Source organism: Vipera ursinii (assembly GCF_947247035.1).
Source record: "Vipera ursinii genome assembly, chromosome: 3".
In the NCBI taxonomy this organism is placed as follows: Eukaryota; Metazoa; Chordata; class Lepidosauria; order Squamata; family Viperidae; genus Vipera; species Vipera ursinii.
In genome coordinates this window covers 120,578,006-120,650,094 of record NC_139516.1, presented here as the reverse complement: position 1 = coordinate 120,650,094, position 72,089 = coordinate 120,578,006, and the positions used below count along the sequence as shown (strand labels likewise).

The window sequence follows — 72,089 nt, the reverse complement described above, 5'->3', positions numbered from 1 at the left end:
AGTACCCAGATTTTTGCTCTGTTAATTTGCTTTGCAAGTCCCTCCTTTGTGACAAACTGGTAATAACAGGAAGGCTCAGTCTTAATGGGTGTGAACTGTGGGGAAAATAGCCATGTGCATATCAAGCATCCGGTTTGGAGTCAAGAGTCTGCCATTAGTGAGGGCATGGTTTGAACTCTAATGCAGCCTCTCTTTAAGTCTCTGAGCCCTACAGGGCAAAAAAGGATTAAATATTTCAAAGACTTCAAAGGAGAAGGGATGCATTCTAGGATAAGCTAATAGTAAACTTCAGAGGCTTTAGGAAAGCTGCTGGAACCAAAGGGTAGCAGTAAGAGTCACCTAATGTAGTAAAGGGTGAAGGCAAGGCCAAGAAAAGAGCTAAGAAGGTTACAGAGATTTTAGGTATTTGCTGGGTGACAAACTTGTCCAAACAGGGACATCCAAAATATTTCTGACTTGTCTTGCTAAGAACTTCATTTTTCTAAGGGTGAAGAAAGTCACAAAAGGATCAGATAGCCTTGATTTGATGCAAACCAATAATAAACGTGTATGGGCAGAGTGAAAGTAGTGTGAACGGCAGGGGAATGTTGGAATTCTTGACATGTTGGGAAATTAAATTTTAAAGTAGTTGAACATATACTGTGAATTAACTACACACACCCCAGCAGATTTTAATTACTTCAGAGCAACAATAAAATGGAAGAGAAGGATGATCTAGTTCTTTCACAGAAGCACCCTGAGCAATCTGACAATACTTATAAGCTCGTCCTTTTTTCAGATTGTGACCCATTTATAACTCAGGTAAAAGGTAAAGGTTCCCCCGCACATGCGTGCTAGTCGTTTCCGACTCTAGGGGCCGGTGCTCATCTCCGTTTCAAAGCCGAAGAGCCAGCGCTTGTCCGAGGACGTCTCCGTGGTCATGTGGCTGGCATGACTAGACGCCAAAGGCGCATGGAACGCTGTTACCTTCCCACCGTAGTAGTCCCTATTTTTCTACTTGCATTTTTACGTGCTTTCGAACTGCTAGGTTGGCAGAAGCTGGGACGAGTAACAGGCGCTCACTCTGTTACGCGGCACTCGGGATTCAACCCGCCAAACTGCCGACCTTCTGATCGACAAGCTCAGCGTCCTAACCCACTGAGCCACCGCGTCCCTACTTATAAGCTTGTCCTTTTTTCAGATTGTGACCCATTTATAACTCAGATGTAGCCAAATACTGTGCAGCAGCAATGAAAATTAGGTGTCAGTTGATGAAAAATCTCCCACAGTTGTAACATGCTCTTATTTCAGCTATGTACTGTTCTACTTGTTTAGTGATTTTTACATGTTTTCATTATACCTTTTATCTCTGCCATTTGACTGTAATAAACAGTTGTTGCTGGATGGTCTGTGGAATTATACACGTCAATCTAATATCAGTACTGGGAAGATTCTAGAATAGATCGCAGAATGATTGATTTATAAACTGCTTGAAAAGTAATTACTTTGATTCAGGATAGTAAAGGTAAAGGTAAAGGTTCCCCCGCACATGCGTGCTAGTCGTTTCCAACTCTAGGGGCCGATGCTCATCTCTGTTTCAAAGCTGAAGAGCCAGTGCTTGTCCGAGGACGTCTCCGTGGTTAAGTGGCCGGCATGACTAGACACCAAAGGTGCACGGAACGCTGTTACCTTCCCACTGTAGTGGTCCCTATTTTTCTACTTGCATTTTTTACGTGCTTTCAAGCTGCTAGGTTGGCAGAAGCTGGGACGAGTAACAGGCGCTCACTCTGTTATGCGGCACTTGGGATTCGACCCACCAAACTGCCGACCTTCTGATCGACAAGCTCAGAGTCCTATAAACAAGATTTGTTAGACAAATTTTATTTCATTCTTTGGGATTAGGATAAGTGAAGAGAGCCATATTTGTTTAGTGGTTAAGGCACCAGGCTATTCTGTACCAGCCTACTACCGGCCCTGCAGATAAGGCAGGGACAACCCCTTTTACAAGAAGGCAAGAGGCTGGAACTAAGCCTGCCAAATTTATGAACACAAAAGCAAATAGAGCAAAACAAGACACGAACCATGAAACAGGAACTATTCAAACGGTTGCTTTCAGCAAACCAGCCCTCCCACGCATTCCCCTTTTAAACAGTTCAGGGCGTGGCTTCTCTCTGCCTCCTTCCAAAGTGCCCCATTGCCTTCCTCTGTTTACTCCTGATTGACTGCCTCCTGCGTCGGGCGTCCTTGAACAGGGCCAGCTGTGGGTCATCTTCATCCACGCTGTCAGGCTCACACAGCTGGGTCTCCGTCGTGACCAGGTGGGAGGGGCATGGCTGAGGGCTCTCATCATCAAGCTCTCCAACCTCCTCAGCAACCTCTCCAACACCACCCTCCTCCTCCTCTGAATCGTCCGACCCAAATGCCGAACCCACAGGCTGACCCTGAATCACAACACAGGCTAGAAGCCAGGAGACTGAGAGTTCTAGTCCCTCTTTGGGCAAAAAAAGCTGGCTGGGTGACTTTGGGCCAGTCAGCCCATGACATCAGGCTTGAGGAACAAGCCAGTCACTCGCAACCAATGGATCAACAACACTTGGCTGGACTGAAAAAAGTGGACTTGCGGGAAGATGCTAGGAAGAAAGAAAGAAAAGAAAGAAAAAGTTAAACTGCTTTGAACGTTATGTGATTTTGGCAAAATTTGCATATATTCTAATTTATATGCTATTTAACTCAGAGTTAATAAACTTTTCCTTTTAAAAGTGAAGAACAATATGGATAGGGAGGTTCAATATTCAGTTCATCAATGGACTGGATGAAGATATAAAGAAAATGCTTAATAGTTTTGTAGATAAAAAAATGGGATGTAGTAGTAGTAGCTAATATGGAAGAAGATGCCGCTTAGAAAGTTCTTGAAAAATTAGAATATTATCCTTCATATGTTTCATGTTTTTGTCATATTTCTCTATGTTTAGCCTTGAAAAAAGGTGGAGATAGATGAATGTAATAGGTAAACTGCATAAAGTTACAGAAATTTGATAATGAAGTCAGTTCCCCAGAAAGATGACAAAGTCCCCCTTACTGCATTCATTCAAGTGTAGGCAGATCTCAGCAGTGCTTTAATTTAGTTTCCTACACTGAGCAGAGGATTGGGCTTGATAGCAAAATTGACCTCATCCAAACTTTTGATCTTATGAAATAGAGTTAAATAAGACCTTAAAATTGAACTGTCTGCAAAACTGAACTTCTGCTCTAAAATCTCTGGCAGGTAAGATTACCATGCTTAGCATTATAATCAGTGCTTTTTTTGTAAAAGAAAAAGGTGCCGGAACTCACACATGTCAGTCAACCCGCCTTGCCTACCCTACAAGGTTCCATCCAAAAATGGTGCCGGAACTCCGTTCTGAGCGTTCTATGAGAAAAAAAGCCCTGATTATAATTACTGTATTACTGTGGCAAACACAGATTCCTTGTGATTATTAGTCTTAAAAGCAAAGAAGAAGCATACAAAGTCTAGAAAAATTTAACTTATATGGAGAATACAAAGAATGCAATGATCATAACAATTTACCTTTTCATACTTTTCCAGAAACAGAGAGTGATAAAAATGGTTGGTCTGGAAGTTACATTTACTAGTTATATAGTGTTGAGACTGATGGATAATGATTTTGGAAGAGCACATTGCACATCTGGGATAATATTCTAGGGTGAGTGAATACCAGGCCATCATTGCCATGTTGCAAGCTTTCAAGGAGAGAGGGCGTGAAGCACTTTAAAATGTGAGGATTGTAAAATTTAAATGTGGATTTCTCTTGCTTTCATGGAGACACTCATGTACGAAATAAGTAGTGTTCATGTTTTTTCTTAGCTTGATTAACAAAAATATTATTTTCTATGCTAAGACTTAGTTTGTTAGTTTATACTAGAAGCTGTAAACAAAAAGAGATTTTCTTTTCATGCCAATATCTTCATTAATGCTTACTTTCAGAATTCTTACTTTTAAAGTTAATGAATTAGGTAACTGTTGTAAGAAAAATCTGGTCCTGTTCCAAGCCAGAAGGATGCTGTAAATAAAATAGAGGCTGACTGCATAGGAAAGAAGGTCTTTTTATTATTAAGCAGAACCAGCAACAGCATGCAGTTCTGGGACAGTTGACAAAATGGAGTTGAGAGTAGGTGGGTTTTTATACATTTTTGGGGGCTTTGTGTCTGAGATGCCTGTTGTGAAATGTACTTTGACCTGTGCTTGAGTGCGTCCTTTTGGTATTCTAATTAGTGTTGCCTGACTCTCATTATGGCTTGGAGGCCATGTCCTGTCCTTGGAGCTCGGTGGGGAATATAGATTTTAGGAGTCTCTTTTTTCCTAATCCCATCAGCTCCAGCTTTCTGTGGGAGCTGTGGTTGAAGGCGTTTTACTTATGAATAGTGTGGCCCAGTCTTTCTAAATGGATTACAAAATCTCCATTTCTAAAAATTGGCCTCCTCAGGTTTCTGCTTGAGGCAGGGAGACTGGGGCTTTTTCTGCCTTTGTTAAGATGTTTTTTCTCCATTTCTCCTTCAGGTGAAATATTCTATCCTGCCTCTTTTAATATTCCCCAAAATATTTCATTCTCTGGGGGGGGAGGGGGTGACTTCCTAAAAGTCCCCCATTTTTACTAAGTGAAACCTTCCTGAATTCTAAATGTAATGGGCGTGGGGGGGGAGAAAACTGTATTATTCCTATGTTTGCAGGGAATCCCTGGTTTAGATGAGAATTTGTTGCCTGGCACAGTTAAATTTAGGCAATTTGCAATACTTAGTGTACAATTCTGCCACCTCATGGTAAAAATAATGTAATGGACCTATAAAACCATTTATCTTTATGTGTTAGAGCAGTGTTTTTCAACCTTTTTTGGGCAAAGGCACACTTGTTTCATGAAAAAAATCACGAGGCACTCCACCGTTTTCTGCACCGTTGGACCTCCCCACGGTCGCTACACGAACGGTCGTAAGTCGAGGATGGTCTGTGTTCTCAAGGGGTTGGACTAGATGACCTCCAAGGTCCCTTCCAACTACTTCTTCTTCTTCTTCTTCTTCTTCTTCTTCTTCTTCTTCTTCTTCTTCTTCTTCTTCTTCTTCTTCTTCTTCTTCTTCTCCTTCTCCTTCTCCTTCTCCTTCTTCTTCTTATTATTAGCCTCTTTATTTTATTTTATTTTATTTTGGGGCTTTTGTTTGTTTTTGCTGTGAAGGAAAAGGAAAGCTTGCATTTCTTTTTAATTTATCTTTCTGTATTTTCTTTTTTCTCTTCTTTTCTTCCTTCCTTCCTTCCCTCCCTCTCTTTTCTTTCTTTATCTTCCTTCCTTCCCTTCTCTCTCCCACTTTCTTTCCCTCCCTCTCTCAATTTCTTGCTTTCTACTTGTTGTGGAAACTGGAAGCTACTTGCATTTCTTTTTAATTTTTCTTCCTGCTTTTTTTCCTTCCTTCCTTCCTCCCTTCCTCTCTCTCTCTCTTTCTTTTCTATTCTCCTTTTTTTTCTTTCTCCCTCCCTTTTCCCCTTCCCCCTTTCTCCTTTTTTCCCTTCCTTTTTTCTTTCTTTCTCACCTTTACCATCAAAAGCACTTCACTACTGGGGGGGGGGGGAACCCCAAAGGTTTTTAATTGCTTTGGTCCAAAGGACATTTTATTATGCAACGTATCAAAAGGACAGGTTAAAAAAAAATCAGCCATGTAATTTTTCAGACGCAAGTGAAGCCTCCAAGAGCGAAGCGGTCAGATCCCTCTATTTCGGGCTGGGGCGAGGGGTCGCGGCGAGCAAAGAAAGTGGAGCCAGGCAGCCGACCAGGCGGGAGTCTCGCATCCTCAGCCGCGCGGGGAGTAAGGAGTAAGTGGCGCGTGCTGGGGAAGAAGAGCTTTTTCGAACGTTGCAGGCAACCAACCACGCGACAGCTCAGGCGAGCCGGGCTGGCCACCCGTCTGTCCTCTTCCAATAAGTCGCCTCTCCCCAGCTTCTCTCTCTTCAGCAAGAGACCCTCCGAAGCCAGAGAAGGGGGCGGAGCTACGCTGCCGTGGAGCCCTGGTGCCTAGAGAGGTCGAGCCCACTTCTTTTCCCGGGCTTTTGCTTCCAGCGAAGTAGGGCCGTCAGCTTAGCTAAGGCTCCGGTGCCCAGCGCTCCCCGCCAGAGAGTCTTGCAGTGCCGCTCCGCCCGTGGCTGTTCCTCCTCCTCCTCCTCCTCCTTCTCTCACCGCTGTCTCCTAGGTCAGTGTTTTTTCAATTTTTCCCACGGCACACCAGGCAACATCTCGCGGCACACTAGTGTGCCGCGGAACAGTGGTCGAAAAACACTGTGTTAGAGCATATACTGATGGAAAACAAATTAAATATGTTGCATATATTGTGGAACTTTTTTTAATCAAGCTAATTGAAGAGAGGAGGTCCATTATTCAGGATGTCCATTAAGTACAAACGTGCATCATTGCACAATGTATGTCATTTGCATGATTTATGTCATTACACAAATAATGCAACTTAATGCAAATGATATTGTTACACAAATGATGTGAATCATTCTGGAAATTTGTTCTATCTGTATGGAAACTCCATTTTACTAAGGTCTTATGAATCAATGTTTCTCTGTATTGCTCAAAGCTAAGCATACTAAATTCCTGACCAAGACTTTAGATATAAGGTGGTTTGTTTGTTTGTTTGTTTGTTTGTTTGTTTATTCATCAAACAAAAATTTCAAATTTGAATAAACAAAATGAAAGAACTAAAATGTGATAGGGACGATAGGCACATTAGTGTACTTAGACATGCCCCCTTAGGAACTTCTTAAATAAGGGATGAGGTCCACAGAAGTTATGTTGGAATTAAAACTGTGAAAATTAGTAGCTGAGACAACTGGGTAAGATACTCCAGGCTTTCACAACTTTGTACAAAAAATTATTTTTTTACAATTAAGCTTAAAGCAATTGTTTGCACATGTTACATGTACATCCTTCTCTATTTCCCTCAACATATATTTAGTAGTTGACTGTCCAGGCTTTCCACAGGTTGTCTTAGTTGGTCTTCTATGTCCTCTATGGTGGCATCACTATTTTGCCTGTAGTGTACTTCTGAAGTTATAGGATCTTTAAAAAGGTAAAGGTTCCCCCACACATGCATGCTAGTCGTTTCCGACTCTAGGGGCCGATGCTCATCTCCGTTTCAAAGCCGAAGAGCCAGCATTTGTCTAAGGACATCTCCGTGGTCATGTGGCCGGCATGACTAGACACCAAAGGTGCACGGAACGCTGTTACCTTCCTACTTGCATTTTTACGTGATTTCGAACTGCTAGGTTGGCAGAAGCTGGGATGAGTAACAGGTGCTCACTCTGTTACGCTGCACTCGGGATTCGACCCACCAAACTGCCGACCTTCTGATCGACAAGCTCAGCGTCCTAACCCACTGAGCCACCGCGTCCCTATAGGCTCTTTAGAAAGGGTCAAATGTTGAGTATTAAGTTTTTCAATAGTTTGTTGTTGGTCTTTAGGATTGTCTGTCATAGTAGTAGTTCCTTGTACTTTAAAAATTGTAGGTTCTTTGAGTAAAGTCAGGTTTTGGATAATAGTTTTTTCAGTACTTTGTTGTTGCTTATATTCCTCTGTCTCAATAATAAAATCTTCCAAGTTTGTTATATTCTGAAGTGTAAATTCTTTGATTGCAGTCTGGGTTTCAGTTTGTAAATTAAAGTTGGCATGTAAATTATTTAATCTGGAGATAGACATCTCAGTGACTCTATAGTTTGTTTCAAATATAATGTTATAATCAAGTGAGGTTTGTGGCTGATCGTTCTCCATTTTGTAGTATTTATAAATAGTGCTTAGTGGAGGCTATTTTTCAAACAAAAATCAGTAAGTGTCCACCTCCACAAATCTAAACCAAATTCATCCCCAGCTGTTTCAGGTTTTTATCTTAATACCAAGGTCAGTCCAAAATGTAAGCAAGCTTGTTTGCCAATGGTATTCACTTGCTGTAACAGACTTGGCCACTAGATGTCCCCAGAGTACTTCAAACCCTTTTCCGACTGAGACTTTTTATTTATTTCTTTTTTGTCCCCTTTTTTAGTTTAATAGTTAGAATAGTCCATTTCTATTAATATAGGAACTTTGGGCCAAAAGTAGAAAGGCAGTAAGTCCAAGTAATCAGTATCATTTAGTTGAACGCTTTTTCTTTTCTCTCCCAATGTAGACAAAGGCCACCATTAAGGAGGGTGGGGAAAAAAAATCCCTTCCCTCTCTCCTTGCAAGGGGAAACAAATATGGAAAGCTTTGACAGGAAGAGTAGACCATTAGGAAAAGAAGAAGGCAATTCTCATCCAGTTTTCAAGTGCTTTCAAGTGCTTTGTTGTGATTTTGGCTTTGACAGGAGACAGCTAAATGATGGGCCATGGGAGTGGCTGATCCTTTCTTCTTTGGTTTGGAAAGTAGCTCCAAGCCAACAGGAGGGCCTCCGCTCTTCAACCACCAACTGGAGAGACCTCTCCCCCGCTTGTCGCCTCTCCAGGGTGACTTTTTAACCCTTTACAGGGGCCCCCGATGAAGAAATCCAGGCGACGCAAGGAACAATTCCCTCGCACATCTGGCCACACTGGGATCTGGAACCAGAAGCCACAAGTGTTGCAGTTCTATGGTAAACTTAACTTACACTTTACAGTCTGGTTTCCAATATGTAAAGCTGAACATTTCTTAACAAAAATTTGAAGTTGCCAAATGGATGACCATTTAAAAACCTGGTCGATGTCATTTTGCAAAACAAGTGATTTTTCAGTAGTATTAAACAATTTTACATCATCAACAAAGAGGACACAAGTGCTTTTAAATTAATCACATAAGTCATTTATATAAATCAAGAAAAGCGTAGGTCTTAGGTTGTAAGTTCTCAGCTTACAACCATTCATTTAGCAACCATTCAAATTTACGGTAGTGCTGAGACGGGTATTTATAATCAGGCCTCAAAATTCCAGCCATCTCAATGTTCTGTGGTCACATGATCACTGTTTCTGACATTCCTTGTTGACTAAGCAAAGTCAATGGGAAAGCTAGCAGAAAGTCAGAAGACGCAGTCACGTGAGGTCTTTGCTTAATAACCCCCACAGTCCTTGTGTCAAAGTTCCGACTGACGAACCCAATGAAGTAAGCACAGCTGAGACAATCCAATCTCTAATGAAAAACTTTATTAAGTACACCATTTCAGCACAGGTGAAAGGAAAACCAGCTCTAGTTAATTGGCACCTAAATCAGCATATTAAAAACATGGACGTTTCCCTTCCCCCTAATTATGCAGGCCACATTATCCACTTGCTATGAGAGAATGTCTTTTGTTCTCCATAAACAACTTTCCAGCAACCTTGGTTCTCATGGACCAGCAGCTCAATATCTGAAGTCTGCATTCCATTCACCCCTCCCCTCCTCCTGAGTCTGTAGGCAAGCTAAGAAGCAGTAATGGATGAAACAGGATAAGAATTCTTCGAAGCTTGAGATCTTGGTTAATGATGGGATTGCCAGAGCTGCTATTTCTAAGCAACATGGTCCTGTGATGTCATGCTTTATGATCAAATTGCTTAATGATGGCAATTCCAATCCCAATTGCCATTGTAAACTGTGGACTACCTAACAACCAGTTTTAGGACTGATGATGAAGTGTAGTGGTGGATAGCTTTTTCTTTTTTAAGATCAACCATCAATAGTAAAGGAATAAGCAGTCAAGAAATATGTTGGGGACTAGCACTTGGGAGGAGAATCCACAACAAAAGCCATGGAAAAGTGCCCTGATGACTATTATCTACTAAGATCTGAATTGTGCAAGAGTGATATTCTTGTGACACTTTATGGAAGCAAAAGCTGGGCTCTGAAGACACAGGATAAGAAGAATATCACACATTTTTTTAATGTGTGCCAGTGTGTTCAGAGAAAAAAAGTGACAATAAAGGTTATCTTATCTTATCTTATATTCATGCTTTCGATCTTTGGAGAAGATGCCTGAAAATATCGTGGTCAGCCTAGAAAACAAACCATTGGATCATTAAACAAATCTATCCAGGATTCTCACTCAAGCACAAATAGCCAGACTCAAATTATCCTACTTCGGACACATTATACAAACACTTAGCTCTCTAGAAAAGGCTGTAGTGCTAAGAAAAGTGGAATGAAATAGAAGAACAGGGTCACCAGCAAAAAGGTGCTAGACTTAATTTTTTTATTATTTATTAAATTTATAGGAGGTTGACCCCAACCCTCCTATCTTTTCGTAAGGGCGGAAAGATATGGCTTTGCCAGTCAGCTTGGAGCCCCCAGTGGGGGAACAGCATAACGGAAGTGGCTAATTGAGTAAAAATGCCACCTCCCCCCCCCTGCCACCTTCCCCGCCCTCACCATGTGTCTTCGGTTTTAATGTTTGCTTTTAATTTTTTATGTTTTAGCTTATATGTAACTGTAAGCAGCCCAGAGTTACCCTATGGTAAGATGGGCAGCAAATAAATTTTATAAACAAACAAACATAAACAAATATGCCACCCATCTTGCTATCCATAGCAACTCTGGGTGGATTCAATTACAAAGTAATGACTGTTATACTGGGAGACCTGAAAGACCAGATTAAGGACAGATCATCTTTGCGAAAATCTGTCGGTGTTGTTAAAGATCAACAATAACCTGATGCATATAATAAATAAATAAATCATATAAATCCTAGCCAGAGACTGGAATACAATGCTAAATTCATGTACGAACAAAAGCAACAAACAGATAACACTTAATTCTCTTTTCCCATTTCTAAAACATTTCACTTTCACAAATTAACTGGTTTATACTTATTTGATTAAATACAAATCCCAATTTAGAATACACCAAATTATAGAGGAGCTAACCTGTTAAGTTGTGGGCTCTTGGGAGCAGGAATGATGACACGAGGCTGAGTATAGGATAAGTCATACTTTTATTCTTGCTGGAACTGTACTGGAACTTGGGCTGCAACCAGCCACAATATGTAGTCTAGCCCCTAGGCGGCAGCCAATAGGTTTGAACCCACCCACTCTTGCCACCTGAGGCTAGCCAATTGCAGGACTGGAGACAGCTTGTCTCAGTTGCTGGAGAGCCATTAGCTGCTCCAGCAACGCATGTGGTGTAACACCACAAGCCCAATACAGAACATAACCTATTTCTTCAGTCACTGTAGGTATAGTGGTTAAGGAGCTGGCCTATAAACTTGAAGATTGTGAATTCTAGGCCTCCATTAATCATGAAAGAAAATTGGGTGATTTTGAACCAGTTACTGTCTCTCAACTTCATCCCCCTCACAGGGTTGTTGTTGTGGGGAAAGTAGGAGGCAAAATAATATGTGTTCACTGCCTTAAATTATATATAAAAGAGGATAAAATAATAATAATGTAATAAAAACACAAACAGAATGCTGGCAAGGAAAAGCACGCTCAATTTCTACAAAAGATTGAGTGGAAAGTGAATACAGATAAATCCTGGCAATGATTTATAACTGGAACATTAAAAAAAAGAAACTGAGGGTTTGATTTTGGCTCCTCAAGAACTTACTATTCAATCAAGGTCAGAACTGAAAAATCATTGAATGATTCAAACTGCCGATTGCACAAAGAAGCAGAAAAACCAGTAAATCATATTTTTAGTTCAGGCAAGAAGATCACACAAATTGATTATAAGCAAGGACATAATATAGTTGCCAAAATGATTCATTGAGATATCTGTAAAAATGTTATGTGCCAGTAATGAAAAATTGGTGAGAATACTGTGTATAGTTGAAAACGTAATTGAAAATAAGGTCAAAATATTGGGGTATTTCCAAATATAAATAGATAAAATGTTTGGTTCATAACATAGCAGATTTAACTGCTGGTTGAAATGGAGTAAGTTTGGATAATTGATATGGTAATATCAGAGACAGAAGACAAAGAATTGGAGATCAGAAAGTATCAAGATCTGAAAATCAAAGATGAAAGATTATGGCCAGTGCCATAATCTATTTTGTATGCCAGGTGGCATACAAAAAAGAAATATCTTAGAAAATTTTCATCACTCAATTATAAAAGGCCACACGCTGCTTGGATCTACATATATACTACACTGATACATTACTACATCTTAGGTTCATAGGAAGAATTTGATGCATATGCCAGCTAAATAACTGGCAGGTGTGATTTCACATTGTTGTCTATATACTAATAACAGCCTAAACATCTGACTGATTGTGCAACCAACCACTACAACAACCAGATGCTACTGTTTTACTACAAATATGTTGGCTCCCTTTCTTATTTTCTTTTCTTTACTTTATTTTTCGTCTGCCAGGCAATTAAGGAACTAGAATAATATGTCTGGGTAAACTTGATTCAGATACAATTTATAATATAATCTGGGATGCCATAAAAGTTACCATGACATAATGTTGTATCAGTTACATTCTCATCTAAATGATACCTCTTACAGGAGGAAAAATCTGTTTCCAGAAGCCAATCATGCATGTCTATATGCAGATACATAGCTAAAAATACAACATGTCAGAATATGTTAGCCACATAAAATCATGAGTCACATTGAAATATTAATGTCTATATTCTGTCAGTAAGAACCAGTTCAGTGTAGTAGTTAAGGCAGTGTATAATGCTATGGTATAGTGGTAATGTACAGGTTTATGCCATGCATTTAAGTAAGTGGGCATTGGGAAAGATGGAGTATATGAAATTTGTTCAGCACTTGTAGAAGATTTCATGTTATGAAGCACATGAAGAATGATTATTTTGAAGAAGACATCATAAGATACAGGAAATATGGTGTTCACAATAAATGGTTGCCAAAACAACAGAATGTTCTCATGTGCACTGAATGAATGAACAATACTCTGTGAAAAATGACCAGATGGTGGGCAAAAAGTGCCAAGTTTGATGAACTAGTCAAGCTTTGTTAAAAGATATAAAGATAGATTGAAACCGTTACCATGAAAGGTAGTCCAGACAAGAAGCACAATCAGGAGTACTAGCTCTGTCTTTATTATAAGAGTATGTTAATAATATCTTGCAAGACTGAAAGTATTTCTCACCTCCCTTTTTATTTTCCAAAAAACCAGGGAGGGTCCCTTCTAAAATATCGTCCATGCAATCTCTCCATCTGCGGCCTGAGATATCTTTTACATGCCCGCTGTTCAGCCTGTATTCTCTCTCTTGTCTCCCAATGTCATTGACACATACCATTACATAAAGTGTAGTCTTGTGGAACCATCACATGAAAGCAGGAGTACTATTTGTGACGGGCATCCTGCCATAATTCTTAAGGAAGTCAAACTGGCTGGTCAGCTACATGTCCTGCTTGATCCAGGACCAGGATGTAACATTAAACATCTGATAATTGGGTAATAGTGGCCTGTTTTCTCTCTCTCTCTCTCTCTCTCTCTCTCTCTCTCTCTCTCTCTCTCTCTCTCTCTCTCTCTCTCTCTCTCTCTCTCTCTCTCTCTCTCTCTCTGTGTGTCTCTCTGTCTCTCTCTCTCTCTCTGTCTGTCTGTCTCTCTCTCTCTCTCTCTCTCTTTCTCTCTGTGGTTTTTTTCTAAAGGGGAAAAAATTCTCTGCTGTCATCCCAACTGATATGTTTCCCTGTGCCTTTAACTTGTTAGGTGTGTGGCAGCTAAAGAGAGATTTCCCTCTTCACGTAAAAGCAACTGTGAAAATGTGATGGCTGTGCAAACAAGGCTCCCCTCTTTGAGCTCTAGGGCTGAGCATGGTGGAGGAACGTTCAAGTCAGCTGGGGGCAGGAGAAGAGGAGGAAGGGGCTGGATCCAAGATCTACTCATGACCCTAGGGCACATAGAGCTGAGTACAGAGCAGGATATCTGCACAGCAAGAGTGTTTCTGGCCTTGACTGCCTGTCCTTGATGATGGAGGCTTTATTTATGGGACATTTATTTATTTATGGAGGCTTTTAAATGGGACATAATCTTATGCAGAATTGACTTGGGAGGCCGGTGTGTGGTGTTGTTGGTTCACATGGTGTGGTAGGATGGAGGGTTTGTTGTCACTGTGTGTTGGGGGGAGAGAGCAGGGGGGGGAGGCTCAGCTAATCTCAATGTACACATGTTGTAGTTTGACAATAAAGGTTTATTATTATTATTATTATTATTATTATTATTATTATTATTATTATTATTATTATTATTATTATTATTTAAGAGTTGTCTCTGCCCAGCAGTTCTCTGTTGGGAACAACCATTCTGTTCGCTGAAACATTTGCCTTCTAAACCGGTTGCTGGTGAAATCTCTGTTCCTTGGAACCTGGACCAGCTGACAACCTCCATTTGGACTTTTGGATTTCGAGAGTGTAAACCTGGCTATGCTTCCACTCCCCCTCCACTCTGCTTTGCACACTGGCCTTTTGGAACTCAATGCAGGCAAACTCTCTATGATATGGGACTTTGTTGCTCTTTGTGAGAGTTTGCACACTTGCCCTGACTATGGCTATCTGTATTTAGTAAATCTTAAGTACAGCTTGTTGCACCTACTCCTCATATGTGTTCATGTCTAGCTGGGACAAGATAGAAATGGCTTATCCAGACTACAACAGATTATGAATTAAGAAACTCTTAACACAAACCTGATCCTATCATTAAGTCTATGCACAACTTGCTTATTGCTTAAAATGCAAGTGCTACATGCTAGTTGAAGAGCCCATTTCCAATTTGAGAAAAATAATTTCCTTCCCCAAATACTTTTCTCACCCTCAGAAAAAAACAATTAGGAGGAGGTAGTAAATTTAATAAAATAGTACCAAGCTGGAATGTTTATCACATTTGGGTTAAATGTTGCTGCCTTTTCGCTGCAGCTACAGAGAATTGCTATTGTATAGATGGAGTTTGAAAGAAGATTGGTGTAGTATTTTTCTGTCTTTTCTGGTAAGTATGGCAGCAGTGAAAAAATGTAAGTGTTATGCAAATTCCTCTAAATTTTTACTGAATCTGCCTTTGATATCAGAGTTCTATTATTCTGATATCAGCTACAGTGAGATGCTGTCATTCAGCCTTTGAAAAACTGTCATTTTATAAATAAATTTTGCCTGGCCAAAGCCAGAAACTAAAACCAAATCTTCGGCAAGGCCAGAACACCTCTGTTTCTGGTTCACAGCTGATGACTACGGTGGGAAGTTGTTGTCTGGGAATATCAATGGACCTAATCATTATAAAAGTCTAATCATCAGCCAACATATTAACAGGCCTCTCGTTTGTGGAGTTCCTCAGGGATCGGTCCTCTCTCCTCTCCTGTTCAACATCTACATGAAGCCTCTGGGTGAGATCATTTGTGGTTTTGGAGTTGGTTATCATCAGTATGCTGATGATACCCAACTTTTGATTTCAACCCCAAACCACCCCAGTGATGCCCTCGACATGCTGTCCCGTTGCCTGGAGGCAGTCCAGGTCTGGATGGGGAGGAACAGGCTTCAGCTCAACCCTGACAAGACTGAGTGGCTGTGCGTGCCGGCATCTCGGGAAATGCATCTCTTACTATGGGGGGTGAGTTATTACCTCCCGTAGATCGGGCTTGCAACTTGGGGGTCCTCCTAGATTCACAGCTCTCCTTAGAAGACCATATAGGAGCTGTGACTAGGAGGGCCTTCGCCCAGGTTCGCCTGGTGCACCAGTTGCGGCCCTATCTAGACCGGGAGGCCTTGCGTACAGTCACTCATGCGCTCGTGACCTCTTGTTTGGACTACTGCAATGCTCTCTACATGGGGCTGCCCTTGAGGAACACTCGGAGGCTTAAACTGGTGCAGAATGCAGCCGCGCGAGTAGTGTTGGGGGTCTGCCGATACTCCCGTGTTACACCTCTGCTCCGCGAGCTGCATTGGCTGCCAGTTGCCCTCCGGGTGAGATTCAAGGTGCTGGTAATGACCTATAAAGCCCTAAATGGCATGGGTCCGGATTACTTATGGGAGCACCTGCTGCCGGCATCATCTTCCCTTTGTCCAGTGTGCTCCCACAGAGTGGGCCTCCTCAGGGTGCCTCCGATCAGAGAATGTCGATTGGTGGCCCCCAGGGGGAGGGCGTTCTCTGTGGGCGCACCAGACCTATGGAACCGCTTGCTGGTTGAGCTCCAGATGGCCCCCGACCTTCGCTCCTTCCGACGCGATCTAAAAACCTATTTGAACAATCCGGCCTGGTCTGATGGGTTTGGGGTTTGGATTTGGTTTTAACATAGTTTTAATTATGTATTATATTGGGCATAATTATTTAATCTTTTTTAACTTTTGTATTTATATTTCGATATTTATTGCCCTGTACACCGCCCTGAGTCCTTCGGGAGAAGGGCGGTATAAAAATTTAATAAATAAATAAATAAATAAATAAATAAATAAATAAATAAATAAATAAATAAATAAATAAATAATTGCCATTCCCTTGCTTCTGTTTTGGGCATTCCTTTTGGAGACTGAATGCTGTGTTGAGGATGCTCACTGGACCCATACATGTGGATCTGAACAATGTTGTTTATTCTTGTCTGCCTTTTTCTCTCCATGTAAAGTTCTACCTGAGGTCTACATGAATTTGGGTGAGGTTTAAGCCCCTCTGTTAAGCTTTGAAATAATCAAAATGGACAATGATAACAAAGTGGAGAATTGTGTTCTTGGTATATATGCTACCTTTAGAATATCAAAGTATAGTGTTCCCTTTACACTATACACACATTTGGTAATATATATTTAGATATTACTAAAGACACATCAATAAGAAGTTTGTCTACATACATAGTTTTAAATGGTCTTTGTACTGCATTTTAATAAAACTATTCTGTCATGTTTCTGAATAAAATCAGGTTTAGGTAAGAGTTTTATAGCAAATGAATGGGTCAGTCTTTCAAAAAAAGTTTTGAATTCATAAAATCATAGGGCTGGAAGTGACCTTGGACTCTTCTAGTTCAAACCCCTGCCCAGAGATCTTATTGGATCCTGGACTAATGGCAGTCTTTTCTTGAAAACTCTAGTGATGGAGCACTCACAACTCTGGGAGGTAAGGTGTTCCAATGATTAATTGTTCTGTCAGGAAATTTCTCCTTAGTTCCAGATTGAATCTCCCTCCAACAACCTTCTAGCCATTGGTTCTTGTCCTCAGGTGCTTTGGAGAATATGTCAACCCCTTCCTCCCTGTAACAGCTCCTCAAGTACTGGAAGACAGCTATCATGTCACCCCTAATCCTGCTCTTTGTTACGTTAGACATACTAGTTCTTTAACCTTCTCTGAGGGCCTTCTCTGTGGGGGCGCCTGCCCTCTGGAACCAGCTGCCTGTGGAGCTTAGGACTGCCCCCGACCTTCGATCATTCCGCCGAGACCTGAAGACCTGGCTCTTCGAGGTTTCCGGCTCAGGCTGAGTTTTAATTGGGTTTTAACTGGGGTTTTACATGTTGCAGGGACTTAGTTTAATCTTTTTTAAATTGGTCTTAATTTTTGTATTAATGTTTTAAAAATTATACCCTGTAAACCGCCCTGAGTCCTTCAGGAAAGGGCGGTATATAAATTCAATAAATTAAATTAAATTCAATAAATTAAATTAAATTAAACCAGTCGTCATATAGTTAAGCCTCTAGACCCATGGTGGCAAACCTCTGGCACGTGTGCCACACAGAGCCCTCTCTGTGGGCATGTGCGCCGTCGCCTCCGTCCTAGGCCTTCAGCTGGGTTTTATAAAACCACCACCACCGTGTGCAAAAAAAAAAGTTCAATCAATCAATTTCAACTTCTCACGGAAAAAAAATACATCTCGCAAAGTTGGAATTGATTGATTGAACTTTTTAGTCCCATCCAGTCTGCCATTACCACCCACCCAATGGGCCACGCCCACCCAATGAGCCATGCTCACCCAGCACCTGAGGATACATAAGTGGGTTTTGGGTTGCAGTTTGGGCACTCGGTCTGGAAATGGTTCACCATCACTGCTCTAGACCCCTTATCATCATTGCTGCTCTTCTCTGCGCTCTTTCTAGAATCTCAGCATCTTTTAGCATCATAGTGACCAGGACACAGTGTTTCAACTGAGTGGACTTCATTAGTGCAGTAAAGAGCAGTGCTATCAGTTTTTGCGATCTCTATTGCTCTGATGCCATCCCTAGGACTACAGTACATCGGCTCTTTTAAGCAGCAGCTGCAGCACACTGCTGGCTCATACTTAAATGAAGGCCCACTAGGACAGCAAGATCCCTTTCCCTTTTGTTGAGCCATATACCACCTATTCGGCACCTGTTTGGTTTTTCCTGCATAAGTGTAGGACCTTGCTTTTCTCACCATTAAACTGCATCTTGTTGGATAGTTCTCTTAGGTCTGCAGGAAAAAAAAATATTGTTGTGTAGTGGGTTCTGGAGATCAGGAAGGACGTGGAGATGATGAGTACAGCATGGTAGATCTTTATTCGGTGGAAGTGACTGTACTGGGGGAATAGGGGTTACCTGCCCTCCTTTTATACCTGGCCAGGTGAGCAGCCGGCCAATCGGTTTGAACCTCTGTTTCCCGCTGAAACAGGGTTCCCGCCAAAACAGTTACGGTTCAACGCCCCCTGGTGGTGACTGCTATGTAAGTGTGTATGTGTTCTCTTCACCTGGATACATAGCATATATTCTTCAAGAATTCAGCAAGTGTTTTCTGGCTTTGGTTGTATTAAGACGTCTGAGTAGCTTTTGATACCATTGACAGTGGTTTCCTGATGGACACCTACCAAGGCTGGGGATGGGGATGCTATGTGTTTCATTCCTGCCACTCCTGCCTGAGGCCGCCTTCAGAGATGGTACTGAAACCGCAGCTAGACAAAAAGGATGAGGCAAACCTGTAATGGTAGAGGAATACTACTGGCTACCAGTTTAGGCTTTGAGGCTCAATTCAAAATGCTGGTGAAAATCTACAAAGCCACGTAAGCGGCGGCATCAGATTCCATCAGATTCCCGGCTTGCCATACTTGAATCTGCATGTACTGAGACAGAAAGCCTGCTTGGACCTGGGATATGGAGCAGTTCTTTTCTGTAACAGTCCCTGGATTTTGGAACTTTTTGCCTAGGGAATTTTGAGCAGTCCCTGCCTTCCAAGGTTTTGTAAAACAACAACAACCTGTTATTTTGCTAACCCATTTTAACCAGGATTGAATGGTATTGTGGCCATTTGAGGCATTTCTATTTATTGTACTTTTTTATTTCTTTGTATTCTGTATTTACATTCTATTATAAGCTCCCCAAAGTTTGTGGATTAGGGTAGGTTGCAAGAACTGAGAAATAAATCATGTAATTTTATAAAAAAATATAAGGGAAAAAATAGCAGAATCTAAAAGTCATTTAACAAATACAATCTGAGAATTTTTTTAAGTCTTACCTTTGTGTTCTGGTTTATTCCATATACACCCCTCCCTGAGCTAAAATATCTTTGGAGTCTGCAATTCCCCTGTTTATTTAGCCGGCAGAAGATTCTTGAACATTTACTTACAGAAAAGATTTCAAAATTATCTGGATACCAAGCCTGCTATGGGTTCATGATAATGCTTATGTCAACAAATGTAAAGCTCTAAACATTTACTGTGTGATAAGAAAATAAAGCTGCATTTATTTTGAAGGAAAACAGTGTGACATTGAAACCATTAGAAAAATTTGCAATTATTCATATCACATTATCTCTTAATTCCCTTGTTTGAATGACTTTTTGTCTATATTTATATGATAGTAGGCTTTTAACTTGTGCTCACTGATAGTAGTGACTATCTGGGGTTGAGGAAGGTACTAATTTAATAGGGTTTTTTCTCTATTGTTTGACTGTTTTAAAGTGCCCACAGTTTGCAGATTGGGTTGAGTTGCAAAAACTACTATAGAGATAAGAAAAACAAAACTTTCTGAAATAGCACATTTTATAAAGCACGACATATTATTTTCTTTCCTGTTGTTAAAAACTAGAACAGCCTTTCTCAATTTTGTGCCATCTTCCATTGATGCAAGAATCCCTAAGCTGTCTCTTATCTTTCTCCAGCCACCAGGGTCTTTGATGAGAATTGGAAACATCTAAACTATAACGAAGAGGGGGAAAAGCAATTGAAACAGCAGAGCTTGTGGAGAACTATATAAACAAGCTGCAGCAGCAATGGTGGAAATTAGCAAAATTATCATAATGGCCTGCCACTGATAAGTACAACGGAGGATAAAACCTTTTGGATTGTGCACTTGCAACATGGATAATCATCACAGTAGTGCTGTGAAGAAAAAAACCCAGTTCCATCACCTAAGTTCAATAATTATGTTTAATGTAAGTTATACTTATTATATCATATCTGGAAAAGACATTGCATGCACATGATTTATCAGCACAATATCCCACCATAAGGGCAACACGAGGAACACGGTCAGTTACCGATGCCTCGTTGGCAGAGGAGTTGAATATCTTCTTTGCTCGCCATGAGGTGAAAAGACCAGACCTGGTAGCCTCTGCTGGCCGGCCTTCAGATTCTCAGCCACTCACCTTGAATGAACATCAAGTGAAACTGTATTGAAGGCTGTGAATCCTAGCAAAGCTGCAGGCCCAGATGGGGTGCTGGGAATAGTGGTTAAGAATTGTGCCGGTCAATTAGCAGGGGTCCTGACAAGGATTTTTAACATCTCCTTGCAATAGGCCTGTGTACCATCATGCTTGAAAGCAGCTATCATTGTCCCAGTCCCGAAGAAAATAGCAATTGAGTGCCTGAATGACTACAGACCTGTTGCATTAACGTCTGTAGTGATGAAATGCTTCGAAAGACTGGTTCTCCAACATCTTAGGACATGCCTCCCACTGGACTTCAACAAACATCAGTTTGCCTACAGGGGGAACAGGTCGACAGACGATGCCATAGCTACTGCTCTACATTCTGTAGCAAACCATCTGGAGAAACCTGGAAGCTATGTCAGGATGCTTTTCATTGATTATAGCTCAGCTTTCAACACTATTCTGCCAAGCATCCTTATTGAAAATCTAACTGACTTGAATTCCCCCCCCCCCCGTCCATCTGGGATTGGATTAAAGACTTTCTAAGGGACTGGCTACAAACAGTGAGGGTTGGATCTGTTTCATCCACCCCACTGAAGCTTTACACGGGCTTGCCACAGGACTGTGTGCTTAGCCCCTATCTGTACTCGCTGTACACATACGATTGTGTATCGTCTGACCCATCCACTGTGATCATTAAGTTCGCAGATGATACCACCGTAGTGGGTCTTATTACAGGTGGAGATGAAACAGCATACGGGGGGGGGGAGGAACAAAAACTATCCCTATGGTGATTAGAGAACAACTTGCACCTGAACATCGGCAAGACAAAGGAGAGGGTGCTGGACCTCCGGAGGAAAAGAGAGGAACCTGCCCCACTTTACATTGGGGGGGGGGGGTGGGCTTGTGGAGAGAGTTTCCAACTTTAAATTCCTGGGAGTCTACCTCTGTGAAGATCTTGCTTGGAAAGTCAATACAACCCAGGTGGCCAGAAAGAGACTCCACTTCCTCAGGGTCTTGCGGAAGAACAGGGTAGAACAACGGCTAATGACCTTCTTTTACCGGTCTACTATAGAGAGCGTCCTCTCGCACTGTATTGCGGTTTGGTATGCTGGCCTGACTGCCGTGGATAGGAAAATATTACAGAGGGTGGTGAGCACAGCACAACACATCGTGGGCTGTCCCCTGGATGACATCGCCAGGGCTCGCTGCCTTGGAAGAGTGAGGAAAATGAGGAAGAGTGAGGAAAATTCTCAGGGATGACTCACATCCTGGTCAGTACCTCTTTACTCTCCTACCATTGGGTAGGAGATACAGGAGTATAGCCAGCCATACCAACAGGCTAAAGAACAGCTTCTATCCATGGGCTGTCAGGCTCCTGAATGGGAAATAACTCTATGTATGATTGACTTGCGAGGCCGGTATGTTGTGTGCAATTAGCTCACATGGTGTAACAAGATGGTGGATTTGTTGCCACTGTGAGTTGTGGTGGTGGGGGCATGAAGCCAATCACAATGTATACATGGTTGTACTTTGACAATAAAGGTTCATTCACTGCACTTCCTTGTGAAAATTGATGCACATCACACATTGAATTGTTCCAGAGTTTATAGGGTTAGAAAAGTTTTTATAGGCCTTCTAATCCAATACTTTGCCCAAGAAAAGACTCCTTACTTACACCATCCAAGGCAGGTAGCTTTGTTTAAAAACCTGAAGTGATGGAACACCCACAAGTCCAAGGAAGCAGGATGTTCCACTGCTTACAATCAGGGAATTCCTTCTTATCTCTTTCTGTAAAACTTCCATTCATTGGTCTTTAGACACTATGGAGGATAAACTCAGACACACTTCCTCTGGCAGCCTGTCGAGTATCGCAAGGCTACCGTCATAGCGCTCCTTTGTTTTCTCTTCAATTCAGTTTCTTTAAACATTCTTCATATTTAGCACATTTACCCACAAACCTCTCATCATCTTCATTTCTCTTCTTTGCATGCTTTTTAGTTCCCTTCTTGAATTGTGGTGACCAGACTAAGACACAGTGTTCCAGGTCCATTGCAACATAAAATTATCCTTTCCTGTGAACCTCACATATCTTTTTATTGATTTATTTATTTAGCGTATGGCTGGTCACACACAGAATTAAAAGCACTTCATATTTACAAGTTAGAACAGTTAAAACATTTTTTTAAAAAAAGAAGCAATTATAAAACCTAAGAGGAAAACAGAAATAACATTTCAGAGTTTAATGTTGAGTTTGGAGATCCAGTCAGTAGCTGCCGTTACGCAGAGGAAGTCCTTAAAATCTCCTGGGTATCTTCTATTAGTGCATTCCCTCACTATATGTTGGATAGTCTGTCAGGGAGCCCCGCAACCACATTGTGCTGAAGGTGTCTTTCCCCATTTATACAGAGAATCGGCACACACCCCATGAGTTGTTCTAATTCTATTGTATGTCACCCATATGTGTCGGGGTAGATTAAATCCTGGAGGTATACTATTAGGATTAATATGCTCAGAAATATCTTGGGAGGTATAGCTACTCCATGCTTCCATCCACTTTTTATCGATACAACCCATTGGTTCTTTGGCAGCTGCAGCAATTTGGTGGGTGTAAATGGGCTGTGAGAGTAACGCTAGGAGGCAGAAGTGGGAGGTGCAGTCTATATAATGGTCTGGTAAACAAAATCTGAGTCCTAAAGAGGAATAGGGGTAGAATAAGGATCTCGGAAGGGATCCTACCTAGTTCTCTGGAAAGTAAAGGCAGGGGAGGAGGGGAAATGCTTGCAGACTTGCAAGATTCAGTTACTAGAAGCTTACAATAAAATACAGCATTGGTATTTATGGTTCTGTTTTTTTGCCTGGACTACTTTGAAGAGCTGACACCAGGCTATGCTTAATCTGTGATTTATCTGGATGTGCAGATGCTTCTCACAATTACTATAGTTCAGCGATGGCGAACCTTTTAGAGTGCCCAAACCTTTTAGAGTGCCCAAACCTTTTAGAGTGCCCAAACTGCAACCCAAAATCCACTTATGTATCGTCGACTGCCGGGTGGGCATGGCCCATTGGGTGGTCGTGGCCCATTGGGTGGGTGTGGCTGCAGTGGTATCGGCAGACTGGGTGGGACTAAAAAGTTCAATTAATCAATTCCAACTTTGCGAGATCTTTTTTTCCCCCCGCGAGAAGTTGAAATTGATTGATTGAACTTTTTCTTTTTTTTGCACACGGTGGTGGAGGCCTAAAACGAAAAGGTTTTATAAAACCCAGCTGAAGGCCTAGGACTGGGGTGAGGCGCGCATGCCAACAGAGAGGGCTCTGTGTGCCACTTGTGGCACGCGTGCCATAGGTTCGCCACCATGGCTATAGTTGAACCAGGTTACTGCCAATCTTGTACCCATGAATCCATATTTTCCTACATAAATTTAGAAACCCCCTGTGGAAGAGCAGGGTATTGGTGAACATTTGCAGGCATTTGTGCTGCTGCTGCGCACGCGTGCACACACACACACACACACACACACACACACACACACACACACACACAGACCAGCCGGGGCGTCTCCTATTCAAGCCTTGTCCTGGTGTTAGCACAGCAAAACTTCTTATAAAAACTGAAACCTTGAAACAGGCGTGGAGGAGATGTGTGGTGTGTATTTTGGAAGCTCTGCAGCAGCAACCAACAGAGGAAACAGCCAAATAAAAGGAGTTTTTTCTTCAGAGACTGAATGGTCCAGAGGAAGAAGAAGAGACACAGCACGGTAAAGGTAAAGGTTCCCCTGCACATGCGTGCTAGTCGTTTCTGACTCTAGGGGCCGGTGCTCATCTCCGTTTCAAAGCCGAAGAGCCAGCGTTTGTCCAAGGACGTCTCTGTGGTCATGTGGCCAGCATGACTAGATGCCAAAGGCGCACGGAACGCTGTTACCTTCCCACCGTAGTGGTCCCTATTTTTCTACTTGCATTTTTACGTGCTTTCGAACTGCTAGGTTGGCAGAAGCTGGGACGAGTAACAGGCGCTCACTCTGTTATGCGGCACTCAGGATTCAACCCGCCAAACTGCCAACCTTCTGATCGACAAGCTCAGCGTCAGGGGGGGGGAAAGGGTCTGCAATAGTAAAACACTGTTGTATACTACTGGTAGTAATAAAATTAGTAGTCATAGTAGTACTAATATAGCAATAGTATACTAGTAATAGAAATAGTATAATGTGGCATAAAAGTAGACATAGTATATAACATAATAAAATAAACTCCCTTTTTACGATTCTGTAATTTAATAATAGTAGCAAAATATAATATAGAGAATATTTAGTATCAATAGTAATACAACTAGGATATGTTAAGATAATAGACATAGAAACATGCATGTATGTATGCATGTTTTGTGGTACTTTTTTATCTTGGTTATTTTTTCAAAATCACCTCCCCAACCCTTATACAGGTAGTCCTCAACTTACAACTGTAATGAAGCCTGCCCATTACAGTCGTAATTCATGATGGTTGTAAATCAGGTCACCCATTTGACCTGTTTTACAAATTTTTGCAGCAGTCAAGAAACTGTGGAAGTTGTAAAGCGACTGCTGTGGTCATTAAGTGAAGCAATAGTTCACTATGGTCTGGTTTTACTGAAAACCAGAAGTAAATGCTAGTTTTTGGGAAAACCATAGTAAAATGCAGTTACATGACCATGAGATGCTGGCAACAGCTGTAAATGTGGGCTGGTTGCTGAGACATGCAGTCAAGTGACTGTGGAGTGGGGGTGGGGTCACTGGCCATCAGAACTAGGTTGTAAGTAACCCCAAGAACATCTTCTGTAACTTCAAACAGTATCTAAGGACTGGTTACAAGGACCACTTGTGGGGAGATTTTTTTAAAAAAATCCAATTTTCTAGGGTCCAGTGCTTTTGAGGAATCTTTTTGAATTTAAGTCAATCAAATTAGGTACATTTAAAAAAACCAGTGAAACCTCCATTTCTTGCTACTTGACTGATTTTGGTGGATATGGTTCAATGTTCAAATCTGTCAAGATCATTTTGAACCATAAGCCTGTCTTCTGAGATATTAGAAATGCACCCACCCACCCAGATAGCTTTATGTTATTTGCAGATTTGATGAGCATCCCTTCTATCCCCTCCCTTTTATTTAACTCTTGCCTTAGTCACCTCACACTCCATCTCACACTTATGTCCTCAACTTATGAACACAATTGGGACCAGGATTTCTGTTGATAAGTAAACCACCTACGGTGGTTGTTAAGTGAGTAACGCTTGATTTTACAATCGTTTGCTGATTGTTAAGCAAATTACTGTTGTTAAGTGAATCCTGGGTAAACTGCAACAGTGCAAGGACAAGTCATTGCCATTATAATTTTGAAAAATCATTAAACAGTTATCAACTGAGGATTACCTGCACAGCAATGTGTTCTACATGGTGCTGCCCTAGAAGATCACTTGGCTGGTCCACAAGTTGGCTGAACAGGCAGTTGGAGGTTATGCCATGGTATGCCACATGGCACCTTTTTTTCTGTGAATTTTTTTCTGTGGACCAGTAGATTTCCAGGTACAATTCAAGATGCTGGCTATCTCCTAGACCTGGCTACAAAGTCCTCTAAGGGCTGGCTATTTGAAAGATTGCTCATTTCTAGTTTCTGCCCATCTTGTAAGATCAGACACAGTGCTGATTATGTTACCAAATTTGGTAATGAAATGTCTGCAAGCTCAGAGAGCGCCAGTTCAGTCCTGAGCTACAAATGTTCTCATCTATTGGTAAAATAATCATAATGAGATAAAACAAGGTTAGAAGTAAAATAAGGCAAATAAAAATAAATAAAAATTACATATAATAAAATTTAATGGTTCCTGGCAAGGTCCTGACAAGTCGTACCAGCTGTTACAGAGAATTTGGTGATACTGTAAGATACTATATGCCCATGAAATTTGAGGTAACCAAGGTGTAATACATTTGTGTACAGTTCATTCATAGTAATAAACACATGGATAGCTCTTAGTTTGCAATGACAATGTTGTTCTTTGTACGGAACTTTCTGGAATCTCCTTTCCAAACCAGCAGTTTATAAAGAATTGCAGGATGCAATCCTTTGAACTTTTCTAAATTTCGATATAGCAATTTGATAAGAAATCTGGCAGACTCACGTTTGGCGATTTGATTACCTAAATACACACGTGACTAATCAAGATGTTAGATCGAAGAGTTTTATCAATTCATCGAATGCATTGGGAGATCCAAAGAGCATATTGGGTTTTTCAAAGGAACGCAGAAAAACGTGCGCTATACGATCCTTAATTCGCCCATGTTGGTTTACGCAAGGGGTGCATTTCCTGCACACCGAAGGCGCAGAACCGAAGTCGGGGGAAAAAAAAACATAAGTGTTCTGATTGTGCATGTATTACAATAGCAGCAGTAATACACGGGAAAGATCTACTGCAGGGGTCTTCAAACTCGGCCCTTTTATGACTTGTGGACTTCAACTCCCAGAATTCCTCAGCCAGCTTTGCTGGCTGAGGAATTCTGGGAGTTGAAGTCCACAAGTCATAAAAGGGCCGAGTTTGAAGACCCCTGATCTACTGCGTCCTATTCTTTCTGAAGCGAGCCAAGGGGCTGTTTCGTGCGAATCGCGGAGCAAATTCCACGCAACCTGTACTTGCGAGCCCCCCCGCCCCCGTCTCTTTCGCCTCCAACCAGCCCCAGTTCCTGTTATGTCCACAATCTCGCGGCAAATTCTCCAGTTCTCGCTTTGCTCCTCCTAGGAGACGATATCCTTCCGCCCGCTTTCCCTCTTTCCTCTTCTCAGGATGATTATTTATCCCGAGGCCGAAGAGCGCCTCGGGCCATCTCGGGCCAGCCCGTGCCCGGGCGCGCGGCGTATCACGCGCTTCCCGACCGGTGGGGGAAAAAAAAAAAAAAAAAAACCACGACGCTTCTCCGCGCACCCGCCCGCCCACCCACCCACCCCCGGCCACCGCCGAATAACAGTCAAAAGCGCATGCGCGACTCCTAGCGGAGGAATCCTCTTGACCTTTCGCGTCATAAAAGAACTTCGCGCGGGGAGTGATGCGCGCGGAAGGAGCGTTGCCTGCTCTTCTGTGAGGCAGTCACTCGGTGAAAGAGCCCGAGCGCGCTGGGGGAGAAAGGGGGAAAAAAGAGCGACGGTGAGAAGCCAGCAGGCAGCGAAAGGAAGGGCGGCCAAGGAGCAAAAGAGGTGGGGGCGACAGGAGAGAAGGCAATAAGAGAACGCCGGGCTCCCTCCCTCCTTCCCCCCAGGCCGGCACCCACACCTGTCCTCCCGCTTCCGCCGAAAAGCTCCTGCGCTCCCTCCGCCGCCGGAAAGTAGTCCCCCTCCTTCCTTTCCTCCTTCCTGCTTGCCTCTCTCCACAGGCTCCGCCGCGATGGCGCTGAAGAGAATCCACAAGGTGAGAGTCCTTCGGCGGAGGAAGGCCAACCCGGGAGCCCCCTGCGGGGCGAGGGACGGCTTAGGCAGGGGTTTCTCCCGCCCTTCTAGGCCGTCCGGAGCGGGCTGGGCTGGAGGCCCCGATCGTGCTGGCGGGGAATCTTCGGTGCTGCCGGTTTACATAAGCTCGTTCCGGCTTGGCCCGGGGCGCTCGGGCATCTCTGGGAAGAGCTGGAAGGCGGCAACGCTCCGCTAAGTGAACCACTGGGCCTCTCTTTGCCCCCCTCACCCTCCTCCGTTCGCGCTCCTTCGAGGCCCGGGCGGCTCTCTCTCTCTCTCGCCCGTGGGGGTGCGGGGTGCGGGGCAACTCCGAGCCCCGAAAACAACCCCTGGGGCTGGTGGAGTTTCTGGCTCAGCTGGTGGGGTCGTTTACCTTCCTTGCATTCGCGACGGGGAAGGAAGGAGACCCTTTTGTTGCAAGCCAGGTCTTCCACCCACCGACCCCCCCCTCCCTTCTCTCTCTCTCTCTCTCTCTCTCTCTCTCTCTCTCTCTCTCTCTCTCTCTCTCTCTCTCTCTCTCTCTCTCTCTCTCTCTCTCTCTCTCTCTCTCTCTCTCTCTCTCTCTCTCTCGGTTAAAACTGCCTTACCGTCGGTTCTTCGGAGACGGACGCCGTCATCAATTAACAAATTAACCAGTGGAACAGCCTGCCTCCAGAGGTGGTGAATGCTCCAACCCTGGAGGTTTTTTTTTTTAAAGAAGAGACTGGACAGCCATTTGCCTGAAATGGGATAAGGCAAAGGGGTCTTCAAACTTGGCAACTTTAAGACTTGTGGACTTCAACTCCCAGAATTCCTCAGCCAGCATGCCTGGCTGAGGAATTCTGGGAGTTGAAGTCCACAAGTCTTAAAGTTGCCAAGTTTGAAGACCCCTGGTATAAGGTTTCCTGCCTGAGCAGGGGGTTGGACTAGATGACCTCCAAGGTCCCTTCCAACTTTATTATTATTATTATTATTATTATTATTATTATTATTATTATTATTATTATTATATCCCCCCCCCGGCTGGGCTGGGATTTTGCGTGGTTTTGTCAAGAGGCGCGCACCTGGCCAACTTGGAAGGTTTTATCGGGAGGTTGGCGAGATGGACGCCTGCTTTCGTCGCCGAAAGCAGGGTTTCGAGCGCCCCGTTTCGAGGGTTTCGAGCGCCCCGTTTCGAAAGTCGTCCGTCCGGTACGCTTCGAGGCAGTTGGGTTCAGAGAATGGGGGTGGGTGGGTAGGCTTGTCGGTAAGCCACAGGTGCGCTGTTTAGGCATCCCTTCTCAAGAAGTTAAAACTTTGGATGGTCTGTACCTTCCTTGCATCTTGCGTGGGGCCGATCAAGGGAAGGGACCGTTTCGGTGACTTGCGTGGAACAAAGGGAAAGCGCTAGTGTAGCCGGTTAAGTGCTGACCCCGAGATCTGCTTCAGCCTCCCAAGGGATGTTAAATAATCTTAATAGTTGTTGCTCCCACTGTCGCTTTCACGCTTAGGACTTTTGGCCTCTATATCTCCCATTACTGCATCAAAAGTTTATTTGGTGTCAACAATGCTATGCCAGAGTATCCTGGAAAGCAAATTCTAGGAGTGAATTCTACTGAACTCGGTGGAGTTTTTATTTCAAAAGAAGTAAGTACAGAAACTAGTTGTTGCGATTGCAGGAAGAATTATTTTGGTGATATCACTGTTCTAACTTGCCAGGGTAGTTTGTTGTTGTTGTTGTTGTTCAAACAGATGATCATGTTGATACATCAGGATGTAATTGGAATCGGTTAAAAGTTCTAGGCTCTTGGTTTCGTAGCACTGGGAGTAATAAACACAAGACCATATAACAACTAATTTAATGCACGCTTGGATAACAAAATCGTGCTCCTAGGAATCACCGCTGTAGCATAAGCAGGAGGTGAAAATGCTACTTCTATTTGAAAGCCCTTGCTTTGGAAAATAGTTTTGCTTTAAGGTTGCTATGGCTGGGAGTAAAGACTCCCAGGTGATCTTGCAATGGCATTGATGATGTTATGTTTTATAGTAATGTGTGTTATTGGCTTTTTAAGCAATATTTTGTGGCATTTGAGAAGCACTAACTTTAAAAGGTATGAAGGTTTTTTTTTATTATTTTAATCCCATTTATATGCCGCCCTTCTCCGAAGACTCAGGGCGGCTTACAATTTTAAGCACAAATCAATGTGCTTAGCAATAGCCTTCATTCTATGTATATGCCTGCTTATTAGGGCTTTTGGGGGGCCCCCAAGCGGCATTATTACAAAGTCAGCTTAATTGCCCCCAACAATCTGGGTCCTCATTTTACCTACCTCGGAAGGATGGAAGGCTGAGTCAACCTTGAGCCTGGTGGGATGCGAACCTGCAGTAAAATGGAGCTTGATTGATATTTTGGGGGTGTTTATTCTAAATATTTTTAGTTGTCTGGTCATAAAACCTACAATCATTCATTAATAAGAAACTAAAATACTGTATTCTTTTTATTTCTGTGTTACAAACTGTTTTTCTAGTTTTGAGCTAACATATCTATTTAAAGAGACTAAATTAGAATGGGTGATATATTGATCTATGAAAGTTTGCTGAAATAGGCAAGGCTTTTTATGTGCTTTTGGATTTCATTAGTGCATATAATTGACTTACTTAACGGCTAAAGAGCAATCACACATTAGTTATTGATTTGTTAATTCTATGCCATTCTTGAAATATTGAACTTAAGAATAAACCTTTATGAAAGGGAGAACAGTGAACTGTATTTTGACTTTATTTTTTAAAAATAGATATATAGCAGCTGTTTGTTGAATTTGATAGAAGATTTTCAGGATATTTCTGAGTCAGAATTTTCTGATTTGTTACCTTGTTTCCTCACAATACTAAATCAGGATTTGTTTTGTGTCATTGTGAGTGAATGTCTCAGCCCATCTTACAGAGAAATCATGGTTATTTATCAATAAAGAAAATTTGACACAATGGAATAAAATTATCAATAGAATAGAATTGGGCAGAGTACGAAAAAAACAAAAAACGAAGCCAGGAATACAAATTTATAAAAAATGGTAAGCAATGATTTAAAAAAAATATCAGAATTCCTTTCTGATTTTTAAAAAACTATTGCTTAATACTGTTTATAAATTTGCATTCTTGGCTTTTTTGTTTGTTTTCGTACTCTGTCCAATTCTATTGTTAATTCAATAGAAGACAACAGCTTAAACAGATAACACTTTATGCTAACCTTTCCTTTTTTTGCTTCTCCCTCATTCCCAGATTCTTCATTCTCCTTGGCATCCATTTTCATACATGCTTCTTCTTCCAAACCAAAATGAGTGGTGGGAATCTGACTACATTTTTTCCATCATAAAGCATTGTAGAAGACATAATTATGCTTGGCCACACACAGAAACAGATAATATTCTGAAAAACTCAGCTGCCCCTCAATGTCTCATAGAACATTCGCGGATATCCAACAAAAAACACAAGCACAAAAATTGGAAGGTGTACTAAAATGCAATTTAAAAAAAAAAATCAGAAGAGAGACAAAGCTTTCATCTCAGTAGAAAGCAGACCACAATATCTGCAAATGGGCCAAAACACCCTACGTTCCACATTCCAATAATCCCAATACTTTCTGGTTCTTCATCTAAGTCTTACTGATTAGTGTCAAATTTATGGAACCATCTTCCGGTCGAGCTCCAGATGGCGCCTAATCTCCGCTCATTCAGGCGTGATCTTAAAACCCACTTTTTTGAACAAGCTGGCCTGGCCTGATAGGCTGGGGTTGGGTTTTATAAATTGGCTTTAATTTTAATTTGTACTAATTTATTACGGCCATTGCTATTTAATTACTTTTAATAATTTTTAATTTTTGTATCTTGCTTCTATTATGTATTGCCCTGTTCACCGCCCTGAGTCCTTCGGGAGAAGGGCGGTATACAAATTAAATAAATAAATAAATAAATAAATCTTAATTCTTTCCTCAGCCCTTTGAGGAAGAAAGGGCTGAGGAAAGAATTCGGCTAGGCCAGGAATTTTCTGAAAGAACCATGCTTGGGATAGATTGTTTTCCATAGATGTTAAGTTAATGGAAGTTCACTACTACTTGATGCCATTGGAACATCTGTTTCCGTTTGGAAGAGATTCTGGTTGGTCAAGCAGTACTGAAACGCAAAACCAGTATTGTTTTTATTTGTTCCTTCACTTTGCCCCCCTGCTCTAAACAGAATTGCCCACTTCGTTGATTTGATTTTCTTCGAGATTGTAACTATTTTTTGTTTCTATTCTTTCTGGAAAAAAAAGTTGCCTTAAATTTCTTTTTCCTTTCTGTTTATGTTGGCAAGCTTTATCTCAGGATTATATAATGGCTCATAATAAAGTGTTGTAATAGTGCAAATCAGTGAACACTACCTATTCATCTTTAGTATCCAACAAGAAAACTTAAGATTTTCATTATTTATTTACTATTCAAGTCTGTTAATTGGATTAATTCTGTAGTTCAAAGTGCACAGAATACTAATTTCCCCCCTGCTTATAATCACTGTTTTAGATAGGTAAGCTCAGAAAAGGTTCAAATTAAAAGGCCAAGTTGAAGATGGATCATTCGGGAGGGAAGCTATCCAGATATCTATCTAGTGCCACCTACATGATGTTGCTTAAGCCAAATGAAGCTGGGCTAAAAAATTTTTTAAATAGAAGTGTCCTCAGAGCAGAAGCCAAGGCATTGCCCTAAAGATGCTTATCCCAAGTTTGCATAAGTGCAGGTATCCAAGTGGATTGACTGACATCTGATAAAAGTGTCACTCAGCAGCGTATTGATCTCTCTACTTCAAGATTCTTTTGCTGTGATGTTTGGAAGAAATAGGGACTTGCAGGAACTTCTGCCTGGTATGTAAAGTTCGGATACTTTTAAGGAGAGAGCATATATAACTCCTTCCATTGAGAGAGTAATACATATAGCATATTCTATTTCTGCTTGAAAAATAAGAAATACATATTGAAATGATGTTAGAGGATAATTGACAGACTGTAGTTGCAAGAGTAATCAAGTCAATTATTTTCCCCTAGACAATCTGAACATTGTCATAAGGGGAGCCCTAGGAAAATTTTATTTAAAAAACGTGTATACATACATTGTGAGAAACAGAACTGCAGATTGTTTGATTTTAAGATACAAAGTATTTTGAACTTTATAGTTGATAAATATTCTTTCTGTTTATCTTGTTTTAAGAGCATTTTGGATACAACATGGAAGAAATTTGTATTTCTTATAATACATCAAAGGAAGAATGGAATTTGTAGGGCTGCAAGTATAATGTAATAAGTAGTTACATTTACTCCTTTAAAAATTAATTTACATAAAATACTTGCTAATTAAGTATATTGGTAATCAGAATTGGTATCTGCAAGCTCCACAGCTGTTTATTCTGAAGTTTTGTTTTCACCTTCATGGCATTCAGAAAGTGAATGGAGCAAGATCCTCAATATTTTCTCATGTTAATTCATGCCTTGGTAGCATTTCTGTATTTTGAAATCTTCAGTTTTTCATTTGTATAGTATTTGCCACCATGTTCCAGGTCTAATATGCTTGAATAATTCTCACACTAAATATTTCAAGATATTTTGTTTCTTATAAAATAAGGAGTTTTCCCCCCAGATAAATTACAGATTGTGTATACAGTATCCTAATTGTATGGAGTAGCAATGTTAACATTACAATGTGACTTTCTTTGAATTTCAGGTCTTAAAAGTCATTTGAGGCTTAATTTGTAGCATGTATTCTGAAAGAAAACTTTAGAAGATACTTAATATTTTTCTTTTGAATTTCCAGTTTAATTGTTTTCAGGCATAGTAGGATGCCAGAAACGAAGTAGTGGTTGTTTTTTTGGGGGGGCGGGGGGGCTATGCATTCCTAGTATAGTGTAGCAGTATGTAGCTAGTAGCTGTAGGTATAGCTAGTATATCATGTTGAAAAGATTACCCAGTATTGCACATACCGTATATGATATTTGCACATATGTTTACTGCAAATTTAATTAATAAAAGCATTGATTGAAATACATTATTCTGTGCATAGAAAATACAGTTTCCACACTTCTGTGGTAAAAACGATATTTAGGATTGCTTGCATCAAGTTTTTTTTAAAGCTAAAATATTTTGAAAATTATGATAGTCAACATACAAATCATCATTAGACATTGATAAAAAATAGTATATACAGGCAGAATAAAAAGCAATGGCACTTTTATTTTAAATTCCAGAATTGGTAAAAGGAAACTCTCTCTTGCCACCTTCTTTATAGCACTTTGATATAAGCTTCAAATAATTTCTAGTACATAGGTAAGCCTTAAAAGCTTTAGGACAGTGAAAACAGAAAAGAGGAAATAATAGAAATAACGACAAAAGGATTAATACTCTGATGTGCTTCAAATGGTCAAGAACCTGAGCTGTCACAGATAATCATGTACAGTGCAAGACATAGTGATTCACTCACAATGCCACTGGCTCTTAAAAAAGCTTGAGAAGTATAAATAAGAAATTTAAAAATGCATGCTTGCAATCAGGCAAAAGTCAGTTGAACTCCATTTGAGAGTTGCAATCCCTCTAAGTATCTCTTAAGTGGGAGGAAAAGATCCAGAAATGTTCAGAATGGGTAAGAATGACAATGGGAAAACAGGGAGAGATGTTCAAAGATAGAGGAACAGGAAAGAACAAAATTTGGAGGCGAAAGCGTTCTTTTCTAAAACTCAAGTTGATCATGAATAGAACAAAGGCAAACGAGTTTTTTTTTTCTTCTCAAACCTAAGGTAACTTAAAATGTAACACAAAAAAGGACAAAAATATAACATCTCCACAACAACATTAAGCAAGACCATTCCATCAATGGAATTCTAGAGATGGAATGTAAATGTATAATTCAGCAGTGGGTATAAACCAGGGGTAGGCAACCTCGGCTCTTTTATGACTCATGGACTTCAACTCCCAGAATTCCTGAGTCAGCATAGCTGACTCAGGAATTCTGGGAGTTGAAGTCCATGAGTCATAAAAGAGCCGAGGTTGCCTACCCCTGGTATAACCTATTCCGCCCCCCCCCCCTTCCCCAAGCCTGTTCTTTTCAGCCATGGAGCTTTCTTTGACTATGTTTGTTGAAAAGTCATGAGTTTATTAATTTAGATATTGGAAAGACAAATGGATCTTATAAACTAAAAAAATAAGACATATTGCAATTAAAAAAAAGCAGCCTCCCAGAAATTCCTCCCCAACTTCCTATTGGTGAATTCGTGCCCTTCATATTCATTGTAACTTTTTCACTTCCAAAGGTTGCTGCGCTAATGTAATTGATGATTTCTAATTCTCGAAGGCTCTCATTTCTATGAAAAATCACCCCTCCTCCAAAGCAGACTAATCCTGTAAATGTTTGGTGTTCTGGCTTCAGAATAGCATATCCCAAATTATGCATGCCATTGCGCTTATTTGTGAATGAATAAAAATCATATCTAGACGTTTTAAAGGTGAATTAATATATAGAAGCTTTATTATGTTGCAGCTGGTATGAGGACGTTGAAAATCTTCACCTCTTCAATGATGTTTATGTCATTCAGAAATAAAAACTGTCGGATGTTACAAACCAGTTAAGACAAGATCCATCTTCTAGTCAAGCACTGTTTTGTCTGGGTTAATATCCCTTGTCTTAATTCCAGACAATTATTTTTGAAACATGTAGCCCTCAGTTTGAGGGGACTATTTTCTAAATACATCTATGAAGGATTTCAGATACTATTTTTGTGATTGTATTCTACACTGTTTTTGAAGGAAGAGCCGAATATAAATAGCATTACTTCAGTTTTTTCCCTTTATGTTTACACTTCTTATACTTAATAATTATATCTTTTGTGCCAAAGTACTACCATGTTATATGTCCAGGGGGGTGGGCAACTCAAGCCTCATTAAATTGTGCTGCCAAACCCAGATGTGATTTCCTGCTGGTTTTAAGTGGGAAGTGGTGGCAGCTTCATTTTTAGGCTTAACACACCCCTAAAATGAAAACAAACCATCACATTTGGAAGTCCTGGTCTCATCACCTTGTTTTTTTTGTTTTTTTTAAAGTTTTATTGAATATACAGTTTAAAAAAACACAGTGGACATGATACAACTTCCCTGGTTTAAACAATACTATTAGTATTACCTTGTGAAAGGAAAAAAAGTTTCTTTACATTGTAACAAAATATGCATATACGATCTGTGAACTTTCTAATAAACATTATTTCGATCATTGTACATTGTAGTTAAATAATTTTCAATTCTATCTTATAGAGAATACTAGTATAAAGATTTCTAAACTCTCAACATCAATCAACATTCATCCCAGCATTCCTCCTTGACTCTAGCCATTTACACATTTCATTCGTAATAGTCTGTTTCGGTTTTATTTTTAAGCTCTAATGTTAACCTATCCATTTCAGCGCAGGATAGGATTTTATTTATTACTTCTTCTGAGCATAGGCTAGTCTTGCTGCAGTTAGAATGTGCAGTACTAAATATAAAGATCGTTTGCTGAATTTATCCTTGGTAATCCCTAATAAAAAAGTTTTCTGGTTTTCAATTTTTTGTGTTAGTATCTCTTCCAGCCAGTTTTTTATCAAATGCCAAAATTCTTGAGCTTTTGGGCATTCCCACCACATGTAGTTCCTTGGTAATTTTCTACATTTCCAACATATCAATGAGGTTTTTTTGTCCATTTTTGCTAGTCTTGGGTGGGGGGAGGTACCATCTACAGAACATCTTATATAGATTTTCTTTATTGGTGGTGGCTAACGTTAGCCTCCGTACTATAACCAAAATTTTTGCTCCAAATTAGCATTGTATCTTTTACTTGTTTTTGTAGCATGTCTTGTTCTAGTAAATATTGATATATCTTTTTTATTGTTTTATCTTCTTTTCCTAATAGAAGTAATTCTGTGTGTTCTAATTTTATCCTGGGTTCTTTTTTATCTTTTCTATATCGTGATTGTATTTGCAGATACGCCCACCATTCCAGCTCTATGCCATCTTCTAATAATTCTTTCCTTGTTTTCAACTCTCCATTCTCATCTAGAATGTCTTTATATGTAATTACCCTTCCTAAGTTCATAAATTTTGGGTGTATATATATCTCCAATGTCGATATCCAATTGGGAATTTCTATGTAGTTAATTTTTTTAATTTTGGTCCACACATCTAATAGTGCTGGTCTGATATAGTGTTTCTGAAAATACCAATGTGTCTTGTGTTTCCCCTCCCACAGTATCACATGCCACCTTGTTTGTGACATTGCTTCCTCATCCTATCTGCTGCAGCCTGCCCTACATAAATAAAATGGCAACTACCCCAGCTACCAAAGCTTGACCTCTCCTGGTCTAGTGTATTTCTTGGAGTGTCTAATTGTCTTGTTTTTGTTCTGTAAACAACTCTGGATGAAGAGTAGGATTTAAATAATTAATCAGTTGCATAGCAGTGAAATAGTATGCACATTGTTCAAGAAGCATTAAACTTCTTTGTGATTTAAACTTAGAAAATCAGGCCATGCTAATTAGAAGGTTATTTAGATAGACATAGTTTCACACAGCAAAATGTGTCCCATGTGAAAGGCATAGAACAATGATGGCGAACCTTTTAGAGACCAAGTGCCCAAACTGCAACCCAAAACCCACTTATGTATTGTGTGCTGGGTGGGCATGGTCCATTGGGTGGGTGTGGCCCATTGGGTTGGTGTGGCTGTGGTGGTAACGCCAGACTGGGTAGGACTAAAAAGTTCAATCAATTAATTCCAACTTTGCGAGATCTTTTTTCCCCCCACAAGAAGTTGAAAATTATATCTATCTATCTATCTATCTATCTATCTATCTATCTATCTATCTATCTATCTATCTATCTATCTATGAATGTATATATGTGTGTGTATATATTTGTGTGTGTATATATATGTGTGTGTATATATATATGTGTGTGTATGTATATGTGTGTATATATATATATATGTGTGTATGTATATATATATGTGTGTGTGTGTGTGTATGTATACACACACACACACACACACACACACACACACACTATCAATGCTCTTCTGGGATTAAGGTGGGAGGTTTTGGGGTATGCAAGGGAAATGAAACCAGTTTCATTACTCCTTAGTTCCATGGGCAGGTTGGGACCTTTTGTAGAATTAATGTTGTACATGTTTCTCCTGGAATAAGAGTTAGATTGTATAGATAAGAGCACTTAGGGGAGAATTTTTTTTAACCAGTTGTAATTCTGGCATTTTTCTCTATTTCTGCTACCAAAATGGCACTTGTGGCTGCTTCATTGAGATTCCTCAGTTGTCTTCCAGCGGACATTATTAGAAGTGTATGACAAGTTTAGAGAGGGAACATCCCAAATCCAAGTCCTCAGTAGAAATGTTATAATATCCACCTGCCATAAATAATAGCAATGTAAGAATGGCAATGGTGTCTTTTTAGAAGTTACCTGTGCTAAAATTAAGTATTTTCAATCCCTTCATTTTTTTGTTATCGAATATTAATTGCACAAAGCGATGAGTGCTGTATGTGTTACTGGACTGTCGTGCTTAAATGTTGACCCAACAAAAATAATTTCCAAGTAAAGTCTAGATTTTTAGTACAACACTTAAACTGCTTTACATGTTTTTGGTTTGGTGTTTTTTTTAAAAAAAAACAATGATTTCAGTGCAGCTACTCTAGATTGTGCTATAATTTATAAAGCGCTTACAAATTAATATATGCACCATTTTGTATTACAGAATACTCAGAACTTGCTAAATCATACATACATATTTAGGAGAGTGGCAAATCTTTGGAAAATCCTCATCACTGTCTTAATTTCCTCAACCCTGACAACCCCCACATGTACAGTTTGGACCAGCACCTAAAGACTTGAGTGGAGCATTAGCAGTTCAATGAACTTGTTAGTTGGCTTGAATGCCACATGACATATTAATTTGCATGACTGGTTATAGTTTGAGTAGACTTTAATACTAGTTTGTAGTGAGATACAGTGCAGTGTAGCATTTCTGGCTATGGAATTAATTAAATGTCCAGCTGCGTGTTTGTCCTTCTGTTTCTTAAAAATACAGAATGTTCTGGGTTGTTGAAATTGATGGCAGTAGCTCCCAAGAGCTGTTCTAAAGCCTTTGGGAAACCTAAGCTAAAATGTTCCACTCACACCTCTATTCATATAGACCACCCATAGCAAAAAAAAAGGGAGATAACAGAGAATTCTCTACAATTATAAAAATGATCCCCATTTTTATGAGAACATTACTTGAATAATTCTTCTTTAGCTCCATGAGTATCAAAGTCAAAGGAACACAAATGTGGGCACTGCATTCTGTTTTGTGCTCTTCTTAGCGACAAAAGTAAAATACAATATTTTACCAGTTTCTCCAGGTAAATTGTCCCATGAGCCTGAAGTACGACCTTGGAGGGCATGCATCAATATGAATTGCTTCGTACAATCGTAGTTATTTTTTTTAAAATAGGAATTCTTAACAATGAGTTGATTTCAATTTCATTCTTTGTCTAGAAGCTTGTAGCAATATAAAAAGTTAGCAGCTGACTTCCATTTTAGTTGGAACTTTCCGTATTTCTTTGTGTCCTATATAGAGACAAGCCAGAAATAGTGTCTAGATCATTCCATAAGCAAGCTCTTCTACTTATTTGGTGATATAATTCTGTACATGATATCTTGAAGGAATATTTTTCACTGATAGGTGTTCATATGACTCATGCCGCCTGTAAATCAGGGGCTGACCAGTTTTGTCGTTCTAGAGAAACAAATAGAATTTCTATTACAATATTTTTGAACCAAGAATAAAAAAAACTCTTGCTAAGTGACAGATTCTTCTAATTAGAAGCGCTCTTTCAGTGGAAGGGAATAACGTGGATAAGATGACTGTTCCTGTCTCGCTTTTCAAGAAGGATTTATCAAACACACTTCCTGTTTCTGTAGAAGGTGAATTCTTCTATCTTAATTCTCATCCTGCCTTCCCAAGGAGAACAGGAGTTTTGTACAGATAGTCCTTGACTTACGGCCACAATTGAGCCCAGTATTTTACAACCTTTCTTGCCACAGTTGTTAAGCGAATCACTGCAGTTGTTAAGTTAGTAATATGATTGTTAAGTGAATCTGGCTTCATTTTGCTTGTCGGAAGGTCGCAAAAGGTGATCACATGCCCCCAGGACACTGTACCATCATAAACAGGAGCCAATTGCCAAGCATTCAAATTTTGATCACTTGATCTTGGGGATGCTGCACGGTCATAAGTCACTTTTTTCAGTGTCGGCGTAAACTTCAAACAGTCACTAAACAAATGGTTGCAAGTCAAGGACTACCTGTAATGTAATTTTTGTAATGGCTTGTCTTAGCATAGCCATTGACGAAGCATGTTTTTATTGTGCTTTCACATTTGTTATGTGCTCAAACTTTCTATGACTTTTTTTTTGCTGAGAATTATAACAGGCAAAGAGCAAAAAGAATAATGCGTTGAATTTAGCTCTTGTCTTATTCAGATGTCATGGTATGTAGTCAAAGGCTTTATAGGAGGCCCAAGGACAATGTGGGTCCCCAGGGGTGGAAGCAGAGCACAGGGCGTGCTGAGGTGAGGAAAAGCCCAAGGCAGGTGGCCTTGTGCCCCGCAATAGGCCTCCCAGGGCCTCCCCCATCCTTGAGACATCCCACGTTCCACTTAATGTCCCGTGTGTTCGTTTAAAGATTGCATGGGGAAGAACAGGAATGGGGTGTCGTTAAGTGAGGCTGCTCAGTTAAAGGCTGTCCCATTTGATGATTGCATTGGGAAAAACAGGAACCGGGCGGTGTGTGTGTGTGTGTGTGTGTGTGTGTGTGTGTGTGTGTGTGTTAAATGAGGTTGTTCCATTAAAGGTCATCCCAACTTCTGACTGTAAAGGCCAGTCTTCTGCTGTCACATGATGGCCACTTGCAACCTTCCCTGCTAGCTTCTCATAAGCAAAGTCATTGGGGAAATCAGCAGAGCAGATAGCAAGACTCTTTACTTTATGACCACTGTGTTTGCTCTGTTGTTGTTGTTGTTGTTGTTGTTGTTAGTTGCGAAGTCGTGTCCGGCCCATCGCGACCCTATGGACAATGTTCCTCCAGGCCTTCCTGTCCTCTACCATCTTCTGGAGTCCATCTAGGCTCACGGCTACTGCTTCAGTGACTCCATCCAGCCACCTCATTCTCTGTCGTCCCCTTCTTCTATTTCCCTCGATCTTTCCCAGCATTAGGCTCTTCTCCAGTGAGTCCTTCCTTCTCATTAGGTGGCCAAAGTATTTGAGTTTTAGCTTCAGGATCTGGCCTTCTAAAGAGCAGTCAGGGTTGATCTCCTCTAGGACTGACCGGTTTGATCGCCTTGCAGTCCAAGGGACTCGCAGGAGTCTTCTCCAGCACCAGAGTTCAAAGGCTTCAATTCTTTGGCGCTCAGCCTTTCTTATAGTCCAGCTTTCACTGCCATACATTGCAACTGGGAAGACCATAGCCTTGACTATACGCACTTTTGTTGACAGGGTGATGTCTAGATTTGCCATGGCTTTCCTCCCAAGGAGCAAGCGTCTCAATTCCTGGCAAATAGATGGGGAAGAAATGGAGGTAGTGACAGATTTTATTTTCCTGGGCTCCAAGATCACGGCTGATGGGGACTGTAGCCAAGAAATTAAAAGACGTGTTTGCTCTACAGCCGCCCAAAAAATCATAAAGTTGGGGTCACTCGTGTGGGTGTGCCTTGATATGTGACCATCACGACATATGATGGAAATTCCAGGTTCCCTTACAATTGTAGGTCAAGGACTCGTACCACAAAATGGTTTAGATTTTAGAGTTTCAAGATTCCTTTAAAAAAAAAAGATAATTCTTTATCTTGCATAAAAGAAAAGTTAACTACTGCATTGACCAAACTACTTTTTCTTAACATTTTGTGGCTAACATAGGTCAATATTTTAACTTATTTGTACGTGGAGGAAACAAATGTTGAACGTTTTGTAGAAAAGATATCTATTCAAATGTTGCAGTTTTTTTTAAAAAAAAAAAACCAAGAGAAAATATTAAGCATCCCTGTAGCACACGACTTTTTATGTCCATTTATAACTTTTGTTTTAAGACTAGATTTCACAACTGAAAGTAGGAACTTCATCTCTCTACCATGTTCAGCTATCATTTTCATGACATAAAATAGCTCCAGACATTTAAGTACGAGCAGTTTGGCATTACTGAATGGCACTGTGAATGGTTGCAGTCCAAAAGTAGGTCCCACATTTGGCTCAATTCTGGAAGAGGCAGGGGTTGTTTTTTTTTTTAGGCATGAAAGTGTGCTGTAAGTCTCTGCAAAGCTTATGTCATCTTTTTGCCTTTAAAATCTGTTAAAACCCAGAATATGAAAAATAAAATTTTTTTTTTTAATTTTAATTCCATTTATATCCCGCCCTTCTCCGAAGACTCAGGGCGGCTTACAAGCTTAGCAGTAGCCTTCATTTTATGTATATGCCTGCTTATTAGGGCTTACACACACACACCCCAAGCGGCATTATTACAAAGTCAGCTTAATTGCCCCCAACAATCTGGCTCCTCATTTTACCTACCTTGGAAGGATGGAAGGCTGAGTCAACCTTGAGCCTGGTGGGACTCGAACCTGCACTAATTGCAGGCAGCTGGTGTTACTTAAGGAGGCATTAGCCCACTGCTCCACCAAGGCTCTGAATTTGGGGTTTGGTTGCAAATACGTAACGTGCATTGTATGAGACCCATGGTTGCACTTTTGCATTCCTGTGTTAAAGCAAGAAGGAACTTCAGAGAAAGTTTGTGACCCTTTTTGAAATGTCTACTGAAAATGCAAACTCAATTCGGTTTATGTAACGGGAATTCGGGTGCTTGATTAGTTAAAAATATAGGTAGTCCCTGACCTACGACCACAATTGAGCTCTAAATTTCTGTTGTTAAGTGAGACTTTTGCTAAGTTAAGTAAAATGCGTCCCATTTTACGACCTTTCTTGCCTCAGTTCTTAAGTGAATCTCTGCAGTTGATAGGTTGTTAAGTAAATCTGGCTTCCCCATTGACTGCTTGTCAGAAGGTTGCAGAAGGTGATCTCATGATCTTGGGACACAGCAACGGACAGAAATAGAAACCAGTTGCCAAGCATCTAAATTTTGATCACATGATCGTGGAGGTGCTGCAAAGGTCATAACTCTGAAAAATGGTCATAAGTCACTTTTTTCAGCGCCGTTGTCACTTTGAACAGTCACTAAATGAACTGTTTGTAAGTCAAGGACTACCTGTTTATAAATTCAAATGCCCACATTTTTATATTGTGAAAGTTAAATACAATTTGATCAGAACGATTTTGAGATGTGCTATTTTATCAGAGTCTTGGAAGTGTCAGAAAAACTAGTTCTGCATGCAATGAGTTTTAAAGTTTACAAAAACAGTTCATAATTTAAATGACTACAAGTAGTCCTTAAGATACGATTAATGGAGCCTGCGGCAGCTATTAAGTAAGCACAGTGGTTGCAAAATGAATGCATTGGTCAGGACCCAGTGGGGGGCAGGGGGAAGCAGATCCAAGACTTATGGGGACCCAGTGGGTTGGGATGTGAGGCCCACTGCAGCATCCCTGCGATTGGTCGTAAGGACGAATTACTGCAAGGGCGCAGCAGTGGCTGTAACAAAGGAGCTCATAAGTTGCTTGGGGGTGGTGGTGTCTGTCATAACTTTGGACGCTAAGCGAGTGGTTATAGGTTGAAGACTGCCTGTAGTGGAAATGGTAATCTATTGTGTCGGAAGCATTTGTTGCTACCTTTATTTAGAGAAGAATCTTAAGGAAAATGTCAGATATCAGCATTAGGAACAATGAAGAGACTCAGCTAGATTATTTGTCGACTGACCAGTCAGTATGGTATAATGGTAAGAACTGGGATTGGAAAGATCCAGTTTCAGTCCATATTTATGGACTTATTTATTTAATTTTACACTGTCCAGTGCTTACCAACTCTGAGCAATTCATAAAATATGCAGGGAGAAAAAAAATATGCCAGTGATAACGAAAGATGGCCCAATCTGGGCAAGAACCAAGCAAACCCAGATTACTCCGAAGAAGGTTTCAGTCATTCTTGCCAAAGACCTGGGAGAAGAGTCAGGTCTTCAGGGCTCTCTGAAATACTAGCCGGTTGGTTCCCTAGCGCCGGTGGAATCTCTTTCTAGAGCAGGGGTGTCAAAGTGCTGGCCTGCGGGCTGGACACGCCATCCGGAAGCCGCGCCCACCCCATTGCCGGCAGTGGCAAAACCGTCTCGATACGTCACGTGACGTCGCGAATTTGACATGTCTGTTCTAGAGAGCAAGTGCTATAGCAGAGAAGGCATGTTTCTTGGGTCTCTATGAATGGCATTGTTTTATTTGAAGGAACCTGGAGTGCACCAACCCTATTGGTCAGATCAGCCTAGCAGATATGATGGGAGATAGCACTCTGAAAGAATACATGGTCCTATGCTATCTAGGGCTTTTTTTTAGATCATGACCAGCACCTTGAATTTCATCCAGAAGCAAAGTGGCAGCCAGGGCAACTCATGCAGTTCAGGGGTTTACATGGGCGTATACTGAGGCATGCTCATCACTGCCTGTATTACTGCATTCCAGACCAGTTGAAGATTCAAGGGCAGCCCTATGCAGAGCATGATACAGTAGTTAAGGTGGTCAAAGCATGAGTGACTGACTTTCAGTGTAGAAGAGGGTGCATCTGTGAGGAGAAGCTGTGTGAAGTCCTTTCTGGGCAAAGCTTCCCTCCTGCAAAGAAGCTGACACCACATCAGAGACCCAACTGCAGGTCTCTCTCTGACCACTTTTATAGCAAAAGAAGGGCCCAGATCCAATAAACAAGTGCCAAGCTCGACAGCCCAGGGAACTAGGTCCATTTCCTCATGGGACCATTGATTTAAACTCAGCCCAGATTGTATCATTAGACTGTGTCCCAGTCTTCGTGGTCTACTTTGCTTGGCCAGAATTCAGGTTGGAGCAGATTTATATTCATCAAATGGACGTGAACTTGGAGAATGGTTTTGCTAGGGTCGTTACGAATATTTTGTGAGAAAAGTCGGGGAGGTGGGAGTGGAGAATGGTGGATGCTTCCTTGAGTTACTGGGAGAAAAGATGGGTGTTTTAAACAACAACAACAACAAATGTGTAAATACAAAATGCTGATGGTAAGATACATGTGCAAACTGGAGCAAATTATTTAATGCATTATGGGATAATTTGAGTTGTTTTTTTAAGCAGGGAGTGATGGAGGAAGGTAATAAGAACTTATATACAGGTAATCCTCTGAAGATCGTTTCCTTAATTATGTATTTTCTTTTATGTTTAATAAAATTCAATAATAAAATAATGCTATAGTATATTGTATGCCTTTCTGTGAGATAAAATGACTATATTTTAATCTAGTGTGATTGGTTTTTTTTAGGAGCTGAATGATCTGGCACGTGATCCTCCAGCACAGTGTTCAGCAGGGCCTGTTGGAGATGATAGTAAGTATCTGTAAAAGGAAAAGGCCTCCGATTAGGATTTTCTTGGGCAGCAAGAAGAATCCTAATTGTATTCATAGTAAGACTTCTATTTTAAATGCAAAGCATTCTAAGCCGGTGAGTGCCATCAGAGTCGCTTATACCATCAGAGCACATACCGTCGCACATTGCTGGTTCAGTCAACTTGGAAGCAAAACATCTGGTTAATAAATTCCATTGAAACTACCTACTTCTACTTTTCCGAAGACATAAAATGGATTCAGTGGGTTTCTGTTCTTAAAAGACTTGCAGAAGAATCCTTAATTTTGATCTTGAGCAATCCCAACCAGATATTTTAAGATTGTCTCCATTTAAAAACAAATTTTGTACAGGCAGTCCTTGGGTCACAGTGGCAATTGGGATCGGGATTGTATCATATAACTGCATCACTCAGTGACAGCAGTCTAGGGCAGGGGTAGGCAACCTTGGCTCTTTTATGACTGGTGGACTTCAACTCCCAGAATTCCTGAGCCAGCCGGCTCAGGAATTCTGGGAGTTGAAGTCCACCAGTCATAAAAGAGCCAAGGTTGCTTACCCCTGGTCTAGGGGCAATCCTGGTTGCTGTTATAATCCCAAATAATCCCGCAGGAAGCGGCAGGAGTCTCCGGTGAGGAGCATGGGGATGCTGCAGGTGGGTGGGGTGGGAGAGGCCCTGGGCAGCCAGCTGCAGGCCGCACGTGAGTTGTGTGCCCGTGCATGCAGGGTCAGGGAGAAGTAGGGATGTAATAGAGGGACTTGCCATTTTCCCTGCCGGCTTTCTTAATGACTTAGCTTGTGGGAAGGTGGCAAAGAAGATCATCAATCGTGAGTGTGGCTCGCTGCAACTGATTAGTGCCTGCTGGTTGTCAGGCCCCTAAATCATGATCATATGACTGTAGGGGTGCTGGAACTTAAGAGGACTGGTCATAAGCACAGCTTGTTCCAGCACCTTTGCAACTTTAAACAGTCACTGAATGTGTGGTCAGTAAGCGAGAACTACCTGTGTTATAAATGTATAGTAACTGGAGATGTTTGGATATGTTTATTATCTTAAATCTGTTTGAGCGATAGTATAAAAGCGTTTCTTTGGGAACTACTGTTTCATATACCAAATAGAAATCATCTCTTGACTTTTGGAAACAGCAATGTGCTGACAAAGCACTGAATAAAATACATATATGCTACTAATCAAATTGACCTCTAATTGCCATTTCAGTGGAAGATGTATTTCCTGCAAATTGCCTACACTAAGTTGGTTTATTTGTTTCTCATATTTATTTTAATTAATTAATAAAGCCACCAATCTCGTACAATATGACAGAAGCCACACTTTAAATTGTGAGCAGTTTGGATGCCTGGGATCGGCATTTCTCCAATTATTTTTGTACTAATTACCAGGACCTATTGATGGTGGCAGGGAGACAGTGCTAAGATCATGGTAACTCATAACATGGTTTAGCAACAAATCAATGTACTGGGATACACTAGTCTGATTGCACTCACTGGCATCTCCTCTAAGTTAGATCTAAGTAGTAAACTACAGATGGTTCTGTCTCTGGTTTCTTTAGCACTGCTGGCCCGCGGGCCGGATGCGTCACGCCAAAACCGCACCCACCCCATTGCCAGCAGTGGAGAAAAAGTTGTGATACGTCGCGCGACGTCATGTGACGTTGCGAGTTTGACATGCCTGCTTTAGCACGTTGTAAAAAGGCACGGACTGTGACTTCTTTTAAGAACTTGCCAGGGGAAAGGCACTTTTTCCTGGCTTCTCTTTCTGTTTGTTCCTAGAAGAAGTAGCCCTACTTACAAGATACGCTATAAATAGACCATGCATGAAATTGTTCATAATCTAGAAACCACTAAATGTAATCAGAACACTAGCACGTTACGTTGCCATTAAGCCATGTTATGGCTTAAAATGGCTGGGGTTGTAAAGAGAGGAACTTCAGTTTTAAGTGTCTCAGTCAAGCTTTCACTTCTTCTTTCTTCTAGTGTTTCACTGGCAAGCAACAATAATGGGACCAGTAAGTAGCCTTTCAATTTTAATTATGATAGAGGCAAATATCTTATGTCATCTTCTAATAGCTTTGTCTTTGCAGAATGACAGTCCCTATCAGGGTGGGGTGTTCTTCTTGACAATTCACTTTCCAACAGATTACCCCTTTAAACCGCCTAAGGTAAGGAACTTTTTAGATATTAACATAGTTGATATAATTTATGCTGGGTATTGTAAACCAAAAAGATAATTTATTTTTAACAGGTTGCATTTACAACAAGAATTTACCATCCAAATATTAACAGTAATGGCAGTATTTGTCTTGATATTCTACGGTCGCAATGGTCTCCAGCATTAACTATTTCAAAAGGTAAGTAAAAAAGCTTTCACTGTACATGGATTTATTTCTAGAGACAATCGTACACATGCAGCTGTCCTTATTCTTTAATTTCTTACTTGCAACCAATTCAGAATTTTAAAGCACCTTTTAATTATATCAAATCAATTTTGCTCTGGTTTTGTGAGCAAGTTTTGTATTTCTGTTTTGTGACTGGAACATTAGTATTCAGTTTTAATTATATGTATTATTTGGATCTATTTTTAAAAAAATTCTCATAACCAGAAATATCTGAATTGAAATATTAAATTAGGTGGGAAAAGGCAGCAAGCAGTAAAGAGCATTGTGTGGGTTAAATATTCTGTTAAAATGAATTCCAAGCTCTGTTTAGTAATTATTTTATTATCAAATAAATATTCAAAATATGCAGTTGTTTTAACAATGCAACAGCATTGTTGCAAGTATGTGCACAAAATGGTGCACATAAATTTTGTGTCACGTTCAGAGCAAAAGTACTTCATTTTAAATATTGCACTGGAGCTCTCAGCAATAGAACAATAGGAAAACTTAGGACCACCTATTGCTTCTTTGTTTTTCATGCCACAAAAGAAGATGTCTTATAATCATGCTCAATATAGCTAACCCCCCTATGTTGCAAAATACCTTAAATATATTTTTGAAAAAATTTAAATTAAATCCCCATAAAAACAGTATGAAGAGAGTCTATTCTTACCATGGAAAATTAATTTAGATTTGACTCTTTTATTAACACCAACATCAGGGAGAACAAACAGATGCTTTTCTGAGTCCTTATGGGAGAAAGGGAACAACTAATTTCTATAATACTCCTTTAAATTAGCATTTCCTTTCTTATGCTTAAAATATAGGCACATTGTTGAAATATTGCAACGTCGGTATGAACGTATTTCATTCAACAAATTAGAATCTTGCTTTATGATTTTCAGATTGCATAAGCATGGTTGCATGCATAATCCTTTACTCATTTTTAAACTTACAGGGGTTCAGTAAATTTGTGCTGAGGTTCTGGTAAAATTCAGTAGCTTTATCTGCAAACTGTTGCATTTAAATGTGCATACTCAATTCTTTTTGTTGGTTGTAATTCTCTGGCTTTTTATAGTTTGTAATACGCCACAGTATTGCACATTGATGTTATATTAACTGCACATGTGATTATGTTGTACAGAAATTATGCAACTCATAATGTTGTACAACAATATTTTATGTAGATTCTCCTAGTAAATAACTTAAATTTAAAGCAAAGAGAAAAAAATGTTTGATCTTACAATGTTTTATTTTAAAGAAAAGAAATATATTAAGAAATTTTATAAATTTTAAAAAAAATCTTACAGTTTCTGATACTTTTCAGTCAGGCAATGATGTCATCAAGCTTTGATTATCTGTAAATGTTTACAAAATAAAGTTGTTTTGATTTACCTAAAAGAATGATTTATTTTTATTATGTTTGGTACTAATTAGACCTGGTCTGGTCTAGTTTTACAATTGTGACTTTATTTATTCAAATATGTTTGACCCTCTCTTTTCTTATTCCAACTCTTGTACAGTAGAAATTCTTACTCTCTGGTGCTTGGAGACATCCAAATATGGGTTAAGCTTTTCAGTTGCTTAGGAAGGGAAGATCATATAGTTAAAGTCAGCTGTTAGTGTCTCTGTGCTCTTCTTATTTATTTTTTTCCATGTGCTTGCCCCAAACTGATACGCTTGTATGTGTTTTCTCATCCTGTATTGCCACATTTCAATCTTGATAGCCAATAGAGTTGTACATTTTTCTAATCCGTTGACCTTCCCACCTCTCCTTATAACTAAAAGACTAGGGCACAGGTCTCTTAATAATTTTTGTTTTTATTACATCAGAGTAGTCAAACCAGTGACAAAAAAATGTCAGGCAGAACTCGGTAGCTTTAAGCCACAATTAATGACCTACTGTAGTTTAACCTGCAAAAATTGGTGTGCCAATGCAGTGTGGAATTTATTTATTTATTTATTTTTATTTATTTATTTATTTATTTATTTATTTATTTATTTATTTATTTATTTATTTATTTATTTAAATTTTTACGCCGCCCTATTCCCGAAGGACTCAGGGCGGTTTACAGGGCAACATAAAATACAATATAAAAATAGTATAAAATTAAAATAGATTAAATTAATTAAGCCCAACAATTAAAACAATATTAAAAGCTAAAACCCCTTCAGTCCAGGCCTGATAGATCAAAAAAACCAGGTTTTCAGGTCCCGGTGAAATGAACGCATATCGGGGGCGGTCCGAAGTTCCACCGGTAAATCATTCCAAAGGGCAGGCGCACCCACAGAGAATGCCCTCCCCCTGGGGATCACCCGCCGGCACTCCTTAACCGCCGGCACCCTGAGAAGGCCCTCCCTGTGGGAGCGCACAGGACGATGGGAAGTTGATGCCGGCAGCAGGTGTTCCCTTAGATAATCCGGACCCAAGCCATTTAGAGCTTTATAGGTCATTACCTATTTAATTCTTAGAAACCGTCCATGCTGTTACGATTCTTGATCTTATGTTGGGTGTCCCACCTTGCATACAGGATCCTGGTGCTCAATGTTTTGGGAAGGAGTTTTCTGCCTTAACTATCCTTGCATTTGCAATAAAATAAGTCCAAGCTCACCAGTAGGTGGCACTACCTCACCACTTGGAGGTTGGAAACAGTAAAATGATTCTGCTGATTTAATATTATAAGACTAAAAATCAGATCTCCATTTAATTTTAACTATTGGCTCTGTCCTTCATAGATCCGATTAAACAATTAGGCAAGACTACTCAGATTTTATGTAACTAAAAGTTTCCACAAGGAAAAGGTTTCTCCTGATTTTTTTGCCTTCACCACCTTCGTTTTCTTATGATCCAAAACCCATAAAATCATAAAAGCTAACCAATAAATCTAAAGATTTGCACGTCGATAATTGAAGGTAGAACCCTGACCTTCATTTCCCCTTAGGTAGGGTTTTCCAAGTTTCTGCTGTTTTGCAATTTCTGTTCTATTTCTATTCCCAGTTTGTAGAAAGGAAGGGAAGGGGTCATACTTCTACTAACATAGAAGAATAGCGTAGCAAAATTGTCCTCTTGCTGTATAAAATAATAGAAGTCTTAGATCTTGGTCTAGACAGCATTAGTCACATACAATTCAGTCAGAATTCAGACATAAGTTATTCTGAAACTTTCTTACATAGTATCCTATTTAACCTTTTTCATCGCTTCTTAACAAAGTAGTTAAGGTGGAATCAGACTGTCCTTTAGAAAAAAGCAATCAAGTTGTGATATTTTATTTACCTATCTCAGAAGGATGGAAGGCTGAGTCAACCTTGAGCCTGGTGGGATGCGAACCTGCACTAATTGCAGGCAGCTGGTGTTACTTAAGGAGGCATTAGCCCACTGCTCCACCAAGGCTCTTATATATATATATATAATGAATATCTTATATATAATGAATATCAGCAAATAGTCTTAAGGTTTTCTTCTAGCTGCATCCCCGTGCCCCCAAAATTGGAGATGCTCCTTTAAGAGATTCTGCAGAAAAAATACTCAGTATTGCCTTAAGAGAATGCATTGAGCTGCAGGTCCCTGTTTAAAAGGCTCTGTCACTTCTTTCTCTGCTAGGATTTTTATTGTGTAGCTGGAGGATCTGCTGGATTCTGAAGATCTAGATAGATTTGAGTTCCATAAAGGGCTTATTAAGCCACGTGAAATGTTTTCCTTTATGGCTGACATTATAGAGGAAAGCATTTCTCGATATCTCATACCACTGCAGTTGCTGTTCTACGGTAGAAGATTTCTCTGCTTCATTGGGTAGTTGAGACAACATTCAAGGCAAGTTTGGATGGAAGTGTCTCAAAGGCAACCAAGTCCTTAAGGATATCTGGAAAACCAAAGATAAAAGGAAAACCTTAAACAGGAGAACAAGAAAAAGAAAAAGACATCTGCTAGTCACATTCAAAGAAATCAATCCTAGCTTTCTTATCAAAGGGATCTCTGATTCTACAAACTAGCTTCTTGACTGCTGAGAGTTGAATGCTGGATTATATGGGCCAGTGATTTAATCCAGTGCGGCACTGCTTATGTTCTTGAACTGATTGTTGCAGGATATACGTACATACTTTCATACATGCATACATACGTACATACGTACAACAAATTCTTTTCTGAACGTAAGCTGTGGGTAGCTTCTCTTCCTCTGACAGAATAGATTTTCAAGTGCCTTCCCATAATTTCTGCTAATTGCAAGGGTGCTAAAGAGAATCAGAAGTGATTTAGCAGAGGAGGATATGCTGTACGCCATATCCTTGAGTCCCAGTATGTCTCCACCAGCTCCCGCATTTTTCTACATCTAACCTGAATTGCTGCAATTAGCTGCCTGGTTGCTGAGAAATGTCCAACTTAACTTGAGTGTACCAAGTCATTCAAAAAATATTTTACTCAAAGGATATATGAGATCCATTGGGGACCCTTATTTGTTAATGCGGAACGCAAGGCAGCTGGCTTACACAGCTAGTTTCCTTTTTCCAACATTTTTTTATTTTATTTATTTTATTTTAATTCCATTTATATCCCGCCCTTCTCCGAAGACTCAGGGCGGCTTACAAGCTTAGCAGTAGCCTTCATTCTATGTATATGCCTGCTTATTAGGGCTTTCACACACACACACACCCCAAGCGGCATTATTACAAAGTCAGCTTAATTGCCCCCAACAATCTGGGTCCTCATTTTACCTACCTGGGAAGGATGGAAGGCTGAGTCAACCTTGAGCCTGGTGGGACGCGAACCTGCACTAATTGCAGGCAGCTGGTGTTACTTAAGGAGGCATTAGCCCACTGCTCCACCAAGGCTCTTATGGGCTGTAGATGGGGTTTTCAGCCAGATATCTTTTGTAGACAAACATGGCATTATCCTTGAGTTTTACATATTGTAACTAAGTAAGTATTGTCTTGAATCTCATTCTACTATCAAATACTTAAGAGGGAATTCAAAGGATTCCTCATTTCTAAACATGCCTGTGCATACAGATATTTATGGTGAAACCTACATATTGTTCTCAAGAGACCCCCCCACCCCAATTCTTTTTTTCTCAGCTTGATGTCCCTGAAAGTTGTGGTTTTTGTAGGTATCATTTTGGCCAGGTAGATTTCCAGGCTGACAGTCCTCCCACTTTCTAATGTGTCTTTTATTTGATTTCTATAATGATTATTTTGAAACAGGCTCCTCTCATTTCCTAAAGTTAACAATTTTTCAGTGGCTTATCTTCCCCTTGTTTTGTCCCAGTCCGTCTTATCACTGACAGGCTGTATGAAAAAGAGCCATGTGATTGTCCTGCTTTCTTGGGCAGTAGATGAATTTAACACATTCTCTATCACCAATCAGAAGAAACTTTCATAAATGGTGATTAGTGCTTGTTCTAGGGTTGGCAAAACTGTCACTATTTCAGGCTTCACTTTTGTATCAGTCTGCAGATTTGGTGTGTCTAACTCCAATATTGTATGTGCAAGGGGAATAAGGGAGGCATTTGCAGAAGACGGCTTGTCAAATAGACATTTGTCTCATCCAGATTTTAAAACCCATGAAAAAAATTGACTTAAATCTCCTTTAGGGGGTCCTGAAACGAAATTAAATACTGTTTGTTCAGACAATGACCAGCAAAATCTTTAGGGGGGAATTTAAATCCTAAATGTTGTGTTTTATTCCCTCTAGTACTTTTGTCCATCTGTTCTCTGTTGTGTGATCCCAATCCAGATGATCCTTTAGTGCCTGAGATTGCACGGATCTACAAAACAGATAGAGAAAAGTGAGTATTGTAGTTAAACATCTTTAAAAAATAAACTGGTTAGATTGTTGTTGTTTTTTTAGAATAAGAATATTTTAATTTGTGACTGTGTACTTGATACTAGAGATGTTTTTTTTCTTGTTCAAGTGTAATGCCTTCTGTTAGCAGCTTTGTATTTTCAGCTTTAAAATATCTGATAATTATTAGTTAGGAATAAGGTTTACTCCTCAACCAGATTGATTAATCCACTAAAATTCTAGTCATTAAAATTTGTACTTTTACACATTATTTTACAATTGCCTCTCTTAGGCCTTTCAGTTTCTGCTTTTAGGCTGCAGAGGGAGGAACAACTTAAACTTCTATCACAAGACACATGATTCAGGTGGTGGTAGGTGAACAAAAAATACTACATGAGATGTGGCATGATTAATAATGGTGAATACTCCAGTTAGTTTTACTGGGAAAAAGTTTGAGGTTCTATTGGTTTCATTTCAAAGAAATAATTTCCCACACACTGTTACAGCTACATTATTCTTCCTGCGTCGTTACTGCTGTACCACTAAACACTAATTCTGCTAACTGAAATTGGCAACATTTCACAATTAAGAATTGCCCAAAATTAGGTTTGAGCACAATGAAAGTTGCTGTTTTGCATTTCTGGACCTAGAAAATTATGCAGGTGATAACAGAGTGCATTAGAATTGGAACACATTTTGAATTATTTTACAAATAAAAATTCAAACAGATAGCTAATCTGTAAAGTAATTCTTATATTTTTCTTTTACTAACATGAAAAGAAATCAAACATGACTAGATTTCATGCTTTGCAACCTGTGAAATGTACTGCATGAAGTTCATAGGTAAACAGTGAGATCAAAAATGGAAAATACAGCCTGTGTACGTGTCAGTGGGCACATGCTCATTTGTGGGTATGTTAGGAAAAGTTCATCAGGCAGTGTAGGGTTTGGGGAATTCTTTTTTTTTAAAAAAAAATATATTCTTAACTGTTGATAGAAGACATCAGAAGCATTTCTGCTTGTTATTCTAAGAACAGTGTTGGAGTGGATGTGATTATTTAGCATACTGCATCTACAGATGGTATTTTTATTAGCTGCTTTGATGTTTGGTGAAGCTTACCTATTATTAATCATCTTTATATATATATACAGGTACAACAGAATAGCTCGAGAATGGACTCAGAAGTATGCGATGTAATTAAAGAAATTATTGGATAACCTCTACAAATAAAGATAGGGGAACTCTGAAAGAGAAAGTCCTTTTGATTTCCATTTGACTGCTTTCTATGAGCCCACGCCTCATCTTCCCCTGTGCACATGTTTACCTGATACAGCAGTGCTGCGTGTTGTACCCACTTGGAACAACGAAATACTGTATTCCATACCAACATTGACTCCTAGCAAAGAAATGTGTGTCAAAAGCCAGTTCTTCAATCAAAGTCTAGTTGTGAGCATAAAAGCATTCCTAAGAGATTTCAATTGGGCACTAAAAACCAACCGTGGAGGGAGAGGGGAAGAATAAATTGTTTCTCTCGTGTTTCTGGGGATTTTTGATGATTCAAGAAGATGCTTTTTTTAAAAAAAAAATGGAATCCTTTTAAACTCATAACTGTAATGAAAAAAAAATGTGAAGAACTATTAAAAGCTGTTCTGTATTTTATTCTGAAGGACCTACTAAGGTAAATGTATGACCAATAAGATCAAATTGTACCTACATCCTGTGTTTAAAAGTCTTGAGTTTCACTGGTCAGAACTTAAATGCATTGGAGCTATTAGTGCATCAAGTGATGTTGATTTTATTACAAGTCTCCCCCTGCCCCTGCCCCTCCCTTTCATAATTTTGGTTTGTATGTGTTTTCTCAATTAACATAGCTAATAGCTCTTATTTTCTTAAGTTTTTCATGGCTTAGGTCTCTCTGGATGTAAGGATAAAAATTCATTTGACAGACTTGTGTATATTTAAAGACCCAGCTGCTCCGTTGGAGCATGTACGTTCAAGAATGATTAATCTGTGTAATAAACTGATTACTACAGTCATTACATATAACTGTGTGAATAGGCTTCATTTTTAGCTGTCTGTTTTAAGAATCACTCTTCAGTTTTCTTTGGATGCTTGCATTTGAGAGTTGTGAATCTTCAAGGATTCATCATTAAAGGCTGTACATCTGTGGGGGAAACAGATTAGTTTGGCTCCAGTTTCAGTTCTGATGGTATTAACTTCCACGATGATATTCTGGATGGTTTGAGTTTATATGTCAGACCAAGATTGCTAATCCTGGTAATGTATCATGCAGTTTTATTTCATGTGGTATAGACTATACATAAAGGATAAAAACTGGGCAAAATAGTAATATTTTAATAAATGAAGTACTACAGATTACGGAAAAAATGTTTTTAAAAATATTGCTCTAAATATTTGGAAATATCCACTGTGTATGTATATTTTCAAGAAGCCTGCTAAGAATTATGAAATTACACACTAGGAGATGCTAAACTACTTTAGCCATTGTATTCTGACATTATATTTTCAAATGCATCTTGGTACAGCTGAGAATAAATTCCCAATAATTTTGTTTTACATTTATCCTATTTGCTTATTTTATGGGTGGTCTTTACTTGCAGATAGGAAGCAGTAATATAGCATAATTTAAAAGTATTAAAAGTCATGTTACATGATTTCTAAGAGTCCGTTATTTTGCCATAATGTTGATAAGACTGACCTCTGAGTTAGTTCACCTAGGGGCATCCAATGAATTGATGCCTAATCTGAGCCTGAAACAATTCTGAGCTTTGATAATGATGCTCTAAGTAGGCAATGGAATAATTAGTATGTGAGTGGCAGATTTCCATTCATGAAAATGGTTTATACTAAAGGAATTTAATTCACTTTAAACCATTCCCCTTAAACCATTCCCCTTCTTGCTGCAGCTTCTGTGAACTTTCAACAACTTTCCAAAGCAGAATTTGAACATACAGAGAATAAAAAAATAATAATTGGAGGTTGCGAATGTTATATTGAATTCAATTTTGCATCGTAGCCTAAGCATTAGACCATAGGAATTATCTATGCTCCACGTTAAAAAAGTGAACAAAACAACAGAAAAGTGATTGAGACACTGGTGTTTATCAGTCCAAAGGCTTTCTTGATGAAGAATTGAGAGAGTGTACTACACAATAGTGATGAGACGTTGTGTGTGGTGGTGGTGGTGGGGGCAAATTAGATAATTAAAAAGTGGATCTTGGGGGGGGAAATAGATATGGAAGGGAAAAATGTGACAGAAACAAATGAAAATAGGAACAATTGCAAGAAGTGGCAGTATGAGTCCTGAATAAAAGCTGCTTGGAACAAACAAAAGAATTGGATTAGCAAATAGCAGTAGCACTATCAGCCTATTGCCCCCAACAATCTGGGTCCTCATTTTATCGACCTCGGAAGGATGGAAGGCTGAGTCAACCTTGAGTTGGTGAGAATCCATCTGCCAAACTACAGTCAGCCAGCAGTCAGCAGAAGTAATGTTAGTTATGCTAATGAGAAGTAGGAAAGGGCTAGGTGGTGCTGATGTGAAAAAACCTGTCGACGAAGGGAAAATCTATGATTTCTACAAAATGTGTATGTAAAGTATTTCAAAGAAAAAGCATTGTGAAGAATGTAATCAAAGCAAACAAGGTACAATTAAGATTAAAAGAAGCAGAGAAAATATTAGCTTTGGTTGCAATTAAAATAGTTTTGGGTGGTTGGTCAAAAGGCCTCTAGCAGAGTGAATAGAAATGAAAACAGTTGCAATTAAATCATTTGTTTGGGGTACATACGAAAGTAAGTTGGTACCTGGCCTGACTCGGGTTGAAGCTGGAGTGAGGGAATGCTAAAAGAATATTTTAGAGGATTGTATGGAAATGGCAGCGATATATTACAGAGGGGGATTGAAATGATTGAAATAATGGTAATGGCCAAGACAAAAAACAAATGATGTCAAAATGCCATGAGAATATTGAACTAGTAAAACTGCAGATGTTGTTGGTGTAAGTGGAGCAATATGAATAAACCCAAATTAAGATAATATATGTAGCTCAGGGTTGAACTGTGAAGTCCTTGGTGCTCTCTGAGTTTTGTTGTTTGCTTGCAGACATTTCATTACCCAATTTAGTAACATCATTGGAATAAGTTGCTCCCTGTTTATATGCAGTAGCTCATCCTGCTACAGTAGTTTGACTGGGGTGTGGGTATGATTTGCTCCTTAGTAGTTCTTTATTATTTTTTACTTGTTTGCTTGGTGTTAATCCGTATTTATCTGGGTGTTGGCTACTGCAAGAGGATGTGTTCTGTTTGTTTCCTTCTTAATCTTTTGAATGGTTTGCAAATACAGTTTATTTCTATGTGTCTATTGATGGCTGATTTGTCTGAAAGCCAAGCTTCCAGGAATTCCCTAGCATTTTTGGATTTAGCAAGGTCTAGGATGCTCAGAATTTCTCATTTGAAACTATGATTGAGTCTTCCATGTGTTGTAACATTGTAAGGGGTTTTCATTGTGTCTTTGGACTGCTAGTTAATGTTCACAGATGTGCTGTGCTAGTCGTCTGTCTCTCTGCCCCACATAGTGGCTGTTACAGTCCTTACACTATATGTTGTAGATGATTTTTTCTTCTTCTTGAGCTATTGGGCCTTTTGGTTTACTTAAGATGTTTGGGGGGGGGGGGGGCTTTAGTTGCTTTGTGTGCTACAGTAATGCCCTGTAGTTGTGATAGTCTGTTGATTGTTCTTGATAAGGTTGCAATGATATTGATAAACAGTGCCATTACATCAAATGAAATCATAATTTCATATTTTTAGGTTTTTTTATTTTCTGGAGGCACTATACTGGAGAGTTGATGTCACAACATTTTTTACATTCACAGATCCATAACTAGTAAAGGAATCCATGGCAGCAGTATGATACAACACACCTGATCTAGTCAAATTATGCTAAGACCATCTATGTATCTTCAAACAAAATGAATACCCATGCAACTTTATCAAAAAGTGCCTGGTTACTCAACCCACTACAACATAACCAACAAGCTATGAAAAGGATAATATTAACCAGACCTCAAAAACAGATAATAACCAACAGACGATTACAACTACACAGCATTACTTCTGTGTCTGACAATTGGAAGAATGCTGTGATTTTCTATAATCAAAGGTAGCAAAAACTACTTGGGGATAGGGTTTATTAAGCATGCCTTGGAAGATGTTTGTCAGAATAGACTGGGAGATTGGGACTTCTACTCCTGCTTTAGGCAAGAAGCCAACTGTATGACTTCGATCCAGTCACTTTCTCTCAGCCCTGGGAAGGAGGCAATGGCAAACCATTTTTAGAAAAACTTGCCAAAAAACCTGCAGGGACTTGTCCAGACACCCTCCAAGAAGAATCAGACACAACTGAACAAAAGGGGAAAAAAAGGTTTGAATTACAGAGTGTTGGGGAGAGGGCCAAAACTAGATTTTTCAGACCTCTAATGGTATTTTGTTGAGAATTGCTCAGATTTGTCAATCTCTTGACTTTTCATGGGCAAAGTCAGATGTGGTGACTAGGGTGGTGTCTTGTCCGATAAACTTGATTTGTTTCGATCTATGGATCAAAGTGTATAGGGTAGTCTTTGGAATATCTTCAGCTACAGGTTCCCCTTTGCTTTTGAAATGAATTACGTCACATTGGATCCAGGACGTTGTCACTGCCTGATTGTGGGAGTAGGTTGTTCCTGTGGATTTGAAAAAGACCCCCTCCTGGGGTGGGCTCTCCGTCCCCAGTCTTTCCCTGGAAGCAATTTCCCATCTCTAACCTCCCCATTTTAGGCAAGGTTATTGAAACTTTGTGATCCAACTAGGAAGTATTCTAAGGGAATATCTGGATACTTCAGAGTCAAGAGGTCCAAGAGTGGCCCTGCCCTCTCAGCTTCGTGGAACCTGATCTATCTGTTCCCAAGGAAGACAACCAGTCTAGGGAGATTCCTGTAATAAACAGGCAGAATATAATGAAGTAGTTAGCTTGAACTCTAGATGCGTGGATTTGGTTGCTTGCATCTGTCAGGATCACCTGAAACGATTAGGATTTACTGTGGTACTTAGAGTTAGGAGGAGAAGAAAGGTCACCTGATGATAGCTCTCTCAGAAACTGTTTGAAGGCTCAGTCGTCCCTTCTGCTTAATATTTAAATGAAACGGGAGAAGTCATTCACTGGTTGGGGAAATTTGCTGATGATACTCAGCTATCTGTGCAGTAGATGCCCTTAATGCTTTGATCCTGTGCGTGGAGGCTGTTAGAATCAGATTGAAACTGATTGTACCTCAAGGTTAGCTGATAACTAAAATGGGGTGGCATTGCCCCTCAGCAAGCTGATCTACAACATGGAGGCCATTGTGGACTCGTTACTACTGCATGGGCATGAGGATATGCATCTTGGAAGATGAGCTGGGCCATGAGTCTTAATCAGACTGTTTGCTTGTTGCCTGCCTTTTTTATTTTTACAAATAACTCAAGGCAGCAAACATACCTAATACTCTCTTCTCCTCCTATTTTCCCCACAGCAACAACCCTGTGAGGTGAGTTGGGCTGAGAGAGTGTGAGTTGCCCAAGGTGACCTAGCTGGCTTTCATGGCTAGGACAAGACTAGAACTCATGGCCTCTGGGTTTCTAGCCTGTTGCCTTAACCACTAGACCAAACTGACGCTCAGACATGTTGGTAATTGTTCACTCTTCAAGGAGCTCCCCAACATTTTAATAGGTTGACATCTTTATTCAGGTTTTTTTGTAGAAACCTGTATTCCAATACGGTGAAAACATCCTTGGATATTCTAACTCGTAACACTGAGAGACTATCCAACCAAAATAACATAAAAAAATAACCAGGGATACATTTTGGATAGGTGTACATACACACAAAGTCAATATAGAATGAAGGCTACTGCTAAGCTTGTAAGCCGCCCTGAGTCTTCGGAGAAGGGCGGGATATAAATGGAATTTATATATATATATATATATATATATATATATATATATATATATATATATATATATATATATATATATATATATATATATATTGTTACCCATGATTATCCAACTGCTCATTTAGCATTACTAGCACATTTTGCTAAGCATACATCCATGCAAGTGCAAATTTTGTTATTTTCACTACTAAAAAGGAAAGCATGGGAAGGACCCTTGAAAATCATACAAAAGCCTGCCTTTGTTCCTTTCTGCTATTCCATCTAGTGAAAAAGGCAACAGAGTAGAAATAGAAATCATAAAATAAATCATTAAAAACCAGTCAAACTCATAAAGATGGAGAGAATAGGAGTTAAATGCAGCATTGAGGGACAATCTACCATAGGTTGGGTACAAGGTAAAATGATCTTCTGTCTAGTGCAGGGGTAGGCAACCTTGGCTCTTTTATGATTTGTGGACTTCAACTCCCAGAATTCCTGAGCCACGAGTCATAAAAGAGCCAAGGTTGCCTACCCCTGGTCTATTGCGACAAACCGAGCATGTGAAGAGGAAGGCATTTATTCCTTCGGACTCTTGCAGATAATAGCCAGGCAGGCCATCCATAAGAAAAGATGCAACGGATAGATCATCCAGTTTTTGTTTCCCTTCAGTGAAAGAAACCCTGTCACTTCCAGAAGCAGAACTGCCCATTACTGAACATACTAGAAAGTTTCTCCTAGTTTTTAGCCAGTATCTGATTCCCTATAATTTCCAGTCATTAAAATTATTCTCAACAAACCCCAATTGTCTATTTGTCTCCCATTCAAAAGCAGTCCCTATCCATTCAGTTTGCCTTGTAACATAACATACTTCTATATTTAAAAATGCATTTTGAAGAAAGGTTTCCTAATACTATGAACCATTTTTAATTTGGGATATAAATATGGTAATATGATTCTGGCCTTCCTTGTGTGTCAGCCTTCAGGAGATGTGCACTCTGAAGACAAATTCCATATATACATAGATATTCCCTCTGTAAACCCCCCCAAAACAGTGAGGCACCCAGAATTATCTGAATATGTTAACATCAGGTTGGATACTTCATTCTTTGTTTGCTACTGGAAGTTTAAGAAGAGATTTTGTGCTGGTTTGGAGCTCCTTGTTCTACCTTTTTGTATACATTGCATGTTTTATTTTATCTACTTTTCAGCACATCAATTATTTTTGCCCACCGCAGTTTAAAGGAAATGCAGCTCCTTTTCAAGTTTGCTTACATGGATGGCAATTGTGTATGGAAGATGGCTGTGTTTTGTCATCAATAAACCACTGTAGTTTTTCTGCATTGAAACAATCTATATCTGAAGGTTAAAAGGAGACTGCAGTATGTTTCCAACAACACATTATAGTGCTATGGACTACCAAAAAAAAATGTTGAAATTGTACTAACGTTTATTAGCAAGTTCTGGTGCTTTGGGGACACACTTATCATGGGGACATAAAGCAGCAAAGCCTTGATTGATATTAGCTGCCTTGCTGTCCAGAATAAATTGGAGTTGGGTGACTAATATTTAAATATGCATACATACACACAAACACACAGACATATACATACTTCTCATTTACAGCTGCTGAGAATGTCAGCATTGCGTACCATCCTGTTAAGTGGGCTTTTCTGGGCTTTCCTTGAACTCTCTGGGAATAAGAGGCTGAACTAGGGTGGGCTTTAATCTCATCCAAGCAGAGCCCAAGCCTCATATACGGGTTGAAAATATCCAAGCTTCTACTGGTTAGCAACAAGTAGTTAACATTTTCTCTCTCCATACCACCACGAGACAAAAGTTGAATGAGTGAATAAGTACCGCTGCTTCACCGCCAACACTTCCCAGCTCAAACACCCTTCTGGAAAAGTTCTGCTTTAAGAAACATCCGAGAGGTGATCAGACTTTGGGCCAAATGCAATTCTCATGGAAAGTCATTCCAAAGGGCTCAGCTAACAAGAGAAAACAGGGATCTGGGGACCACCAGCTGCTGCTCCCAACCTGATCGAAGTGGTCAAACTGTCCTGTGGGAGATGCAATCCTGAAACTAATCAGATGTCAAACTAAAAAGGACTTTATAGGTTGAAACCAGCACAATAAATTGCATTTCAAAGCTGAGAAGAAGCCAGAGTCCCCAAAGTACATATACTATGTGACTTCCATAAAGCACCTTTGAGCACCCAGGCCACTGCATTTTGCACCAAATGAAGCTTGCAGGTCCGCTTTAAAGGCTGTCCCAAGTAGAGCTAGTTGCAATGGTTTTTACAGTCTTGCTCTCCTGGAGACGGGAGAGACAAGTCAAATGCTGCTTCATCACTGGAATTCTTGGATGACCAAAATCATCATCATCTTACAGAATTCACTGACTTTCCCCCAGTCCACCAAGATGGGGGTCTTTCGATTATATTTGGCTTCTAAAATATTCAGAGTCAATATTGAATGCATGGTATGAGAAGGTTAAAAAAATGATTAGGTTCCCAGTCACAGCAAGTTTTATATCTATTGTAACATTTCTATTTTTTTAAAAAAAAAGCAGCAGTAGGAAACAGGAACTATCCCTTCTCCCCTATGCAGTTTGTGCCACATAATTGTTCCACCCTCCCCCCAAGAAAATAGCCATTTATTATGTTAGTGTAAAAGGACACTTTTGTGCAACAATTTGACCTGAATTCCAAGGCTGCTAACATTGGATGTTTTTGCGTTGACAACAGATGGAAATGTAGCCATTTTCTCCCTTTCGCTTTTAGAGTTAGATGATGCTGGGGGGGGGATGTGAATGAGAGTCCACCTAGACCAGGGGTAGGCAACCTCGGCTCTTTTATGACTCATGGACTTCAACTCCCAGAATTCCTGACTGGCTCAGGAATTCTGGGAGTTGAAGTCCATGAGTCATAAAAGAGCCGAGGTTGCCTACCCCTGACCTAGACATAACAACACTAGAACATAGCCTGTGAGAATCAAGGTTATTGAACTCAGAGCTGATAAAGAATTGTCAGGCTGGACAAGCTAATTGGGGAATGTGATTTATGGCTGTTAATTGGGGGAGGGAATTGTGCTTTGATACTATATGCCCATGGGAGGGGAATTCAGTTTTTGGCTTCAATTATGTAAGTGCCGATATTATGCTACTCGAATAAAAGATCCTTTAAGGTAAACAATGCCTCAAAGTTATTTTGAAGAGTTTCATCTGTCCGAACCATGACGATTATAATCGTGCCATGCATGAATTTGAAGCCCATGTTGGTGGCAAGAAACAATACAGACTGCAGTATCTCAAATTTGATTGAAAGCCATTTAGCACAACAAACACCTTCAATTTCAGGAGCAGCAGAGAGCATTTTTTGTTGATCAGATCTGTTTCTGACACGGTGATTTTCTGTTGCTATTTACTGATACAGACTGATGCAAGATCAATTGGACAGGATTGATAAGTACAAACAGTGTACCTGGCCATAGAGAATACTGTATCATTTCCAGATGTTAGCTCTGCAATTGCATGGCCAGGGAGTTGCAAGTGTGAGCTAATAATAACTCAGCCCCCTAGGATGTGGAGCACAGCTGAATGTAATCAAGTGACTTTAAAATGCAGTATTTATTCTGCCATTGGGTATACAGGCGATGGGAGGGAGAGAAGGACAGGCTTGGTAACTGCAGTGAATAAACAGATTTTCCAAAACTTCCTCATTTTTACATTTTCCATCTTTTAAATTGGTGCAGTAAGTAAGCCATTGGATGATGGCAATCTGGAGGGCAATAGAGAATAGGAGTTAAATGCAGCATTGAGGGACAATTTCCGCTCCAAATTTCCCTTCATTGCATCCCAGTCCCAAACCCCATACTTCTCTAACCCTCATATTTCCAGGAGATATCCAAGGGCCATGACTCTAGACTTAGCCAATAGTCCCTGTTTTTGTACCTTCAAGTTTGCATTACTGTTACATCTGATATGAAGGGTTCCTCTTAAGAGTAGCTTGGTTTTGCACCATCAAATTGATGCTGACTTTTAGCAGCCACACAGACTTTCTCCATGAGGATCTGTCCTGGTACTTTGGTTCTCCCAATAGTATACTCACTGATACCCAGCCCATCCACTTTGTACAAGTCAACCTCTTCCTCTTTCTATCCACCTTTCCTATCATTAGAGCAGGGGTCTTCAAACTTGGCCCTTTTATGACTTGTGGACTTCAATTCCCAGAATTCCTCAGCCAGTGTGCCTGGCTGAGGAATTCTGGGAGTTGAAGTCCACAAGTCATAAAAGGGCCAAGATTGAAGAGCCCTGCATTAGAGCCTTTTCCAGAGAAATAGATCTTCACATAATGTACTTGAAGAAGGATAAGCTGAGCCTGGTCATTTGTGCCTTGAATGAGAACTCTAGATTGAATGTTTGATGCTCCTTTGGTTTGTTTTCTTTAGCATTGATGGTATTGTCTGGAACCTTATCCAATGCCAACATTTAAAAGCATCAATGCTCTTATATATCCTGCTTCTTCATGGTCTGACTTTCCCTTCCATGTAAGTAAAACCGTTGCCTGCATAATTCTGATCTTTGTAGTATCCTTACAGATCATCTGAATATGTTTCACAAGGACTTCATTGCTACTCTACCAAATCTCTACCAAGTCTGACAAAGTAGATTGCAGCCTACTTCTTAAGTCAGATAAAAAATGTGGGATAAACAATATCACCACCAAATGGATTCGCATATGGCTGACCAATTGCACTCAATGGAACTACATTTACACGGAGGGAAGCATGCAGTGGGGTACTTCAAAATTCTGTCTCAGGCTCTCAAATTTTCAGATGACACCAAGCTGGGGCTAGCCAACATTTTAAAATAGGGGTCCCCAAGTCCAGGGCCACAGCCCATTACCAAGTGGTAGGTGCACATGCCTGCTGCTTGCGCAATGGAGCTGCCTGCACCTGCCACTCACACAGAATCATCCACTCCCTTCCCTCACAAAGCCGGGAAGGTTGGAAACAGCTGCTTTAAAAGACACAAAAGTATGACAGACATGAATACTGGGCCCTACGCAACAAAACACAATTCAGTGCTGAGAAAAGTAAGGTCTTACATTTAGGCAAGAAATCAAATGCACAGGTATAGAATAGGTGGCACCTGGCTCAACAACAATAACTATATAAGACAGATCTAGGTGTCCTAATGGACCACCACTTAACTGTGAACCAGCTGTGTGCTGCAGCTGACAAAACAGCCAATGCAGTCCTAGACTGCATCAACAGAGAGACAGTATCAAGATTATGTGAAGTGATAGTACCACTTTATACTGCACTGGTGAGACCACACTTGGAATACTACATCCAGTTCTGGTCACCATGATATTAAAAAAAAAAGACGCTGAGACTCTAGAAAGAGTGCAAAGAGGAGCAGCAAAGATGATAAAGGGTCTGGAGACTAAACCGTATGAATAGTTGCAGGAACTGGGCATGTCTAGTCTAACGAAGAGAAGGACAAGGGGTGACATGATAGCAGTCTTCCAATATTTGATGGACTGTTACAGAGAAGAGGGTGTTGACCTATTCCCCAGAACATATATATGTGTGTGAGTGTGTGTGTGTGTAAATTATTCAAATTGCTAATAAAGAATTTTAGGGAGGCTGAAATGATCATTTCGAACTTCTTATGTTCTCATCAGTCAGTCATACCCTTTTTATCTGAGATTCGAACCTGGGCTGATTATATATTAGGCAGTTGCTTTAACTTCCTGAGCCACAGGTTCTTTCTCTATTAGCTAGGAAGCAAGGGAGATATATGTGTTAAATATTTGTCAAGTCATTTGAATATGCCTTGCTAATTAACTCTTTCTTTCCTGTTTTGGCCTAACTCAAGGCTATCCACAGGATATAGTCACAACTTATGACAGCTCATTATTTGTGTAAATTATTCAAATTGCTAATAAAGAATTTTAGGGAGGCTGAAATGATCATTTCGAACTTCTTATGTTCTCATCAGTCAGTCATACCCTTTTTATCTGAGATTCGAACCTGGGCTGATTATATATTAGGCAGTTGCTTTAACTTCAAATGACTTGACAAATATTTAACACACACACACACACACGTGTGTGTGTGTGTGTGTGTGTGTGTGTGTTTTACAATTATTTGGTTCTTTTTCTGGTGAACACATTTACCGTAACTGGATCTTTGAAGCATCAATTTTCATATCCATGTTTCTTTGTTGCATTATTCAATCTTTCTAATATTCACTGCAAATAAGGTTATACAAAAATACATGCTTCTTCACATCCCTAATATACTACTAATATCTCCACAAATATTTCTTATACATTTTTTTAAAAAAAATACATTAAACATCCACATCACTGAGTATCTTTTTCTTACCCCTGGTCAAAGTTGAACCATTTGCTAGCCTTCCATTCATTTTCAAATATCCTTTACTTTCATGATATACCATTCTTAACTGCATTCAGCAACCAACCTTTCAAGGCTTATTTAACAAACTAATACTCAGTACGTTTTGCATTTATTCCTGCTATTCTTCTTGTTCAATAGGGGAACAATAACAGCATTCTTCCTACCATCTGGCACAGATGCAATCTTCCCGTACTTGTTAAACCAATCGCAGAGATTCTATCTAAGGAAACTACATACGTGTAACAAACAGAAGGAATTACCTTGAGGAACAGAAGGAAGAGTTGCTACCTAGGCTATGTCAGATAAAAGAAGTCTGAGTCAAAATAAGAAGTGTAATATGTCTCAGACAAGACCCTCCCTAATTCTCATAAACTGTGTGTGCGTGTGTGTGTGGGGGGGGAGGGAGTGAATTCAGACTTGCAAGAGTCTGTTACCATAAACTGATAATAATAATAAACCATCATTTTGATTTCCCAGCCTGGTCTACCTTGAAGGGCTGATATCAGTCTTGCAAGTCTCAATGCATTTTCCCCTTCCTTTCTTTTATCTTTGTGAGAACTAGGGGGGGGGGTCTTGCCTGAGACATTTCTTCAGGTTGTAGTTTTGCCCCCAGACTTAAGTTTTTTTTATCTGACAATTTTCTTGGTAGTGACTTTTCTTTCTGTTCCTCAGGATTATTCTTTCTACAAATTACAATATACATATTTTGGCACTTCTCCAGTTACGCCATCAGCACCTGAAGTCTTCTACTCTTTCAATGTTCTCATAACATTTATGACTTCTTTTTCATGTATGATTTTTTTCTTGGTCAGTAACATTTATAACAGTCATTTCAGTTCTGCTCTTCGACATTTCACTATCATTCTCACCTACAGCTCTAAAATATTCCTTCCAGTATTCCGTTATTTCAACTTCCATAACAAATAATGTCATCATTTTTATTAGTCACTCTGTGGAAGCTCTTTGTTTAGACCTTCTTCTTCTTGTTTGATTATGAGGTTCATTTGTATTGTACAGTATTCTTGAAAACTGCTTGTAGGACACATATTTAAAATTTAAATTTAAAATCCTCCTTCCTCCTTCCGTTATGTATTCAAGATGGACCATGATTAATATTTAGATGTTACTTATATGTAAGGGTATAGGTCTATACATATGTTGTATATAATATGTTTAAATCTATGTTGTGTATGTGTACACTTTGAGAGCAAACAGCTACATTTCATTTTTAAAGTGTGCCATTGTGCCCACAGTAAAAAATGATAATAAAGGTTATCTAATCTAATCTATTCTGCCAACCTAGCAGTTCGAAAGCACGTAAAAATGCAAGTAGAAAAATAGGGACCACTACGGTGGGAAGGTAACAGCGTTCCGTGCGCCTTTGGCGTCCAGTCATGCCGGCCACATGACCACGGAGACATCCTTGGACTAGCTCTGGCTCTTTGGCTTTGAAACGGAGATAAGCACCGGCCCCTAGAGTTGGAAATGACTAGCATGCATGTGCAGGGGAACCTTTACCTTTTAATCTAATCTAATCTTAAGTATTTAAGACAGGTGGTATTAAAATTTTTCTAAATAAATGAACCCAGATGGCATATTTTGGCCTATCCATTCATAACTAACCTGCCTTTATCCCTTCACTCACTGGACCAGCTTCATTCAGATCTATTATATTTATTTATAAATTTATCACCTGCTCATTCTCTTAATTTCAGAGACATAACACACTAGTTTTCTTCCATGTATTAATTCATGCTGTTTACTCTTGATTCCACTTACATGTCAAATCTTCCATACATGTGATCTTCACTAAGTAGGATCATACGTACTACTCTCTACTGCCCAAAACAGCTTCGGCTAGTCAAAACTTTCACATAGCACTTTCTGGAAAAATAGAGAAGATTTACATTAGGTTACAAGCCTTATTTTTCGCCCTGCCACATGCAGCATTACCTGCTGGGTAAGGACAGGCACTAGTCAATCCTCACACATTTTGGACAGGACGCCACTAATTCACTCAGTTCCACCCCAAGCATGCTGACATTACTGTGTGCAAGCCCAGCTCTCTCTATTTGGAGACAGTCTTGCAAGCAGACACTCTATGCATTGCTCCTCTCTCACTAACTGGGAGCAACATGCAGTACATGAACTGACAAATAGATACGAACAGATAATAATAATAATAATAATAATAATAATAATAATAATAATAATAATAATAATAATAATAATAACAACAAGCTCTGCTCAGCCCAAGTGCTTGCTAAGCGATAGTGGCAAGGCTAACTCTGAGAGGTCATGGTTCCCCTTGACTTCTGAGTGAGGAATTTGAAGAAGGGAGAAAAACCAAGGCAAGAACAAATCCTTCCTCACATCTCATGATTTTTAAATTTATTTGTCAAATTCAAGGCTGCCTTCATGTAAATTACTGTACAAAAATGCAGAGAAACCACATTAAAACAATGACAAATAAAGCTGATTGTTATAATTAATGACAAATAAATTAATAACATGTTTGTGTGTGTGTAATCATAACCTCTAGAACAGTGTTTCTGATTCTTGGCAAGTTTAAAATGGGCGCACTTCAACTCTCAGAATGCCTTGGGAGTTGGCAATAATTCTGGGAGCTATAGTTAACCCATCTTAAACTTGCCACCTTTGAAAAATACTGAAATAGACTAATAATACCAATGATACATTAGATAATAATATATCATACACTTATGGGCATGTATGCAAGATAGGGGGATTTGTCATTTCCTCCAGGTTTTACAATGGGTTGTCCCAGAGAAGTCATTCCACAAGTACAGCAAGGCCCTGAAAACACATCAGATGATCCCTCCTATCCAAAGGATGGCTAAGAATGAAACCCTCTGCTACTCCAGAGGAGGCATTTTGCAGATTTTTCAGCTCTTTTAGATTCAATATCCTTGGGACTGGAATTTCTATTGCTAAGTGACACAATTGTAAAGTATGATGTCACATCAACATGCAGATCAGTGACAGCAGTTCCAGAATATCTGATTGCTATTAAGTGAATCCTGCACCATCATGAAACGAAGCATCATATGGTTGCCATTTGCGAGCTTCTGCTGGCCTCCCCATTGACTTTGCTTATGGGAAGCCTGCAAGCTAAGATTGCAAATGATGATCTTGACATGCAGTAAACATCATAAGTACCACTCATTCAGCATCATTGTAAGTTTGATTAGTCATTAAACAAGGAGCCCCTGTATTTGTTCAGTTGCAAGCCAGTGGCTGACCTTAACATAATCACAAACTAGCTTACCTTCAAAGATTGTTTGCCTTCCAGATGATCAGGGACCTTCTTGTGGCTTGGCCCCAGCATAATTTTTTTATTTTTTTATTTTTATTTTATTTTTATTACATTTATATCCCGCCCTTCTCCGAAGACTCAGGGCGGCTTACAAGCTTAGCAGTAGCCTTCATTCTATGTATATGCCTGCTTGTTAGGGCTTTCACACACACACACACACACACCCAAGCGGCATTATTACAAAGTCAGCTTATTGCCCCCAACAATCTGGGTCCTCATTTTACCTACCTCGGAAGGATGGAAGGCTGAGTCAACCTTGAGCCTGGTGGGACGCGAACCTGCACTAATTGCAGGCAGCTGGTGTTACTTAAGGAGGCATTAGCCCACTGCTCCACCAAGGCTCTATTTGATGCAATTTGACGCAACTCAAAAAGTTCTGGGCTGTTTTTGAGCTGTATACAAGTTCAGCAATTAATTTATAGAGAGCAACTCATGCAGTTTATGTGGACATCTTATTTGCTGCATGTTGCGGATGTGGTCATATGACTTCCTGCTTCCTTGCAACTCTGTAAATTAAACCTGGCAGGAAGAAGTTGGGTACCGAAATCCATATTTTTTATTTTATTTTAATTTTAATTCCATTTATGTCCCGCCCTTCTCCGAAGACTCAGGGCGGCTTCACTAAAAAAAAAGGCAGCTCTAACTATCTGGAAGAGGCTACAATTTGATCCCTTCTCAAGAAACCTACCTTGTTCCTGAACAATTACTGCAGCTATCTGTTAATTGCAAGAAAAAAAAAGAAAAGAAAAGAAAAGAAAAGAAAAGAAAAGAAAAGAAAAGAAAAGAAAAGAAAAGAAAAGAAAAGAAAAGAAAAGAAAAGAAAAGAAAAGAAAAAAGAAAGCTTGGGCAAAGTAGTTGAATGAAGGCTGCTCAGTCAATTTTGAAGATTATTTAATTATACAGGTTTTGCGACTTGTTTAGCACTGCGAGTGCCTTTATCGGTTTTGCTTCTACAGGAGGAAAACAAGATGTAAAATTTTAGTAATCGTTCTGGAGTTTTTGAGTTTTTCAAATCAGCAGGCCTGGCATCCTCTTGGAGCTTTTTGTCAGGAAACGAATAAGAACTGTACGGTGTTTGCCAGCTTTCATCTGGGACATTTTCATTACAAGAGGGCAAAGGCTGCAAGTAAACTGTGTATCTGTGAGAATGTATTAAAATTTTAATGTAATTCAAATGATCTCTTCCAGTGGTTTTGTGTAAAAGTCAAATAATACAGTAGAACGATTTGCTACAACAATGAAACACAGCACCGCGATATAGGTATTACACAATTTATTATTTATTTAGCATATGGCATATCATATATGGACTAGCAGTATATATTAACTTTCTACCTAGGTTGGTAAAACACAATAAAATATAAATGTTAAAAAGATCTACGTTCAAATACCAATGTCTAGTTTAGGGGTAGGCAACCTTGGCTCTTTTATGACTCATGGACTTCAACTCCCAGAATTCCTGAGCCAGCCATGCTGAGGGAAAAGGGAGAGGTTTTCATGCTGAGCCATGCTGGCTCAGGAATTCTGGGAGGTGATGTCTACGAGTCATAAAAGAGCCAAAGTTGCCTACCCCTGGCTAGGTCATCTAACCGTTAAAGTGCAGCATCATTTATATTTTTAAAAAATCAGATACCGGACTGGTATATGCTCTTAGCTTACACCTGGTCATGATGTGGTCTACAGTTTGATGT

At 39.9% G+C, this 72,089-nt stretch overlaps 1 protein-coding gene across 5 annotated transcripts; it reads left to right on the top strand.

The window, feature by feature from the left end:
- The first annotated feature begins 27,529 nt into the window (after positions 1-27,529).
- On the top strand, positions 27,530-56,250 carry UBE2D2 (ubiquitin conjugating enzyme E2 D2). Of its 5 annotated transcripts, none has more exons than XM_083358351.1 (7): positions 27,530-27,905; positions 45,419-45,482; positions 47,490-47,521; positions 47,597-47,674; positions 47,758-47,863; positions 53,577-53,670; positions 54,819-56,250. In XM_083358351.1, the coding sequence occupies exons 1-7, from the start codon at positions 27,882-27,884 to the stop codon at positions 54,862-54,864; spliced, it is 444 nt and encodes a 147-aa protein (XP_083214477.1). In that variant the 5' UTR covers positions 27,530-27,881; the 3' UTR covers positions 54,865-56,250. The 5 variants fall into 5 exon arrangements, with proteins under 5 accessions (XP_083214477.1, XP_083214478.1, XP_083214476.1 ...); XM_083358354.1 differs by having other exon boundaries at positions 27,531-27,694; XM_083358352.1 differs by having other exon boundaries at positions 27,530-27,694; positions 47,490-47,674.
- Positions 56,251-72,089: the final 15,839 nt, after the last annotated feature.

Coding starts and splice junctions, on each gene's coding strand:
- UBE2D2 (XM_083358350.1), top strand. CDS start 27,882: ATGGCGCTGAAGAGAATCCACAAG. Junction 27,906..45,418: donor CGCTGAAGAGAATCCACAAG/GTGAGAGTCCTT, acceptor GGTTTTTTTTAG/GAGCTGAATGATCTGGCACG. Junction 47,864..53,576: donor AGCATTAACTATTTCAAAAG/GTAAGTAAAAAA, acceptor TATTCCCTCTAG/TACTTTTGTCCATCTGTTCT.